The 72089-nt window shown below is 40.9% G+C and overlaps 1 long non-coding RNA gene across 1 annotated transcript; it reads left to right on the top strand.

Moving 5' to 3' along the window:
* The first annotated feature begins 18261 nt into the window (after positions 1 to 18261).
* On the top strand, positions 18262 to 41171 carry LOC103659602. The gene is made up of 5 exons (XR_567550.1): positions 18262 to 18358; positions 27281 to 27361; positions 28274 to 28340; positions 29464 to 29657; positions 40882 to 41171. It is a non-coding gene; the product is annotated as an uncharacterized LOC103659602 (long non-coding RNA).
* The last annotated feature ends 30918 nt before the right edge of the window (positions 41172 to 72089 follow it).

The following is a 72089-nucleotide window of genomic DNA, read 5'->3' as shown; positions in this document are numbered from 1 at the left end:
CAGTATTATTTTGTTGTTTGGTGTGCCGAAGTTGTAAATAGGAAAATGTGTAAGCTATTAAATCTAGCAGCAATAGGACTCTTAAGGCAAGGTTTATTATACCAGGGCCTGAAAAAGCTTTATTTTTTTTTATCTGTGGGTGTTAAATTTTCCAGTTTGCAACAGTATTTTAGCTCTAGAGCTATTTATCTGGTAGCATCTTGGAGAAAAAGGAAATGGACAGATGTCCATAAACAAAGGGCTCCACCTGGTGGTGAAGAGTAGGTATGACACGCAAAGGGAAACCGATGGAAGGGGCAGCATGCAGTGCCCGTGTGCTTCCTGTAATGAATATGTTTGAAGGGAAGAAAGACACAATTCCCCAAATTTGGATTTCGATGTTGATGTAGCTTCACAGATAACATCATTTGATTATTTCATTCAAATTCAGTCCTTCCAATACATTTACAAATTATTTTATCCCAAATGCATCCCAAAAGAACAGACATTAACATGTGACCCAGACAGATACTAAGCACAATAGAAGGCAAACTATCCGTATCATCTGATCATCTTACTTTTAAGTCGAATACCAACTAGTAGACCAATTTAAACAAAGAAAGCATTTGCTCTAACATACAGGCGTTCTGTGGGTGGCTTTGTGGCTCACCTAATTGGGAGGGACTGGAAAGGATGTGGTAGAGAATTCAATCAGTAAAGGGAAGAAATAATTTCAAACCCAGGATTAAGAAACAGAAAATTGCTCATTTTTCAATGGCTTTTGTGGCTGAAATGTTGCAGAATTTGAATCTACATATTGTGACTCTTCCACCTTTTCAAACTCTAAAATTAGACCAGAAATTACATATATCAAATGCTATGCAAAATGTAAAATAGGCATGACGTTTATGGCTCTCTACGTAAGGTGGAAATTAAATCTTCAGCCTCCAATAAAATTGTATTTCTGTAATAAAACTGCTGCACCTTGACTCCCGACTACATTGAATCCCAAATTAAACACCCCATTTACCATACTGTAACAAGCAAGAGGGTCTGCTACACTGAACAATATTACAGATGGAGAAAGGTATTATATTTTGCTTTACCATTTATGTAGAGTCCACCAAAACAGGCTCATTCCCTGTGCCTTCATTCTTAGAACATATTTTGATGAGGGAAAAATTTAAGGTTTGTCTTTCATTGGTACATTTCTATTTCTTCCTTAGTTATATAAATCTGCATAGGTGGCTGGGTCTAAAAAAGTCCATCAAGTAGGATATTTACTGCAAAATGTCCTACTGCATTTCTCAGATAACTCAGTCCTATAAGCAGAAACAGCTGGCGTGCTAAAGGCTAGGTACATTTCTTTATGCATTATAGGGAACGTAGCTGCTCTTCCCTCTAACGTACATGCGCGGTTCACCCTACAGCCACGGCCGCAGCACACACAGACTGCTACATAATGCATGAAGGTCTTAAACTTAGGATCTGTTCATACATGTTATGTATTTCTCTTACCCTGTGATGACTCGGAAGAATTACACGGGATGTTATTTTAAGCAGTCTAACATCGTAGGTTGAGATTTCCACCCCCACCCCCCCATCACGCGTTGGCCCAGCCAACAATGACTTCTGGCATTTGTGAAGGGGCTTATTAGAAATTAAAACCTACGGAGAGTGAAGCAGAGAGAACGATGAATACTAATGTTGCTTCATCTTACCAACTAAAGTGCAGGCGAGCAAGACAGGGAGCCAAGCCTGGGTCGGTGTGAGCCCCCTCCCCGCGGAGCCCCCCTCTGTTATTTTAAGCAGTCTAACATCTTGGGTTGAGATTTCCCCCCCCACCCCCCCATCACGCGTTGGCCCAGCCAACAATGACTTCTGGCATTTGTGAAGGGGCTTATTAGAAATTAAAACCTACGGAGAGTGAAGCAGAGAGAACGATGAATACTAATGTTGCTTCATCTTACCAACTAAAGTGCAGGCGAGCAAGACAGGGAGCCAAGCCTGGGTCGGTGTGAGCTTCCTCCCCGCGGAGCCCCCCTCTAGTGGCCGGAACGGGAACGATACAGCGAGATGAATGTTAATCGTGAAGGGACTTCTAATCAAGTTTAATGGTGTAGGACATAAGAAGTTGTGTTAGCAGTTTGAATCCTGCTAAAAATGCTAATTGTTATGTTTCCTGTGATAGGTGAGGGTAATACGAAAATGGCAGCGGCTTCCGTGTTTCAATTTGGAAATTGTTGCCTGTAATTTTGAGGCAAGTATAGAGCCCTGGGTTCGAATGACTTGCCGAGAGGCTAATTTCTTCAGAGACATCGGAGACTTGAGGCTTGATGTCTACTCAGTTCAAGGAAAGAGAATTCTCTGCAGGGAGAAATCTTAGTATCAGAAGCCATGGGGAGGCATTTTGGACCTGCAGACAACACGCGTTTACACAAAGGGTTGCGAGGTGATAACGTTGAGTACTGATCTTTGAAGCACTTTCTGTGTTTTATGCTTCCCTCTATGGTTCGTTGCCACCTTGGCCAACATGCAAAGGTAATTTCTTTTAAAGCAGATTCATAGAGTAAGAGCAGGTAGGAGTCCTCCAGGAGAACAGAGGGAATCCCCATGTTTGTCTTCCTCAACCTCAGTCTCTCTCATTGACTCATGGGTCATTATCTGTGCTCTTGTGTAAGGACATCCTACTGTACCCAGCTTCGATGCTCCCTCTCATTCTTATAAAGCTGGCATTTCGTGTACCCTTGTTGTCTGTCCTGCTCCCTCGCTATCTGACCTGGGGTTCTTGCAAGGCAGGTATGCACAGGAATTAGACAGTATTGGATGGCATATGAGCGATGTCTTCGGTGTGTATTTTTCCTCGACTTCAATTACCCTAGATTCTATGGCTCAAGCCTAAACTACTACAGTACCTTCATGATGTCACCTACCAATGAACTAGAAAAAATTTTGCTGCAGTGCGGGTTACCTGTTGAATATGGGTCTTGAAAAGTTTCCTTGTATCTTTGTAGTTTGCATATTTAGTCTAAGTTTAGAAAATATCTAAGTGATAAATACAAATGATCAAAAGATAATCCACCTTAATGGATATATGCCTATGTGAATAGAGACCATTGTAACTGTATTGTTCCAGACTCCCTATGTGGATTTGGTCATCATTTTTTTTTTTTTTAGTCTTCTTTAAAAAAAAAAAAAAGATTCAATGTAGAGGAGATAGAAATGATTCATTGGTGTTAACAAGAGATGTGAAATCAGTGAGCAACATTATTTTCCCATCAATAATGATAATTATACTAATTAGTCCAGGTGTCATACCTGTGCTAAAATCCTTATCCCTATTTTACAGATGAAACAACTGAGACACCAAAGGGTTAATTGCTTGCCCAAAGCCATGTAGCAGCTCTGTTAGTACCACAATTTTAATTTCCTACTCTTGCTTCTTTGGCAATGGAACAATTATGCCTCTCTTTAAAGAATGAAAATTTATTGTGTGTATCACAGAAGAGTAGAGCTGATGAACAATGGAACAAAGAGGTCACATATTATTTGTTTTAAAATTGCAGAATCTTTCTCATGTTGTAGAGTTTTTTACTATGTTTTCTAGGTTGGAGTTACTTGAAGGTCATAAAGCTACACATACACTTTTAGCAAAGTCAGTAGTCACCCACACACAGGAGAAGACGAGTTAGGTCAGACCCCCAACATATCCTTCATTTGAAGGTAGAGTAAATTCAGTGAGATACCAAATTTTCTTTTCCTTTTCTCTCCAAGAAGAATATGTTTTTTTCCCCTACCCAAATGTTTCAGTGAACATTGCAGCTGTGCAGCAAGAGGCATTTTTGCATGCATATATTTGGAGAACAATGTGGAGTATTTATCCCTTGGGATAAAAAAAAACCCCAGCAACAACAAACTTGAAAACAGATGGTTCTGATACAGTCTGATAAGAATGTAAACAGAAAAATATCTTTGTTGACTTATTTCTTAGTAATCAGTAATAATTAGGTATTGTCTAGAGATGAATTACAGTTTTGATTTTGCAAGCATGGACACGAACAGCTTCTGAAAAGTGAAACTAAATTTCTGACGTTGCTGAGGAATTAGTGACTCCTGCTAAAACTTCCTTATTAAAATTCTTCTTGATTGATTGAAACAAGTGGAAATTTTAGAGGATAATTTCTGTATTCTTCGCTGTTACTTTTGTTATCATTTGATTTAGAGATATTACACTTCTCTGGCCAGTCCATGAATGGGTTCACTTAAAAAATAACTTAAAATTTCTCTATAATTTAAAGAACTAAAACTCCCCTTCCTTTCTTCCTTCCTTTTTCCTCCCTCCCACTCTCTTTTCCTTCTTTTCTTTTTCTTTTTTGGTCTTATTATTTTAAATGAGGTTGAAATCTCCCTTTAGAGTCTGGATCGTGTTTCTATGAACTCATTATATTTTTTTGTTGAAGACTTTTTCTTGATGGTGATTTAGATGCAATAAACATTTAATAAATGCTTCCTATTTGTCCAGTTCTGTGATAGGCACTAGGGATACAAAGATGCATCTGACATGCTTTCTTCTGTTACACGACTCGCAGTTTAGCTGCAGAGGCAGGTACGTAAACAAACAACTCTCACTCAATCTGTTAAGAGCTGGGAAAAGTGGCATAGAGAGGAGTGGGGAGAAGGAAGGATTCCTTGGGAGGGCAAGGAGTTTTATAGAGGGGGTATTAGATCAGGTCTTAAATGTCACTTTATCACATCCTGCCTGCAGAGATCCATAGGCTGTGACATCCTGAATGCATAATGAGAAGTCAAATTGCTGACCTGTTCTTTGCATTAGGCAATTGTACACCATTAGTTGTTTGGACAACAGGTAGACAGGATCGTGGGATCCTGCCATGATCTGGAAGTTTTGAGAGCTTTTAAAATACAATACTTATAATAGAAAACTTTGGAAAGAATAATCTCTACTTTACTATGTAATTCAGCCATCTGAAAGTATTTGTTATTCAAGTGATACAGATAGTCTACGCAGCGTATCCCACAAACCCTTGGCATTTCTTTTTTTCAACAATATTCAACAAGTACTTAGTAAGCGTTTGTAGATGCTGTGTACTGTGCTAGGCACGTGGATTAAGAGAACAAATAATATGTGTAACCTCTCCTTGCGGAACATAAAATCTGATAGGGAAGGACAATATCGTACAGTTAACCACCCAAATTATTTATTAGTTAAAATGCAACAAGTGTTATTGTACATAATAAATGCTACCGTTTTGTCTACTCTGCTTCTATTCTTTCTTGTTCTGGTGACAGTAACTTGCTTTTATTTTTGAGACCCACCCTTCACCACTGCATGCGACCTTGATGCGACTGTCAGTCAGGGTGCCCTGCCCCTAGCTTGTGATCCAACGTAGGCCAATCAGGTGGTCTTTGCCAGGAACCGGTGGGCTCTCTCTACAGTTTCACGATCTAATCATCTTAGAAATTTGTGGTTGCTTTAACCCTAGCTTTCCTTTTCATTTTGACGGTTACACTATATTCTTTCAACAAATTCATTGTTAATCAGTTTTAACTGCTTGCAACGAGTTATGGTATTCATAAAACTGCCTAAAAAGCCAGGACTCGCATAAAAAGTAAACTTAGTTGTGGCATGATTTTGAGGGTTTGGTGGGGTTTAAGAGTAGAGACTCCATTTCATCCTGATGCTCAGAGCACTATATTCTGAACAGTATGAGTTTGGTGACCTAGGATTAATTTCCCTTTTCTTGCATCTGCAATAAATAATATTTATATAATAATAGTATCAGAAGTCATAATATTTATAAAACAGAATGTAAATATTACAAACTTTGGCAGTCTAAAAGCTGTACCCTAACAGATGTCCAGAGGTGGGGTGCCGTGTTAATTTCCTTCTCTTAGAGTACTAAGGTCAATAAATATTTTCTAAAGCTGCTAGATCCAGGAATGGAGATATAATTGTATCATTTAAAAGTATACTGCTACCCAACTGAAGAAGTAAAAAATGACGAATGAACCTAAAAGGGGGAGAAGATAGAGAAGGAAGGCATATAAACGAGTGAAATTTTTCATCTCTCATGTAGAGAAGTCAATAGCTACTGACTGCCTAAGGTTGAGAAATCAAAAAAGAGAGGTGTAGATATATTATTTATTTGGAGTGAAAGTGGAAACCTCTAGAAAAACTAACATCTAAATTTATTAACAGTGACTTTCTTTGGGAGGATAGTTGGTGGTAGGAGAAGGGGCGAGATAGGGAGTATAATTTGACATAAACTTGGCTGGAAAAGATCTGGTATTCCAGAAATACACGAGTCATTAACCTGGTGATGGCACTAAGAAAACAGTATTATCCTGGGCTGTGTGAAGACGAGTACCATTTGTCGCTAGGAAATAATCCTTGTGTAAATTCATTGTAGGTTGGGGTCTTATTTGAACATTACCCTTTGGGCCTGTAACTTAAAACAGATGTATGAAAATTACATAGACTTCATATATAGGAAGAGGAAAATGATGACAGGGCTTGGAGACTATGTACACGAGGGAAAGACGTAGGATATTTATCCTGGAGAAGAGAAGCCTGAAGGGAGACAGAATTAACCTCCAGGCAATGAGGTGGAACTTCAGAGAATGCCAACTGGCCTTCTCCACCTCACTGGACAGAGCAGAAGAAAGTGAGTTTCACTAAACAACACCAGGAGAGTCTGTTTTTAGACACAGGAAGACTTTATGATCTCTAAATATGACTGAACTGCTCAATGGCTATTCCAAGAACTTTTAGAGTGCTTTAGACACAAGATAGAACCATTCATGGAGCTTGTACCAGACTTCAGGTCCCTTTGAAGATGTAGCAAGTATATTTTATAGTCTGATGTCTGTGAATTTACATATGGAGAAAGGTTAAGTATAAAGTAGTCTAAATAGTCCTACCTTGGCTGTGATTCCCAGGTAATATCTCATTAAGAAAAAAAAATCAATATTCACAATTTTTTTCTCTGAAGTACTATGCTAACTACTGGTTCCTTTAAAATATATACGCACACTCATATATATTACTTTATATATCATGTTTTAAAAGAAATTCATATATTCTTAGGAGCAGTATTTCTCAAATTCATATTTTGCACTATTATTATTAAGATATTTATGGCTTATTTTCTCACAATGAAAGCCATACATTTTTAATGCTGAAAAACCTCAGAAACATTGAAATTGCAAAAAAATACTACCTTTTTTTTCCCCCATGAAAACGTGAGCAAGCAAACAAAAACCATAGACAAATCAGCCCAGCCCCCTCCCAGCTGCTGCCTCAGTGGCCCAGCAGGGCTTCTCTCTAGCTGGAATCTGCTCCCTGAGGCTCGTCCTCTTACAAAGGAGGTAGGAGCATGGTTAGCTGCCTCTTCCTCTGTCTTCCTCCCTACAAGTGGATCTCATTTCCCCATCCTCTGACACTTCTGTATTGAAACGATGAGCAGAAAGGCCGTAATGGAGTATTGATTTACCCAGCACCTAAATCAGGGCTACTCCCTTTTGAAAGCTGGCTGTATAGTCTGTGTCTAGATAGCTGTGGCCCTGGCAAGATGCTCAAATTAACGCCTGGGTGTTGGTTCAGGCGTATTTGTAGTTAACACTTGAACGGGATTCTTTGACTTTGGGTTTGAGAAGGAACTCTGTTTACCCGGAGCTCCTGCTGGCTTGAGATTTGGTGGAGGGGACAGGAAGCAGGGAATGAAGGGAATGGCTATTGGTTCTTTACCCAGTAGTGGCTGCCACAACAGGATTCTAGAGCTCAGTGAAGTTTGAAAATCTCTGACCATGCTGACAGTAGGTGACAGAGGCACGACCTTATTGGCCTGATCTCTCTAGTCATGCATACCCCTCGAGTTATGTATTTGTCTGGTCCCACATCAGTGCCATCCTCACCCCGCCCGTCTCTTGTCTCCAATCTTCTTGAACTCTTGAGTCAGATACCTTGGTTTCTATTGATTTCCTCTCGAAAAACGACACTCCTTTCTTTATAACCTCTCCTATCAATAACATGGCTACATGAAATATGCAGGAGCTGGGGTCCTCCTGTGTTCACTGCTGTTCCAACATGCTTACACCTTTAACCTTTTTCTGCCCTCTTAACTCGAGCTGGTTGCAAGGTTTGGACCTAACATCTGCCCTGGGCACACACATGGAGATCATGAGATGGCTTCCTAGCTCTGCATAATGAACTTAAAGAATTTCAGAGCTGGAAGGACATGTTTAGGGTGTTTAAAGCTTTTCATTTGAACATAAAAATCAAGAAGAATGGAGGTCTTGTCCAAGACCATACAGTTGCTTAGTGGCAGATCTAAAATCAGACCCAGGCTGCTTATTTCCTAGGACTCTGTGGCTTCCTCCGGAAAGCACTGTCAGAGAAGGCAACGACAGCTCTGTGTTCTCATCAGCCCTCCCTGTTCTGTCCTGTTCTGAAGTTGTCAGGGACAGCGGGCACCTTCTCTGCTGAGCCACTGGTCCTTAAAAGCTGACAGTTTAGTATTTAAGAAGAATCACTATTACTAGATATTGTCTGTAACTTAGCATGGTCATTTTCCTGAATAGATCATGGCATTATTATTTATATAATAAGTGGAGGTGGATATAAGAAGATCTATGCAGACAAAAGGTTACTTTTTAAAATGACACCAATTAATGCTTTCTCTTTCCCATTTTGGTCTGTAAACTTCTCCGAGAGCTAACGATTCCTGCCTTTTCAGTTGTCAGTCTTCTCATCTGTCAAATAAAGCAATATGAGATGGTCTCAAAATCTTTTCAGAAACCCCAAAATCTTGGATCTATGGATTTGGGTTTTCTGAAAAGTTAAGATTTGGGGACTTTACCTGAGCTTTGCCTACTTCATAATGAAGCCTTTCTAAAATGTATTGTCTCTCACCGGCTGTCATAAACAGTGGGACGCAGCACTTCGCATCTCCCGCGGCGAGCCACGGTCAGGTGAATGGGAATTGACTTATATATCAACACCTATATCCTCAGGGCCTAAAAAACCCTTCAGATGCTAGCATTTTGAGGTTTTTTTGGGTCAGAACTGATATAATTTCTGAAAAAAGCAGAAAAACAACAGGAGAGAATTAAGGAAGGCCCAACGGCCACTACTGGATGGAGAAATTGGCCACTGGCAGAAAGCCAAGTGCCTTTTTTTACACCAAAATGTCTTCATTATTTTTTTTCTCTTCCTGGAATCGATACTCAACTCCTGAACAACTTCCTCACAGGCTGGTCTTGATCTAACATTTACTGACTTAACTAAAGGAACGCGTAAGGCAATCAAGAGAGTTGGAAGTCACTTCCAGAGTTAAGAAGAGGCACCTAAAGTGAACAGATTGTTATCCAGTTATACTGTCACCCTGGATTTTTGACAACTTGGTTCATTCATGTAAAAGTATATACATGGTATAATGAGTAGGACTCTTACAGTTCACAAATATCCCCTTACATGAACAGTAAATTCTAATCTCTTCCGTTACAGAAGGGGGGTACTTGAACATCTTCCACCACAACTGATGTCATTTGCATGAGGAAATAACTTTAATGACTTTAATATGCCCTCTGTTTACCTGTGGGGGAGGGGGAAGAGGGGGACACTGAGGACCAGGACAGGGAAGATTACCCTCTCTCCGGTCATGTTGAAAAATCTTTCCATGACATAGCCAACCCACTTATTCTAGTTATTGTCACAACCGACATCAGCTCTAGTTACAGAAGCTTGAAAATATATACAAACATTCTTTACACTCAAGATTAGGTGGGTAACAAGAATGGATACACACACACACACACACACACACACACACACACACAGAGGTAAAAGTAGAAATGCAGATTTGAGAAGCCCAGAGAACTACTTATTTTATATAATAAACATGGTTGGGGAGGGTGGAGGAGCGGGAGCACACCTGGGAGAGTGGAGAAGTGTTTTGGAGGAGTTTTAGAGGGACAAGAGAGGCTTTGGGGAAACAATCATAGGTGGTGAGACCTGGAGGCAGTAAGCAGGAAGAGAGGTTGGAGGGCGTTGGTCGTGCATTCGTCCACCTACCACCTCTCTACTCTTCCCCACAAATAATGATCTACGCTATTTGGCTTTTCCTTGTTTGGGGAGTAAGAATTTAGAGACTCTCATTACGAGGAGGCTAACCTCGAGTCGAATGGTTTTTGTTTAGGCTGCAGATATTGTCATTAACAAGAACAGAAAGGCACCCACCAGACTTTTTTTTTCTTTTTTCTTTTTTTTAATTATGATACGTTAGTCACCATACAGTACATCCCCAGTTTTTGATGTCATGTTCCATGATTCATTGTTTGCGTATAACACCCAGTGCTCCATGCAATACGTGCCCTCCTTAATACCCATCACCCAGCTAGCCCTATCCCCTCCCCACCTGACTTCTGAAACCCAAGGTGAGCCCCAGCTGCTCACTCTGGCCCCATCCCCGCCTCACGGCAGGCATCCCGTGTGGTCTAGTTTCCTTAATAGCTGTAAAACCAGTAAAGTTGGTGAAGGCTCATTCCTAACCACCGCCCCCCCCCCCGCCCCAAGTCTATAAAGGAAAGCAGGAGCATTCTAGCTAGCTGTCTAATTTTACAGAACCATTTAACCTCTTCTGGGTCTTATGTTCTGTATCTGTAAAAGGAGCTTGGAATTTTGATGATTCCAAGCCACTGGGCATTAAGCTTCTGGACTGCTACAGCTGTAAGCACAAATGCCTTTATGGAACAGTAGTGGAGTCTGGGTTTGTCAGAATTGTTTGTGTAAGAAATTGATAGACAAGACAGCATCTGCTTCTCAACCCACAAAAGCTATTCTGACCTTTGTCCCTTCCAGGCACCTGACTAGTGGATCAGAGACCACGGGTGCCATCCTGGCTTTGCATTGGAATCAGTCCCATTCTGGGGCACGGTCCAGATTATGCCACGGAAATGGTCAGGAAGTAGGGCTGCACGTTTGCCAAAGGGAACCCAGAGCAGTTTTATGCTTCCCTCACCGGGGGAGGTGGAAAATTCCATTCCTGTGAGCAAGACCACACCACCGCTCAGGATGCGCGTTGTGTGTTAAATGTAAGATTTCCAGTTAACCCTCCTTGGTTTGAGTCAGGGTTCATCAAGGAGCCGCTCCTTAAGATTTGGCTGGCTGGCGGAATCTGCCTACAGGGAGAGAATAAGCTGGGGTATTTTGGTTCCTGTGACAGTTATAGCTCCTTGCAAATGTTTTTAAAAGAAGCGTATTCATGATATTCATGTGGAGAGGGAATTTAAAGGGACAGAACATACTAGAGAAACAGTGAAGGGCAGAGGAGGTGCAGGGAGCTGGGCCAAAAGAATGTCTTTCTGTGGCCCTTAGGAACATTTTGTGAAGTGAGGGAAACCCGTACGTCTGTATTGCTAGCTTGTCAATCCCCACTTGGTGCAAAGTGCAGACGTCGGTAGTGGGTCTGCTTTACAACGAAAGTGGAGTTTTGCAACCCATCTCTATTAAAGAATGTGAATTGTTTATTAAAAACTGATTTGCATTGCGAATAGCATTTATTACAAATAAATAAAGAGCATCGTGGTCACAAAATAAATGAGTAAAGATCAATTTAAAAATTGAACTAGCATGAAATTGCTGAAAAGATACGAGCATTACAAAATCTCTTCTTTGTGGAAATATCTCTGTATTTATAGATTGACATACTCCCATATACTTCTGGTTGGACCTACATTAATGCCGAAGAAACTTGAACATTTCAAAAACTGAACAGTTTTACAGAGACTTCTGTCAAGATATGAAGCATTACTAGTTAAAGGGGGATGTATACTTCTTACATGTCATTTAAAATGTATTACAACATCTATTAAATAAGTATCTAGATTAATAGCTGTCTCTCAAACTTCAGACTCAAAATCTTCAAGAAACATAAACACAAGTGCCTTTAATCAAAAAAGGGCTGCTTAGCAGTCTAAGAAGAATATAATTAAAGAAGCCCATTTTAGGCATCTATGCAATTATTTTAAGATATGTTTAGAATTTGCATTTAGTAGCAGGATTGGGTTATTAACCATACAACTTATCACCCTTAGTAATCATATTAACAGAAATAAAACGTCCAGAAACTTTAGGAAGTTGATTAGTAATCTACATTTCATACTAATTATGGGAGGCACATTATAGATTAATAAATACACAAGATAAAAATCCCAGGTTACTGAGTGCAAAAAAATAAACTTTCACATATTTTGACAAGCATTGCCTGGTCTGAACTATTCATAATATTTTAGAGTGCACTAGCACTTTTTGTGTAATATAAAAAGTAATAGAACGTTAGTAATATGAGGTCCCACTAGAGATATTTGCTATTAAATTGTTGCTGAGTGTGCTGAGGTTTGGGGTAGAATTATCGAGTTTGCAGATTAGCAAAGCAGGTTTTGGCAATGTTTTAAAATTGAGTCAGTGATGCTTTAAAACGGGGCATATTTTAAGGATTCACAATAAGAATTTAAAAATAGATGAAAAGATTGGTTTGTTATCCTCCAGCGGTGTATGTTAATTAGCGTTTTTATGTAAACTAATTTTATGGTTGTCTGCAGGTTTAAGCATATACAAGCCGGGGTGTGGGAGTGAGGCAAAGTTCACGAGAGACTAATTGAACGTGAGGTGTGACATTAATTTTAAATAAGCATTTTCCCATTTTACTCCTGCTTTCTTTTTATTTTCTAAAATCTTTCCCTTTTCAACGGTGGTCAGAGTGCAAACCCGGGATGGCCCAATTATGTGAAATTAGCCTTTTGTCCCTGTTTCTATTTCTAAAGTTGACATACTTTAAATTCCACCCCGAATGTTGCCAGTGGCAGTCCTCTTCTCTCCCGGGAACTGCAGTGTTTGGGGGCACACTGAAAGGAGGGAGACACCCCACTCATCTCTCTGCCACCTGCCAGGGGGACGCTTGTGTGTGTCCTTACCGAATTTCTTGGGGCCCAACATCACAACGCTGCCTGATGAGGGCAGAACTCTAAAATCTGCTCTTCTCACTGTCCACCAGTTTCCAGGCGAAAAGGTCGGCGGTACGGCAGGAGAGCAGTTCTGTATAGTGGCCAGATAATTGTTTTAGTTCTTTTTCATTGTGTGTGTGCGACCCCAAGATGACCAATGGGGAGGAGGTGGTTACTGGACATTCAAGAAAGAAATCTTAGTGGTTTGGCAGCAATAGTTCCCAGCAGTCATCTTCAAGTTATTTTTAAACAATTATTTAAATCAGAATTTGTTATTAAGTCACATGGAAGGTAGTTCACTTGTATGATACGATTAGTCAAAGGAATTTGTAACGAGCCATCCTGAAATATCTGTGCAAGAGCAGCAAGTCCTTTATAAATGCTACTGATTTTCTTGGTACGAATAATTATACCTATTAGAGGTGGAGTCTTTACGTACTTGGAACTGTAATTGTTGCTAATTCATTCTAATCTTAGAATTCTAAGGATCCTAAGAAGTTGTCTCATCTGGCTTTTTACCTCCAGAGAGTTAGCTAAAGCTCTGCCTGTCCTTGAAAAGAATTCTTTCTGCCCCAGACGCTGGCGTAGCTTTCCTTCCTTTGAATTCTGTGTAGCGCCGGAGCGGAGCACTCGGCCCTTCGCATGGGTTGTGCTGTATTGTAGCTGATGCGTGTGTCCTGTCCCCTACACCGGAATGTCCGACCCTTCCACGGCCAAGATTGGAGTTACGCTTTTGGGCCCACTTCCCCCAGACCCTGGGGCTGTGGTCTACCATACAAAGCGATCGTTATGCATCGAGGAGGCGGATGTAAATTTATCTCAAAAACCATGCTAGTCCTTAACAATCCTCTCTTGATATTTGGTCAACAACTTGAATCAGAAAATGTTAGAGATGCTGGAGACCTTGGAGATGTTCTAGTCTTATCTCTGTTTGATATAGAATGAAATTGAGTAAGGCCCCAAGAGGCAGAATCACTTGCCCAAGACACATGGCTAATAAATGGCAGAATTTGGACCAGAATTCCAATTTCACTCATTCGAGTCCAGAACTCTCTTTCTAGCATGCCATCTGATGTTAACATCAGCGTAGATACCCCTCCTCAGATGTGTTCACCTGACCGGATCCTTGTAAATGTCCGAGGCGCTGGTTCGGGGCCGTCCCCCCGTCTGTGCGTGGGCTGCTGGCAGCTCATGCCAGCACAGATGCGTGCTGGAACCAGTCAGCGGCTCTGGACTTTACTGCACAGTATCTGGGGAGTCTACATTCTCCTGAACCTCTGATTTTTTTCCCCTCTGAATCCATGTTTTTTAGGCTGCTTAGAGAAGGTCAAAGGGAAGGGTTTGGGAAATAAGACTTCCTCATTGACTACTGCCCCAATTGGGGAAGACCAGCTCAGTGAATCGTCCATCAGTATCCGCTGGCTCCGAAGGACCGTTGTAGGTATTCTCAGACCAGCCACTCAGCAAATCTGGAGCTTTCTGCTGTTACAGAATTTCTCTGCTCAAAGTTCTCACTGAGTTTGCCGCATAGCAATGTGCTCTGCTGGATTAGGAGTACACAGGTTCAAAGCCCAGTGTCATGGCTTGTCCAGCTCCGGTCTGGGGAAGCTGCCTCCGGGCCTGGCTGGTTCTCCTGACAGTTCCCTTCTTCAGTGAACAAGTACAAGGTAGGGTTTCCAGTTGTGACAGATGTTGGCTTGTTTCTAACTCTTGTTCAAATTCTTTTAAGGAAAAGCACCACCCATTCTCTCTGACCAACTTAAAAAGAGAGAGAGAGAGAGATGAAAAGATCTCAGCATGAAAAACAGCAAAAAGCAGATGACAGTCTAAGCTCTCGAACGCTCAGCTGGGGTGCCCAGAAGCAGCGTGATCTTTCTTTAATGATTGCAGAGCACCATGTGTGTGTGATCAGAGTAGACTGTGTGATCTTAAACAGCCCAGGTGTCACGTGGGGAAGCTTCTAGTTCTTGGCTAAATAGACTTTCTGGTTTGAAATTCGCATCCTATCCCGAAAAGCAGGACCGTGTATGGGGAGGTTGGCGGCAGCTTGGGCTGTCATTTGAGGCAAGCACTGCTCTTTGTCCCCTGACCCCAGTGCATTGGAAAGCTTTTTGGATTTGGGAACCAACTGATTCTGAATTCTCTCTAATCAAGGGGAATCCGAGGAAGCATTGAGTAGGAAAAACTTGGTTGAAAATGCAGCCCGTGTCAGCAAAGGAATGAATTCGAAACAGACTGGGAAAACGTCCCGTCCAGTCAGTAACACGCCAGAAAGTTGCAGACCCCAGAGCAGAGGATGGTCCGGGTGTCACCACACCTTTGTTGCAGGCAGTCATGAGAGGGATAGACGGCCACTGTGACTTGTGGCCCCAGGCTCTATTTACTTCTGTGAAAGCAGGCAGACAGGTGAAGTTCTGTGGTCCGTCGGTTACCCTACCTTGGCATTTCATGAACTAGCCAGGTTTCCAGAAATAATCTGGAGATTAATATTGAATTGCCAAATCCTCCCACCTGTAGACCAGTAAAGACGTGGAATCCACCCGGTCTCCTCCCATCCTCGTTTCATACAGAAAGGGGAATGTTAGTACGGCAGTAGACCACAATCTAAGAATGAAGTCCTGTCAACTGCAGAAATTCAATTTTAAGAAAGAGTCCCTACATTGTCTCTCTTTCAAAAGTTCTCATTTTGCTGTGGACCTCTGAAAATATCTGCACTGACCTGCCTTCGGGAAATCACTGCTGTACGCTGGGCAACACTATACAACAAATTCTTACTGCCTATGACCTTAGTATGGCTTTGTTCCGAGCTCAGACTAACTTTATACGTGCTTGATGTTCTTTAATATTCTGGTGGCGTGTTGATTAGTCCTGGCTGGAACCTTGCTCACTAGCTTTGGTGGAGGCTGCTGGTATTATCATAATCATTCATTCATAAATATATACAATTGCTCTAACTCAGTAATACTTGCCGAGATTCAGTTTCTGATTCAACACCCAATTCCGTATCACAAGAGTGGAGTCCTGGAATGCCCCACTGTTTCTAGAAGCTCCCACCTTCCATCCAGTGTACGAGGCCTGAGTTTCTAAAGGCCTACAGCTAGGCTGGCACACTGAGGTGTCACAAAAAAACTCTTTATAAGGAATTACTTTGGCGGTCGTTTGACGTTCTGTCACTAGCTAGAAGATTCTGAGAAAATCATTTAAACTCTGGATCTCAGTTTTCTAGCATGTAAAATGGAAATAATGCCACCAGCCACATTCTAGAAACTGTGAGTTACTGGATATTCTCAGAGCCTCAGTGTTCTTAATCTGAGTGAACGTGTGACTAAATAATTAAGATTTTTTTGGTTTTGTTTTGTTTTTCATTTCCAAATGTTGCTAGCATTTGCCAGTGGAATTCACCACACACCAACACTTACTGGAAGTCGAGGATGGGTCAGGCACTGTGCTGCGTCTCAAGACACAAGGAAAATACATTATTATTATTCATTAGATTGTGTTTAAAAGGTCATGCTTCCCTTATTTGTAGTTGGTTTGTTCATTCATTCATTCACTCATTTGTTTATTTAGCAAACATGGACACACCCAGGCTATGTGCTAGAGAGAGAAAATAAGATAAAGTTGCTAACCTCAAGAAGCTTGAAACTCCTTTTAAAGAGTTTGTCATTTAAAAAAAAGTGTATCCCCTTTTTTTGTGCCATAAGGCACAAAAGGCACATTTTATAAAACCCAAGCAGAAATTGCAAAATGAGTATTTGTCTGTAGGTCCTGAATATGGGCTTATTGGAGAATGATTCTCTCTCCACTCACCCTCTCTCTGCCTCTCTTTTTACCTCTACTATTCAGGGAAACCCTGTTTTTGCTAAAGTAAGGTTGAAGTTATTCAATTCAATAAAAGTGACAGTGAAATCCAAATAACAAAATCTAATGTGATTTCGGGGCATCAAAACCCAAACAACATTTAGAGTATGCCCAGCCCCTGGATCAATGCAGTTCACCGAAATGATTATTCAGTAACCCCCTCCTCTCAAAATACCTCATCCAGTAACAACAACAATAAATAAAAAGAAAAGGAGAAAAGAAGACAACTCCCCTTAAGGGTATAAGTTATTTTAATTTGCTTTCTGTAATGACAAAATTGAGTAAACACTTACCAAATAGCTATATTGTTTTGCACTGCATAGACCTAGCCTTTGTTTGCTAGGTAAAATTTCTTGCAGTGGATGAGGCTAAGAAGTTACTCTTGCTGTGAATAGAATGGTGTGTTTTCAAAGTCTTAGTCAAATTCAATTGTTTGCAATTTTAAAACTGAAAGGTTTTGTCTATGCTGTCTTTTTTATTCAGGAACAATTTCAAAGGCATATTACCCATGGGTAAGTTACTGTCCCCAAACCAAAATTATGGGGTCTTCAGGCAACTCTGACTTCATCAAACCCTTGGCATTGTACTGCTTCATGATGGACACTACATAAATATTTGTTTAATAAACAAATACATGAATTCAGTTAATGAATTAAATTAGCGATTCTATCATCTTGCACGTATATATTGCTTTACACTTTGTTAAGTGCATTCACATTTATTCTCATAATAATACTTCGAATAAAGAAGAAATTAATTCAGCATGTTGAATTCTACTTGAAAGGTTTGAGGTCCCCGAAGATGTCCTTGGCCTGAAGTGAAAACTATAGTAGAAATATGCTAGGAAGTGTGAATAATCAGATAAACGAAACAGAAATGATAAAATGTATACAAAACGCTTAATACACAACATAAAAATAAACTAGAAGGGAAAGGAATGGTTTAAAAGATTATGCTACCATTACTTTTATACGATCTGGGGCAGAGTCGATGCCTGAACCAGAATTCCGCCTGAGTAATGTTTATTTCATATGTGTGAGCACGTGTGTGCGCAGACGCACGCGCAGGTATGCACGCTGTAGGTTTTCTAGTCTCCCTAGAAACATAACCAGCAAAACAAGAGAACCTCACTGCAGGGAGCCAAGATGGCAGCCTTTCACGTAGCTGGACAGTAGAGTCTTTTATTTTTTCCCCCCATTGGCGCTATGGCCCTGACCCAGCCGAATGTTAGCTAAGTCGTCGTGGGCAGCGCTCCCAGATAATCTAAGGATCCCAACTGGCCCTTTCATGCAATTCTCCTGGGGGAGAGAAAGGCTTCCTTGAGGAATGAGAGGCAAAAAACACAGAGCAGCTCAAGTTCTCAGACACTTCAGCTCCCGTTTTGTCCCAAGAGCTCTGACAGCAGGCCCCACTGTAAGTTGCTGTGAGTCCTAAGACGTCTCCTGGAGAAGAGCTGAGAGATGTGACCTGAAGTACCCTGAGTGTTAAGTTAGTAGTAAGTAAATTACTGAATTCCTTTGGGGGGGTGGTTGTTGTTGTTGTTCTTAATTGATTTGTTTCCGTGGACCATTGTATTTGTTAAACATACTTACAGTAAAAGGGGGTTATAATGAATTCACAGGATGGTAAAATTTAAAAAGTGTGCAGATAAAGTGCATAAGTCCCTCAAAAGATGTGCTCCCAAAATGCATGTGGCTTTCAAGCCCTGCCTCACGTTCCCTGAGTGTGGGCTTTCTGGCTCCCAGTCCTCGAGTGTCTCCCGGCCACAGGTGGGCGACCCGGGACCTTATTCTCTCAAAATTAAATTCGAAAGAGAGTAAAAAGAGGATGTTAAAAAGAGAGCGAGAAGGCAGGCAGTAGTTGGAAAACACATCTGGGCTTCTCAGAGACCTGGGTTCATCATGATGTTCATGAAAACTTGTGAAGAAGCCATTTTAAAGTTCACATCAAGGGGGATTGTGATTTCGGATCAGAAGACTTGGGTTTCATGTTCCTGCTCTGCCTCCTAGTAGTGAAGTATCTTTAGGCAGATCTCTTAATCCCTCTGAGCCTCAGTTTCCTCATCTGGAAAATAGGGACACTAATACTACATCACAATATTGGTGAAGATATGATGAATAAGTACATGAAAGTCTTCATAAACTATAAAGGGATGTCAAACAGGTTATTACCAGTGGTGATATTTTAATAACATTCAGTATTTTTTATTAAACAATAATACATGTTTATGGTAGAAAACTTGACAATTATATAAATTGTAACGTACTGACAACTATAATGTACTGAAGGGTTCTGGGGTTATGTGTAGATTCTAATAAGTCTGAAGCATGTGCCTTATGTTATTGGTCTTTGCCTACCTACTTGTTCAGAAACTCTGCGTGGGAGCTCTGGATAACTGCAGACTGCCGTAATGCCCACATGCTTAGGGCCGCTTAAACAGTTTCCACCAAAGACTCTCTAGAAGTAACCAACCAGCAAAACCGTAGGTGCCTTTAGAAGTCATTGGGTGGCGCTATGTTCTGAAAAGAGACCCCTGGGATGGAGGGCAGGACAGGAGATTTGTCCCAATTCCCTGTTAACTCTACTTTCATTGGCCTCAGTTCTCATCTGCAAAAAGACCTATTTAAGGAAATAGTCTTTGAGGCAGATTCCAGGTATGGTTTTTATGACTCTGTGCTCACTCTCGTTCCCATGGGCTTTCTGAACAACGATAGGGACTAATCAGGAAGGTGAGACCTGCTTGCCCTCAGCTCCGGGCACTTCCCACAGTGTTTCTGGGGGCCCTCAGGAATCTTGGACACCACTGTCACTCCGTGTCACCCATAAGATTCTGGAAGGGGCCCAAGTCTTAAGATTATGAGGAATAAGTTGTTGCCCAGTTTTCAATGTCGCCATTTCCCTCTAGTTTTCTCTGGGTGGGTGGATAAAACCTCATATATGGCTAGAAAGCCAGAAATGTGAGTTGTTGTTGTTGTTGTTGTTTTCTGGGAGGATAAGAAGTAGCTAGATCAAATGGAAATGATGAGACTAAGTTAGAGGGGGAAAGACAGAGAAACAGCTGTTGAGAAAGACCAGAATTCCTTACGCCTCCAAAGGGAATAATAATATATTACAGGCCATTTAAATGTTTGCTCCAGACTGTGGATTTCAGCCTCGATGGAGCTCTCGGAGTGTTCTGGAATGAAAAGTTCTTCAATGGAGTGTTTAAATGCTAACATACAGATTTAATGTTGGGGTTCTTTGACCTGAAATCAGCACCAGCTTCTGCCCTGATGAAAGCAACTTTTCTAGGGGATTTGGACCTTGCCAACATTTGCCCATTCAAGGCAACTGACTGAAAATTTGGGTCAGATCTTGTAAGAACACAGTAAAGAATAGAGCCCTTTTTATTCTCTTAAAATTGTCATCAAGAATATCTGCTGTCAGAATGTTGTGTTCAATATTAAAATGTGGTCTCTTAATAAAATCACTTTGCTTTCACTTTACTGCGAGAACAGGAGATATTAAGCTCCGAAAGACCTGAGGGCCAAAAAAAAAAAAAAGCAATAATTAAAAATGAATTCTTAAAAGCATAAGAAATCTAAAAAGTAGGTTTCTCTAGAACATAATGCAATGTAAGTTGAAAAGGTAACTTGCCAAAGTGACATTGTTCTTGTAATATTACTGGAATAGTCTTCCAGACTGAATCAGTAATACAGTACTTAAAAAAAAAAATTCAGGGAGTCTGATGTACTGACATTAAATTCCACACAAATATTCTGGTTATTTAATAGTAATTTATTGTAGCTTTACTGGAAATTTTCTCCTCTTGGTTCTTAAAAGATTTTACAGCCTCAATTAGCACTTTTACTCCTAATAATCAATATTGATTTTACTGTATTCCTTTTAGATCTTAAAATTTTTACCTGGAATTCTAATCTTAACTGTTTTTAAAGTAACATATCTCATTTAAAAAAAAATCAGGATAGACGTGTGTTGCCATCTGGAAAATGATCAATTTCCGTTTGTTTGAGGTGGGTTCTTTATTCCGAAAAGAAAGGACAGTTCTGGGTAATATAGATTTGGCATTGTTAACAAAATGTTAAACAGGAATGTGTGTATTATTTCCCAATGTCTCTTCAAAATTAGGTAGCAGTTGTTGTTTTTAATCATATTGCAGATTCTGTTTTTAGCCTTGCTCTTTATCTCCATATTTCAATATGCCTGATATGTCTAGGGGCTGCTTCTCCTGCTCACGACTTACTCTAATTTTATGGGGCATGTTGCCTGACTGGAGTCCACATAGGTGGCCCCCAGTGTGCTAGGAGATGTCCTGAGGAGAACAACGGACAGTTAGGGATGATTCCTGTCCATTCTATGTGTTCTGACAGTGAACTGGAATTTCTCATTTTTTACATTAATAGCTTTCCCCGCTGCTTTCTCTGATAACATGTCACACATTACATCTGGAACACAAACGCTTTACCAAAACCCTTCAATTAAATCCTACAAATTGTTTTCTTTCAATGTTCCCTGGGATCTTGTACGTGGAGGTCAATTTTATCTTTTTTATCTTTTTTTTTTTTTTTTTTTTTTGAAATTTAAAACATCAGGTTTCGCGTGTGTTTCACATTTAGGGGCACATTTTTTTAGCAAAAAATAAAGAGTTTCTTAGGACTGCCTTTTCCAGTTACACATTTCACAAACATTTGAGCTACCTTGGGTTGGCCAGGAAATGTCTGCTGCCACATTAGTGATGTGATAATGGGCTTCACATATCACCTGGACATTAATAGAACGAAATCACTGCTTCTGAAAGCAGCTTTGTTCTCAGCTGGTGTCCTGAAGGCACTGTGTGAGCACAAGGGACTTTCTACCGTGGAGGTGAAAGTCAGAAATAAGCTAGTCATCTTTATTACTGGTGTGTATTTGCGTGCGTGTGCATGTGTGTGCGTGTGTGTGTGTGTGTGTGTGTGTGTTGTTCACCTCTATTTAACAGGTCCATTGATATTTGATGGAAATGACCAAAAATTCAGTGAGTTGCAGAAAGTATGTCTGGGTCTCCAATCTGCTCCACTCTGTGACATGCAAAACTTCTAATAACTGGGGACCTCTAACTCAGCTGCAATGGCCCATCAAAGGTGCAACTTTATTCTCTCATAACAGCCCTGTAATGTGATCAGCAGACATATCTGCAAACTTTTCCCTGAGCTGTGCAGATGTGGCCGTAAAAGAGGCACGTATGCCATTGTGTATTTCCTACTTTGCTCTGAAAATGAATTTGGTTTCTGATTATGGCAGTGTGGCTGCCTGCCGTATAAGATTTCCTACAGGTGCACACCCTCTTAAAGAAAAGCAGTCTATGAAAATCAGGAACTGAAATGGGACAATTCAGGGCTATTACTAATTTGATAAAGTGCCCTTTGCTTTGGGAAGGCATTTGCCGGAGAAGGCTATAATTAGAGTCTTCTCCAGTGCATTTTTGGTATTCTTCAGTTAATCAAAAGCAGATGCATAGGGATTGTTCAGATAGACACCTGTCATGGAAATTAAAATGTGGACATCATTAAATAATCATGTTGTGATTTTTTTTGTTGAGTTAAATTACAAACCGTGAATTCATTTCCTGTAGGATACATTTGTTTAAAAATTGGGCATATATGTATTCCCTGAAAAAAAATCAGGCTTTGAGTTATTGTTCCCCAAAATGAAATGTATGGTTTCTAAAACTTAATTTTGAATTTTTAACCTATTTCTCCTCTGAGGAATATGGGCTTGTGAATAGCGTACATTCTTCATATCACATTCAAAGTCTAATCTGGTTTTCTTAGCAATCACACGGATAGGTGTAAACAGATAAATAGTCACCATCCACTATTGACTGCCATGACTCATTTTTCATCTTTTGAAATAAAAGCCCAAGAGAATTTTTGTCAGGATAAATTGGAGATAAAAAAAAAAAAGTTCTCTTTTGAAGTGGATACTTTGAACATGGCAGATTTGTAGGGAATTTTCTTTTGCCTTTGACTCCTTTTAAGATCGAGACGGCTATATAAAATTAGAATTTTGGTTACTATAAACAGTGTTTATCTGACCCCGAATTAAAAAACCGCTTTTGAGCCAGCCCTGGAGTTGTTTGGGTTTTTGAAATTTCAGATCTATTATCAGGTTTAACACTAAATTTAAGCATTATGAATTAGTTGACTTTTGCCTTCATTAGCCACAGCTACATTCCTATATAAAAGCTAAAAATACGAATACTTACACTTCCCTCTGATGGAGTCTAATTACATTATTATCTCAAATAATACCTCCTTAATGATTCTTTGAACAATACCGCCTATGTTTTCTTCCTTCACGCAGACCTTTCATAAATAACACAGTCTGCATCAAGACAAACAGTACATTCAGCATGTTTTGCAAAATAGAAAAAGGCAAGCTGGAAAAGCAAATGACCCAAACTTCTATATTCCCAGCACGCTCCTAGATCGCTTTCATGTGGAACTCACAATGGGCACGTACATTGTTCGTTGGAGTATTTTAATATTTTTTTTCATACAATGCCATCTATCAAATATCCAAAGAAGGCAAATTACTCACAGGAAAGAATCCGGAAAAGCCCAGAAATACCAAGCTACCCACGGTGACATCATGAGAATAAAACCCTCAGTGAATAGTAACAATACTAACTACTAATCAAGGAAACACGGTGCCAAATTCGTGCTCACGTTAAAATGGACCTCCTTATTTATTTAGGTGGAAAAAAACCCCTATCAGTTCTACTCCATCTTCCTTATTTAAACCAACGTGAAACAACACTTGCCTAAAACAAATAAAACAACGCTTCCAGCAAATCCCTCAAGACGTTTTAAATCCTACGTAGGATACACGGGAATTAAGGAGCATTACGCGGACTTCTGAATGGCACAACTACAGAATTATTATCCATTGAGTTATAAGGAATGGCTTCCCCTCCGGGCCGGGTTTGTTTTTCTTTCCCAGCAGTCAACATCTCACCCATCTGAACAGTCTGGGAAAGCCAGGTGCTGAAGTTGCACTTTCCAAAGGAATCCTGTGCAGAGGATCGCACAGCAGCGTGGGCACAGGCGTTGCTCTTTCATACAAGTCTCTTTCTTTCCCCAAATCCAATTCCATGCTATACTTATTCGTTTCATAAAGGACGACCTGAGTTCACTAAAATAAATAAATAAATAAATAGAAACTCCTTATCCGTGCTACGTGCCATGGCCCATGGGCATAAATAACACAGCGTGAATTCAAGTACACATCCTTTTCCCAGTTGTTTCCATTCTCGGTGCCAACTTTGGCTCCATAAACAATGACCTTCAGCTGAGTATGAAGGAAGCATCCAGTACATAACGCACGGAGCAGTGCCCCTACAAAGAATGAAAGCCTTCAGAATGGCCAAGGGCGAGAATAAAACAGAGGCTCATGAGAGCACAATACCAAAGGAGCTAGTTTTAAATTCACCTGAGGGGGCGGCAGCCACTGCGTCTGAGTCAGAGAAGCGTTTTTTGAGCACGGTTTTACCGATCACTTTTAAAAACATGACCCAGGAAGAAGCCTAGAAGATATTCATGAAATGAGGACTCGAAATGGTCACAGAATTGAACGAGATTGGAGATCTCCTGATTCATTCCTTATCGCCACGTGCTCCTCAGCTTCTCCAGCAGGAAAATGGAGGCATCAATCCTTTCCGCATTTCTCAAAAACATGTTTCGAGGATGAAAGAATTCAAGGTGGCAAAGGATCAAGTTGCTATTTATCTAGGACTCTTTCTAACCGGTGGGGCACCGTGTGGTAACTGAAAGAGCTTATTTATTGAATCCCCAATTGAATTGGCCTTAGAGAGTTAATACAACATCCACGGTGACAAATTTACTCACTAGGAATAAATTGCATTAGTTCCATTATTTGTAAAGCACTTTCCCATCTGGGAAGAAAGTTACAGCATAAATCCCATTCTGTTCAGTAGCATGGCTGGAAGGTATCAACCTTTTATGAGCTAGGAAAGTCAGGTTTTTTCTTCTATTAATTTGCTAAGCATTCTCTGCCCCATGAGTTTTAACACATAGGAAGTACAGCAGCTGGCAGATGATGAGGACGAGAGGAAAGAGGGGGACCTTTGGCCCCTCCAGGCTGTGTCACCTTTTCGATTCTGTGGAGGCTTGTTTCACAGGATTTGGAGTTGACTTTGGCTCAGAACAGGGCCCTTGAGTTAACAACCAGGAGAGAATCACTTTAGTGGAGACTTACTTCCAGGTAAGTCTCAAAATTTGAGCATCTCAAAATTTGAGCACCTACGGCCTGGTCTCAGGAGTTCCAAAATCTTGAGGTTCCCTCTCCCTAAGCACTTCCACAGAGACAACATTATATAATGTCAGCCCAGTGATCTGAGTTCAAGTCCTAGTGCCACCATGGTTCACTGTTTGACTTTGGTCAAATTAATTTCACCTCTGTGAGCCTCTCTAAAATGAAAGTAAGAATCGTAGCAAGCTAGGGGGCCACGGTAAGATGAAATACGATAATGCATGCAAGGCTCCCGGCACAGCACTTGGTACACTGGAAACCATCACTAAATGCTTGCTCTTACTGTGATTATTGGATCGGACTCGTCGGATGTGTTACGCAAGTTTCTGTTTGGCTCAAGATGGCAACTTCAGTGGTTTGGACGGTCCAGTAGACACTGGCTCACCTATCTAGCATGGAACCAGTGAACCGAGACACTTTTCTGGCTCCTGTTGACACATCCTGTCCATTCATTTTGAAGCTCCGATTCCAGATACTGACCCTCATTCATTCGTCCATTTATTCAGAGGACATGGAGTTAGGACCTCTGTGGGCAGCTTGTACCAGTCCTTTCAAGAATAGCTCTTATTTTTTGGAAAGATGAAAATGCATACAATTACTTAAAAAGCAATATGAAGCCTATCTATACATACAGATGACTAGTTTTGAATTCTATACAGTTTGATTCTTTGATAATAGCTAACATTTACTGAAGGCTCACGGCAGGCCAAGGACTATGCTGACGACTCTATGTAAATATCCTCACAAGGATGCTGACGGCGGACACTATCAGCATTCTAAACTTTGAACCCAAGGATTCTAACTCCAGAGTCTGTGTCTTTAACCACTACCCTAAACTACCACCCACAGACACTACTGATTGCTAACTCATTTTTTAAAATTAGTAGATGCTCCTCTAATACAGTCCGTCCTCTTTGAAGACTGAGTCCTTACCCCTTGCCGCCGTGTTGTGTTGAATGAAGCAGAGTTCAGTTGCATTTACCAGCAGTCATAATCCCTTATACTCTTACTTGCAATTTTCAGTTCACAAAGGAGTGTTATATGCCTTGTTATTTAGACCGCCCCCTTTGTGATTTAGTTTTACCAAAATACTGCAGGCTTCTCATTGATGTCACCCTAGCCAGGAGGTGGCTATTATCCCCATTTTGCTGCCAAAGAAGCTGAACCTTGGATACAACCCATGACTAGGCTGTGGCCACTCCATTGATGAGCAGATCAAATAGAGTTTGAACCAGATCTTCTGATCCAAATAAACAATGAAACCATGGTTATCTTTTAAAATTAAAATAATGCATTTTATGTATCCAAAGGAAAAGCGACTTTAAAACTGGGTGGGTGAGGCATGACATCATTGCTTTCTAGCTCGCTCATTTCTAGCTCATTCAGTCAACATCATGTGTCTCCTCCCAAACGCTAGGCATAATCAGACACAGAGCCTGGCCACAAGGAACCTATTTGAAAGGGGAAATTAGGATCTTCAATCAGAGGTAAAATAATAATAATAGCCATAAAAGAGGGATTGGAGTCAGGGGACTGAGGTTTTGCAGCTGGGTTCGCAGCCCTGTTCAAGGAGAGGGCGGCTTTGGCCGGGGAGGGAGCTCCCGTCAAAGAACCATGAAACTGGTTTACTCCCTAAAGGGCTGGTTAGATAGCAAGGAGGCTAAAAAGCTCAATCTGGCACTAAAACGAAAAACGTTTTTTGTCTGTTTTTTCTACCCGTTGTTTTGTTCCCCCCAATACAGTATGAAACATTTTAGGAACTCAAACGAAAGGGTTCATACGCGAACTGAGAACGTTGAAGTTTCTCATTTTCAGTTATTTCATCCGGTGCATCTCGTTCCTTTTAATGTTATGCAATACTGTTCAACCACTGCATGGAAAAGCATCCCCAACACAGGCAGTTTCCCTTTAAGAAAAGATCCTGTCCCGCTTTTCAGATGGTCATTCAGTGATACAAACCTGGAGGACTGAGATAAATTGCTCCTGGAAACATTCTCCTCTTGGAAAATCACAGATGAGACTAAATGAGACATTTTATATATATAGTAGCAAACAGTCATAGGTACATTTCATTCTGAAGGTCCCATCTGTCTTGCAACCCAAACAGGTTTTGACACCGCAGAGTGATTGCCATGCTTGAGGACCTAGGAAGAGCCAGGGATGTACAGCAGGACCTGACGAACTCACGGTATTTTTACTGTTCGGGTGTTTTTAAAAAGCAAAAACTATCATCAGAACTCTAATTACGCCTCTCGACAGATGCGACCGTTGTATTTTGCAAAGTATAACTTGAATACTCTGGCCCAGCATTTAAATATAACTGTGGCTTTTATAACAAAAGAGAACCAGCAAAGCTTGGTTTTTGTTTTTTGTGGGGTTTTGGGTTTTTTTTTTTCTTTGCCAGGATTAGAGTTTTAATTGATATCATTATAGCTCAAAGTTTGAACATGATGGGAATAATGACTCTGGTGTTTTTCAGCACCTTATTATTCATTTTACATCTTTATGTCAGCTATGCGCTCAAGTCCACAGAGTCTGTAATATTTAAATTAATAATGTAAATTTAACTATTGCCATTAAAGCAAAGAGCTAATTAGGTCCCTGCTTGCTGACTGGCAGTATGATGCAATGAGTAAAATGGTTTGAGCTGATAGCTAACACTGCCAGGAAAATGTGAATTGAGTTCACTTGAGATTAAACAACCTCCAAGACTACAGAGGAGGGGAAAATTAAAAGTGTCTCATCTCATTTTTCTTAAAAAAAAAAAAAAATCCATGAAGAGACACAAACAGCTCATCAAGCCGCTCAGAGCAAGGCTTCTGCGATGTTATGCGGTTTCGTGCCTTCCTTCCATCCCACGGATTTCTCCCAGATTCCTGGTGGAGATGCAGTTTTTCTCAGGCTTCAGTGAGAGTGTTGGCCTTCTTCCATAGTTTTCACCTTCTACGCCAGAGAGGCCAACAAGCTGAACTTTACCTGTTTTATAAACACCTCTTTTAAGTAAGCCCTAGCATTTAAAAAAAAAAAAAAAAAGCTTGAATGATATTTCTCTCTCTCTCTCTCTCTCTCTTTTTTTTTTTTTCCATTATTCTCACTTCAGAAAAACAGCCCAGAACAAACAGCAGAAATGGAGTGGAGAGGCAAAATCATGCTTATTTCAAGTTCAGGTAAGGGAAGTCTGTCCTGGAACTTGTAGAAGTAGAAAAATGGGGCAAAAAGGCAGAAGCACGTATAGGTTTCGCAGCTGTCTGAAGGGAGAGCATTCCTATGAAATCTCGCATCAGCCAAAGCAATATAAATAAAGCAAAGAAGCAATTACCATTAATTAATATGGAAAAATTGTTGAGCGTTCCCAGCCCCCCAAAATAATCTCTCTTAGGCTTTTCTGGTACCTGAGGACACACCTTGCTAACGGATGCACAAGATAAATGGAGATAAAGCACAGATGCTCTCGCACACAGTTCAGAGCTCCCGGGGCTTGCTGCTGAGATGCCGAGTGTGGTCCGAGGAAGGAGCCTGGCGGGGCCACTCTTGCTGCCTCAGAGCCCGTGTTGCCGCTACAACAGCTCGCTGCAAAACGCTATTTTTGCTTTTGGCTTTTTTTCAAAAAAGTGCAAATCCTCTTTAGATTTCTTTCAGTTAGCGAAAGCAGGCACTAATTAGGTGTTTCATAAAAGCAAAGTGGCATAATGCGGACTTTTGAAAAAAGCGGGGAACACCTAGACTCCATTTAATAGAGTAAAGCCTTTACGATGGTCAGAAACAAAGCAAGAGCTTTCTCACCCTGGGTTTTCCTCTAGAAATGAGCCTGGGCTTGTTCCCCGCTGCAGACGGGTTCAGCGGGAGTGCTTCCAAAACCTTGCAAGGGCCTCGTCTGTACCCCCACTCTGGCTCTGACATAGCTGGTGGGCTATTTGCATGCCCGATGGGCAGCCGGGGTGATCTGCGAGCAGGAATGGGATGTGAGGTACAGGAAGAGGACTTGGCTCTGCATGCTTTTTAAAAATCAGTTCTGAATGTAACAAAAAGTGAACGTGTTCATTGAGGGATAGTTCATATGCTGTGTGAAAAGACTGTTTTTAAGAACGCTCTTCTCTAAGAAAATCAATCATTTAATTGGATTGCTGCAACCTAACACCATTAAATGTTTACCTCATTTAATTTTATCAAATGACAGTTCATACATCTGTGCTGACGAATTCATTCACTGCGAATCCTCTCTCACAGCACATTTACTTACGCTCTTCTATATTCTCCACCATCTCCCTCCCTTTCTCCCTGTTTCTGCAGTGTCTTAGCATGATTCCCCAAGAAGAAGTGGACCTGGTTGTCCATCACTGCAGAAGGCTCTCCCGTGACCAACAGTGAAGAACCCCGCTGACCAACAGCATTGCCTACCCTTACCTCCAGCTTGGCAGGGACCTGGCACTAAAGGGACAGACGGAATAGGAGTTTTAATTACTAAAAGGCTCTGCTTGCTAAAGGTACTGGCCAAATTATGCTTCTGGAACTTGTGCACATGGCATTCATGCTTTCTGTTTCAGACCGAAAGTTACTTTTTATTTTAAAAAACTGGATTATTTAACACTGCTAGAAGCAATGTTGCGCCGTGGTTTATAAAACCAACCGCTGCTATGTACTGAGAGGTTACTATGGCTTCATACACACAATGCCACCTAATTTGCAGGACAATTTCATGACTGGCTTTCAATTCAGACAGATGAGTTGCACTGCTTTGGAACTTAGTTTCTTTTTTTTTTTTAAGATTTTATTTATTTATTCATTCGACAGAGATAGAGACAGCCATCGAGAGAGGGAACACAAGCAGGGGGAGTGGGAGAGGAAGAAGCAGGCTCATAGCGGAGGAGCCTGATGTGGGGCTCGATCCCACAACGCCGGGATCACGCCCTGAGCCGAAGGCAAACGCTTAACCGCTGTGCCACCCAGGCGCCCCTGGAACTTAGTTTCTTTATCTGTAAAATGGGATAATAATACCTCATTGGATTTTCGTGAAGATAAGATGAAATCACGCATGTAAATGGACTAAGAGCAGAGCCTGTAGCCTCAGTAAACCGTGCTTACACGAATCATTTACCAGGAAGCGTGACGCTGTTGTTCCTGTGCTACTGGGGTTTGGTAGCTACGGTCAAAGTGCCATCCACCCATTATGCTCATGTTTGAAGAGCAAAATCGGCTGGCCATTTTGAAAATAACACCTTTTCTTCTTCTTTCTTTCTTTTTTTAAAGATTTATTTGTTTGTTTTAGAGAGATCGCCAGCACGCACAAGCGCGTGCGAGAATGGGGGGAGGGGTACTGGGAGAGGGACAGAATCACAGACTCCACACTGAGCACAGAGCCTGAGGCAGGGCTTGATCTCATGACCCTGAGATCATGATCTGAGCCCAAACCAAGAGTCAGATGCTTAACCCACTGAGCCACCTGGGCACCTGAAAATAACCCCCTTTCACGAGAGGCCTGTATTAGAAAGAGTCTCTTAAGTTTGTTCTTTCAAACTGAATACCATTGCAGAATCTTTCTGAAAATTCCCAGTGGGCCCTCAGAATTGAGCTGCTAATATACCCTTGATTCGATATGCCAATATGAATTAAACCACAACCGTATTGGTAGATATTTAGGTTGCTGTCGTTTTAAGATACTTAAAATCATACTGTGGTTAATATATTTATAATTGTATTTTTCTTACATTCTGGATGATTTCCTCAGAAAAGGTTCCCAGAAATAAAAGAGAGTGACTGGATTAAAAAATTGAGCATTTTTATGGATCTTGATATATATGTTTCCAAATTTCTTTCCAATTGAGGACACATTGTGGAAATAGAGTCTTACCAAACTCCAGAATAAGCTGGAGTTCTTCTCTCATACAGAAACTCTCCCACTCAAAACTATTTGCTAAAAGAGCACTATACTGAATGGTGTAAGTGCCTACTGGAGGATACAATAATGAAATACGTTACCCATACTCCCAAGAATCCTTGGAAGTTGGAAGACAAGGAAGAATTGCCACGTTGGACACAGGACCCGTAGGTTGTTATGAAGAACTATATGAAAACCAGGCTAACTCATAGGAACCACGAGAAGACAAGAAGAGCCAACATTGATTAAGGTCTTCTATAAGCCAGTCCATGCTTAGCTCTTTACATGGATTGTCTCATCAAATCCTCCCCAAGTCCCCATTTTACAGGTGAGAGAACATTACTAACATCTAAAAGCAAAATTTCCAAAGGGAAGGGACAGTCCATAATAATCAACTTAATTTTTTTAATCCAGACTAATAACCTATAACCACAGTATTTTCTCCAAGAGTCATGTGGGGCATTGGAAGTGGCGCAGCGGGGGGGGGGGGGGGGCACCTATGGGTTAAACAAAGAAGAAAAGGAGGAAGAAGAAAGGCAGTTGAACTGTTCCCTCTCCAGAAGCCTTTGGGGGTGCTTATGACACCATGATCTTGACCTTTTGGGTCAGCAAGTCCCCTTGAAGTTTTGCAGAATGGAAAGCCAGCCCTCTGCAAACATTGTCAGGCACCATGATAGGAGTAACAGTGCCGATGGGCTGGCCTTTCATGAAACATTCCTCCATCTGTGAACCACAAACACATATACATTCCTGTCCAGATCAGACTCCTGAGCTTTCTAGTTCACCTTTTCTTTCCTGAACAAGCATATTTATCATGGTCAACGTGAGAGAAATGCCCTTTTTCTGTGCAATTCTCTTTTGTCCCTCTCCCCATGCCCTAGTCCATCTAAAGAGCATAAGACTCGGTGACATTTTGTAGGATTTACCTCTGAGACTTGTGTCACAAAAGCAGCTGGGAGTATTGAACGTATCTGGGTATCAACCACTGTCTTGGGGGTCTTTCCATTGATTTTACTTCTGAGTTCACAGGAAGATCCAGTGTGCTAACTTTGACTCCACGCTGAGATGTAGGTATCATGGGACAGTCTGTATGGAGATAAGAAAAGAGAAATTAAGGGAGAAAAAGAGACTGCAGGCCAGCTTCAGAAGTACAAATATGAAGCAGACTGAGCTGAAATATCTTACCTGCTATATTTCAAAATGGAAACAGTCTTATCCCATTAAAATTCTACTTCGTGAATTCCCATTGCTCTCAGGATAAAGCCCAGGCTCCGTAGTGGGGCACGCACAGCCCGTCGGTATTCTCCTCCTCCCTCCAGTGGCCACTCTTTGCTCCTCATGAGCTGCACCCTGGTCTCACCCATTTTCAGGGCTAGGATTGCGTAGCTCCCTTTGCCTTGAGGACTCTGTACTTACTGATTCCTCGTCCTTTAGAGACTTTCTCTTCCTCCCTTCCTTCCTTGCTTGGCTACCTTAAATGCCATCTCTTCCAGGAAGCACTCCCTGACCACCCAAGATCTGGTCATGCTCCTCTCCTATGGGCTCCTAGAAATGCCTGTGTACTCTGTTCTTATCCAAGCGCTTTGCCACCAATTGAAATACCCTAGGGGCGCCTGGGTGGCTCAGTCAGTTGAGCGCTGGACTCTTGGTTTTGGCTCAGGTCATGATCTCTTGGGTCAGGGGATTGAGCCCTGCTTTGGGCTTCCCACTCAGCAGGGAGTCAGCTTGGAGATTCTCTCCCTCTGCCCTACCCCCACTCATGCTCTCTCTCTCAAGTAAATAAATAAATCTTAAAAAAGAAAAAGAAATTCCCTTTCACATATTGTTTCCCCACTGGACTTCAAGCTGCTGCAGGGTAGAGACTACGTCTTACTCAGTATTTTCGAGCCCATTCAGTGTTTGACTCAGATAAGGCGTTTCTCTGGCCGTTATTGCGGAAGTGTTGTCTTGACAGCTTCTTTAGATGACATGTGCTTTCAGTAAAATGCACTAACTGTATAGAGATTATTATCCCATTCCTGTTTGTCCCACTGAACTGCAGGCTCTGAATACCTATCGCCACCACACAGCTCTGTCTCTCTCTCTTAAACACACACACACACACACACACACACACACACACACACACACACACACATTAAGCTACACCGTTGAACTAGAATCTTGCCTGCAACACTATGCCATGCCCAAAAGGCATTCTTTACACATTCACGCAGCATTTACCCAGAAAACATGGCTACTTACTCTACGAACTATTCTAGGCAATTTGGTAAGGAATTGGTATAAGCTTAAAGGTAGATGATAATGTTCCATCTTCCTTCCATCCTAAATAGCTGGGTTCGCGTTCCCAAGCTGGAAATGGGAACCCAAAGAGAGGGCACTTCAGAAGCACCTGGCTGGTTGGGGCTAGCCGGGGAAGTGGTGTGTGCATTTCTGTTGCCCTTATTGTTTCCAAAATGCAGCGAAGACCTGAATAGATAGACACAAAATGTATGATAGAAGCAGCCTGTTATTCCTGAGGTTGCTGTGAATGTCCCCAGGGCCTTGCAAATCACCTACGTAAAACACAACATACTTTCAAAGAATTAAAATGGCTCAACTTCAAAGAGTGGCTTTGTTTAGGGCCACCTGGTGACATTTCTTCCGTCCTCCTGTCTGGATAGAGAGTGGGAGCCACTACTTACCACCCAGCTCCTGCTCTCTTAACCCATCGCTTGTTACATTAAGGTAGGAAAGTTTTATGTGTATAATTTGTGAAGTTCTCTTAAGCAGACAGTGCTATATAAATGTGAAAGGCTGTTATTAATAATAAAGGTTGGCTCACCTAAGAATACTGTAGAATTAAAGTAATGAGATTCTATTTTTAGGCAGACTTGCCAATAACATGCAAGTATGATAAGGCTGTGATTTAAAGCTCGCTTTAACCTTCCACCGCTCCAAAGAGTACATTTTCTGGGCTGACTGCACAGCAGCCCTCGCCCGGAGCTCTATTACCGCTAATGGTGGAGCCACACTTGAATCCCAGCATGTCCAGCTAAAAATAGGCTTTGGTCTTTGAGACATGGGAGCACATCTCACAGATAACTTGCTTTCACAAAATATAGACTGGCCTCTTCAGCCACCTCCCATGCCCCGATCACTGTCCTGGAAATGATCAAAAGGCTTCCCGAATGTGTTTTGAAATTTTCATATAATTATGTAAAGATATAGGATGACTATGGGAGGCTCAGTTATGTTTATTTTCAGATGTGAAAAGATACTTAACAAAGGCCTGGGTTCAAAGTGATTCACAACTAGAAAAGAAGTCTCACTCCTCAGGAAGAAAAAATAATTAGCTCTTCCTCCGCTAATGTTCAGGTCAATGCTTTGTCAATAACAGTAACTCTTCTTCACCAATTTAGTGCAGCCTATAAAGATCGTTATGACTCATAATTACAGATGCAGATTTATGTCAAAATGCATATATAAATCTCTGGTTCTGGCTATGGGTCACCTCTTATCAGAAAAAAGATTTGTGTAAGGAGACACTCTCCTTGATCCCTGTGGGCATTTTTCTTCTTTCGACTTGAGGGCAGAATTAGAAGAGTTTGCTACCAATGACACAAATATGACCCGAAGCACGTTACAGATTCACAGCTGGAGGGAGTGAGGAGCGCGCTGGCTGTGATGGCGGGTGACAGGGAGGGTAAAGTAGCTGTGGAGATCTACTTCCTGGGACTACTGCTCTCTGGCTCAATGAAGACCACCTTTTCAACACCTGCAGGTCAGCCACTATAAATCAGAGGAAAGCTGATTATCTGAACCGAGGAAGATGGGTTTTAAAGTGACTGAGACTTCCTGAGGCCGAAGTCTACTGCTTGGTTCAGGGACACAGGGAAGTCTCAGACGTAAGGGGTTATCAAATTCTGTGGAAGCCTGAGTGGTCAAATGAGATGTCAGATTGGCCTTGCACAGGATTCTCACATACTAGGGTTTGCTTTGTAACACATTTCCTCTTAGAAAATCTGAGGTTTGAAACATCACCTGGTCTCCAGAGAACAATCTCCCTGATGGTAGAGGGGCGGGATCTCCCCCGCATCCATGAAGGATGTAAGAGGAGCGTTCACTCTCCCTGTGTGAACAGGAAACTGCTGAAAAACTGCTGGATCGGCTACTTGGTAACTGTCCAAATGCTGGATCTGGGAGATTACTATGAGTGTGCCCAGAAATTCCCCTTTTTTCCTACCTACAGATCTCAGCTCTATATACCCACACAATAGATGTTTAATGTGGCAACTCTCCAATCGTGTTCACAAAATACAGAGCAAGTTAATCACGTGCCTACCCCATGGCAAATCAATTCCACTTCTGGGGCTACATGCAAAAGAAGCAAGTGCGTATGTCCACAAGAAGACTTGTACAAGGATATTCATCACAGCATTATTCACAATAGCCCTAGTGACTGTTACCCTGTAGCCCTGGTGACAGCCCAAACGCCCATCAACAGGTGAATGGATAAACAGACTGTCCTATATCCCTGCACTGAACAATAAAAAGAATGAACTACTGATACCCAGACACAGAAGAATCTAAAAAATATTACAGTAAGTGAAAGCAGTCAGACACAAAAGAGTCCGTAACCATGAATTTCAAGGACAGGTAAAAGTAGTCTATGGCAATGGAAATCCGAATGCTGGCTGCTTCAGTGGGATGAGGCTTATTGACTAGGAAGGTGCACAAGGGAACTCTCTGGGTGATGAAAATGTTTTATATCCTAATCTGGGCAGTGGTTAACTTGATACGTAATATGGAAAAAAAATCATTGGGCTGTATACTTAAGATTTGTGCGTTTTACTGTTTGTAAATTATAGCTTTATGCATAAAAAATTTAAAAAGCTATCCGAAAAAATACACAGTGCAAAAAGACACGTACTCACTTTGTAAGAACAGTCATGAACAAAGAGAAAATCATGACGATATTCTGAAGAGTAAATGAAAAAAGGATAAATGAAAACACATGAACCTTTCACCTCTTCTCACTTTTATCGCAGGACATGAAAACGCTGGGGCTGAGGAAACGAAAATCATTATATGATGTGCTTGGGAATTCACCGAGAGCTCTTCAAGGGCTTGTTTTCAGAATGTTCCTGTTGAATGAGGAAGTGCTTCATTTGCAAGTTTCACCTTAGGAAATGGTGGTGTTTAAACATAAATAGTCAGGAAATAGATATTTTAGGTTGATTCATCACTTGCCTGAGCAAGAGATCAATTAGTTAATGATACTGTTGGCCTCAAGCTTACTTGAGTAAAGCGTATTTCATTCTCTTGAATATTTAGATTAATTGAGGCATGAGGCTATGGTGTTTTTATGACCAAAAAAATTGATATTAAATCCCCATTTCCCATTTTTCATAAATACACCCCAGTTCTTTTGCATTTGTCTTTTTAGAAAGACTTTCAAGTTGTTAAAGGAAGTCTTTGGGGTACTTGCCTTCCTGTGTCACTAATGAAACAAAGAAGGCTTATTTTTCAAGAATGATCATGACAGAATTTCCACATGGCGTCTGCTCCTCATTATTCAGTTGACATTTCCATTTCTGGAATTCTAATGTTTGTCTGAAATTGTTAGTGACATTTATAAAATACTTGCAGGATTTCAAAACAGACCCTAGAGATCACCAAGTCCTTACCCCTCATTTAGGATGAGGAAACTGAGATCAAGAAAGGTTAAGTGACTGGCCCAGGGCTCGACTTCTTTGGCTGACTTCTTGCGTGGAATTTGGATGCCTTTCCTGAACTGCGTGATAACAGCAGATTCTCTGATCAAAGAGATACCGCCGCTGCATCGTTTGTGAGCGCGCGCACGTTTTGTAGAATGAGGAATCCATTTAAAGATGGTCCTCGGGACCTAGGGTATTACAGAGTCTGGGAAATTATGTTTCCAAGCTCTAGATAGTTTCCCTCCAGTGAAGCTTGTATCACTAACATTAGGCGAAGCCTAGCTTGCTTCCCGGTACTACCGCATGGAGAACTCCATGGATCAATGTCATGTATCAAATGCGGTTTGGGAGCTGCATTGCCTGGGTTCATTTCCGCTTGTGCTGCCTACAAGCTGTGTGGCAGTTACCTGCACTCCTAAATTCAGGTTCCTCATCTGGAAAATGGGGATAATAATAGTACCTTACCTCATTGTTTTAGGCTTAAATTAAATGATAAAGTCATGTCGGCCTGGCCCTTAATAAATATTCAATAAAGAATAGCTATTATATCATTTTGATTTTCCTAAAAAGAAAACTATACTCCATTTTATTTTGTCTGATTTTCCTACTGGCACATTTTTGCACCCGCAGCTCGATGCCCAGAATACCCCCCACCCCCGGTCTCCTCACTCAGCCTATTCTCAGCTCCACCTCCCTTACCAATATCTGCTTTGTCCTCCATACACCCTTCGTCTGCCCGATTTTCCGTGGCATGCACAGCTCAGTACGCATTTCAGCACTTGGCTCTCGGTTTTACAACTTCATCTGATGGAGGCTTTCAGAAGGCAAGGGCTATTGAATGCATTTCTTTCGCATCTCTAACAGGACCTGGCATAGTGTGAGGCATGAAGCAGGTGCTTGAAAATCATTGTATCAAAGAACTGAAACAGAGTAACTTCAAAATATTAAACGTTGATTCCAGTGATGGTTGGCAAACTATTTCAATGGAGACTTTCTATAAAATCATATTTTTAAAAATATTTTATATGGCAGAAGTACTATAGACCCAAACAAACAAAACCAAACAAAAATAAAACCCAAACCTTGCCTGGAACAAAATTATATTTCATTATAATCCAAATTCTGAAAATCTGGTGCTTTCATTTGGTTCTCTTACAGTGCCTGCAATCTAGTAATAAGACCGAACTCCCGTTTTTGATTATGTATCAAATAATGACCCAAAGCCAAAAAGAACATACGAAACCATATCTCCAACTCTTGTTCATAGTCATACTCTTTTTAAACACCAGGAAGTAACAGAGCCAGCAAGAATATACCAGAGCAATGATAAGATTTATGGGTTATGGCTAACATTTTACATATATATATATGTATATGTATATATATGTAAATAGAGATGGTCTTGTCAAATTTTTCAAGAAAGTGCCCCAAATGCTTGGGCTTTATGGTGATACAATACTGAATCCTTCCATTCCCTTTTGATGCTAAGATTCCCTAGTGTCTGTTTCACAAAAGATCTTGGGCAAGTACACTTAAGAATGTAGACTTATTTGGACGGTTCCCATTTACACTGAAACTTTAACCTTCTCAAGGCCTTGGTCCACTTTTGTGATTTATTTAAACAATAAATATTTATTCCTGTTTACATGCACTCGTTGCTAACTTAGGCATCAGGATTTTACTTTTTGTGTAATTCCTAGGGAGTGGCCAAGATGTCCTAAGTACCAGAAGAAACAAAGCCAGGCAATATGTGGTTCCTCCACTTTCTGTTGCTAAGCGATGCTGCTTGGCCCGAAGAATTGTTGGGATACTATGCTGCAAAGAGCTTTGCTTACCAAGTTTGCTTACTCAGGGCACCAGCGTTCACCAGAAATTGTTAGAATAATGCACATGCAAGCACACACTGTTGGTAACATACAGGGCATTTATGATATCATCTTCCATTTTTTCCTCATTCATCCATCTATTCAACAAGTATTGAATGCCTACAATGTACCATTGTGGGACACAGCACAAAAGAAAACAGAGACACCCCCTCCCCGTTGCTCTCGTGGAGCCTAATTTTAAGAACTTCTTTTTCTTTGAACCTCTCAGACCTCGATCCTTGGAGCAAAGGAGATCCTTCACCTCTGTTCCACGATTAGGATTTGACAACAGTAGCGGGTAACGCTCTGCATTCCTGTGGCCAGTGTTTTCGTTTTAGCATTACTTGTTTTATGCTATATTGACTAGACAGGTCTCCTTCTTAAATTATAGTCCAAACATATATTAATTGCTTTTTTAAAACTGGTACCATTTCTTCAGAGCCATTGCTGTGGAGGTGTTTTCTTAATAAAGTGTGTAATGGGAGCCTTTTTTCAATGAAGAAAATTGGAATTATTTCAATGCACCTTATGTGCCTAAGTGTCTGTGATACTTGGACAATTAGTAAATGGATTGATGGTCCCATTAATGTTTTGCAGAGGCTAGTGGTAAATTTGCAGAGGCGAGTGTTTGGGGTAAATTGTCTTTTACTTTCGATTTTTATTTTCTTAGAGAAGGAGAGAGCATTTGTGAGTCAGGGGGAGGCAGAAGAGAGGGAAAGAGAGAATCTTAAGCAGGTTCCGTGCCCAGCATGAGCCCAATGTGGGGCTCGATCTCATCACCCTGAGATTGTGACCTGAGCCAAAATCAAGAGTCAGACGCTCAACTGACTGAGCCACCCAGGTGCCCCGTCTTTTACTTTTTTTGTGTTCAAAAATACAACCCATTTATCGTGTTATCTGGCCCATTGATGATTCTCTTTGCTATTATATGTTCATGATAGTATTTGGAGTCTAATGGTCATGACATGGACTTCCATGTTTAAATATGAGTGGTGAGCGTAATGTAAAAGATCACTAGTTTTTGAGTCTCAGCAGGGATGGTTAACATTGGAGTGGTTTAGTCGGCACGCAAAAATTGGTAGCAACCTACACTGTGCTCAGTGGAGCAGAACGCTGGACATCGTAAGGTGTTAATCGTTCCTTTAGGTGATGGTGATTTGACGAAGTAATGGCAGAGGTGGGCATAGTGATTAAGATGAAGTAGGATTTCTCTGCAGCATAAAAGGTATTTTCAGAATAGTTAATGATATGTTCATCCCTGTGACCACAGTGAAATTAACAGGAAGTGGAGAAATCACGGCTAATTGTCAGTGTTCAAACACTAGGGGAACACACAGACCCTTTTTTGTTTTAAAGGGCCGTTTTTCTTAAGCACTACTCATGACTGCCCCACATTATCCCACTCTGAAGAGGCAGTCAGTTGTTTGTATCACACATATGCATTTCAGAATAGAGAGCTACGTAGGAATGTAACTTGAAGCAAAGAGCAGTTGGGAAACTATGAATTGCAATTACGAGTGGAAGCTATGGGTTGTAGCCAAAAATCGGTTGGGTCTAGATTTCCGAATCTGAAATAGATTTTGGAATATGCCTCTGTTTTCTCAACATTTCCAAAGAAGTTCTTTTCTTTCAAAGTCAGAAGAAGATGACTCCCTTTATTGTATATGGCACTGAACCAAATGAAAATAATAAAATAATTTAAAAATTAAAAAATAAAAGACTTAACATTTATAGATTATTTTCCATTTGTCACATATATGCAAAGTACAAACACTGTTCTATTTAACTTTTATTTTAACCCTTCAAGATTAGTGCATTTTATCATCCCTTTAACAGTTGAGGAAATCAAGGCAGGGAGAGGTTAAAACTCCCACAAGCTTACCAGCTAGTGGACGGAGGCTCCATTGCCTGCGCCTCTAACCATCTTTTTACAATGCCTGTCAGGTTTCGGCCAGACAAAATACAATCCTGTATTATTCTTTTTTATCTCATGGTGTTTATTCAAAGGTCAAATTCACATCTCTTCCGGATGGACAGTTGTGGTTCTACGTGGAGGATGGGTCGTGACTCTTTTCAAAGCCCTCTTTGACTGAAGGGGCTCACAACCAACTTCAAAAGTTGCCTCGTCTGAGTAGCTTAAAATTATCTGCCGCTTACTTGCAACCTTTTTAGTAAATACCCTCTGGCTTGGGGTGGCTTTGGTATTTCATATTTAGTAAAAGTGTCTGCTACCTGCCCTTAGAAAATCTCTTGGTTTTATGTCTCCCAGACTGCTTGTTGCTGAGGGCAAATTGTGGAGCGGAGACTGGTGGAATTTCACTGCGCTGCAGAAATTAGGAGCGACTACGACATTAAAAGCAACAGCAAGTACTATAAATCTGAACTTTGGGGAAAAAAAGAATAAAAGTAAAACATGGGAATGTATAGGCTGCTACACGTTGAAGACAGTTTTCCTAAAGAAACAATTAAGCCTTTCTACAAAGAAATCATTTTTTATTTTGGATTGCATTCAAAATGTGAAGGTACAATGCAGATTTCTCAACAATTAATCATTCGGTCAATTTCTACAAAGCCATTTCATCTCTTTGAGGGGGGGCACTTCTCTTTTTCCAATATTTTAAAAAATATTTTCTTGTTATCAAAGTAATTCATATTTGTTGTAGAACATCCAGAAATAGATGGATAACCCCAAATATCACAATACAGAGATACACACTGTTAACATTTTGGTATACAGCCTTCCAACCTTTATTTTATTTTATTTTTTTAAAGATTTTTTTAAATTTATTTATTCGACAGAGATAGAGACAGCCAGCGAGAGAGGGAACACAAGCAGGGGGAGTGGGAGAGGAAGAAGCAGGCTCCCAGCGGAGGAGCCTGATGCGGGGCTCGATCCCATAACGCCAGGATCACGCCCTGAGCCGAAGGCAGACGCTTAACCGCTGTGCCACCCAGGCGCCCCAGCCAACCTTTATTTTATACACACACACACAATTTTTAATGTTATCTGTTCTTGTCACTTATCAATATTCACAAAATCTTTTCATCTTATTAAATATTCTTTGATGGCATCATTTAATGATGATTATATTATTTCTTAACGAAACCATTATGCTGGAAATTGAAGTTGTTTCCAGTTTGGCACCACTGTAAATGACGCTGCGATGAACACATCTGTAGTTAACTCTGGGTATGCATTCATGATTGTTGTCCTTCGGAGAAATATCTAGAACCAGGCATGCCGACACCAAGTGTTTGCAAAATAAACTGTGCAATTACTCCTCCAGGAATGCACCAGTTTACATTCACACTGTATGGTATTTCTGATTTTTTAAAAATATTTTTGGTGAGCTCTTATTTTTATACCTGGAAAGCAGGGCCCCTCTTTATCTGTGTGTCCAGTGGACAGTGGATGAGCTAAGGAGCTTGGTCAGTCACCTTTCCATTCATTTCCATTTCTACCTCAGGCTTTCTGTTTTGCTCTGTTGCACTTTGGTGAGGTTGTCGTAAGGGAGAGAGAAACGGTAGGGGGGGCAGGGTGAGGAAGGAAGTAAACACACTATCCTCAACCTGATTCTTTAAGATATAGTGTTTTCCTTGTGACAGACTTATCATGGCAGGTGGGGAGGTGTGCTCTTTTTTTTTTTTTTTTATTCATTTTCTGTAGTAAGGGGCATTTGGAACACTACATTATAGATTATGGGAAAGGAACCTAACATAAAAAATCCTGTTGAGGTGTTTCCTAGAACTGCCCCTACTCACTGTGTCCTTTGCATGGTGGCCTGGGGCTCCCCTTTGACAAGAATCTGCTTCTCATCTGTGGTCAAGAATGGCTTATCCTCTTGAGCTAGAATGACTCTGTCCTTAAAACCACAGAGAAAATCCTTAGAAATTGGGCTGGACTCCTGGAAGAATGGTATCTGCCCTCAACTCTTAAGGGACTACTTCATCTTTAAGCAGAGATTTGAAAAATGAAATCCCAGCTTTTTATTTTTAGAAAGCACTTGGAATGATCAATCATTTTTCTTTCCCACATATATCACGTACGAATAAAAGAGGGAACATAAACTAATAGGGTTCTATCTCAAATATACTAAAACAAAGCAAAATCACTTCTTCAAATAAGATGTCTATTTTGGATAAGAACAGCGTTGTTTTCTGGCACCAGCCCTTCATTATCTAGTTACGTCCCTGCAGTAAACTACAGGGCAACGTGCTTTAATTCTACATCATTTCCTTGAGGAGACCCATCGAGCAGATGTGCTGTTTTCCTTTCTTTTCTTCTCGTGAGCAGGCACAAGAAATAATGTAGGGTGAACAATCCTGAGGATTAGATCAGTTGATGTGGTTCACTGGCCACAAAGAAGAAACTGGAGCTTTAATAATAATAATAATCTAGCAAACAGGGACAGTTGTAGCAAAACTATGTTTCATAACCCAAATAAAAAATTAATGTTGGCCAAATGCCTCCAGGGTAGTTGACAGAAATGGGCTTAGTCCAAGGCATGTGGAAACCAGAGTTGTCATGCGTTAATCCTGGAGACAACTGAAAGCCATTTGACTTATGGATTGCATGAAAATGTGCAAAAAAGTGGATTGGCTTGATAGACATTCCAAACTCAATTATTTTCAAAGGAAGGTTTTCTTCTATTACATCCATTCTTTATAAAAGAAACTGATGTCACTACATTTTACTGTGTCCTACATGTCATCCTTTGCCAAAACCCCTCAATTCAAAATAATCAATTTATTGCATGTCATCTACCAGAATCTTCTTAACCTAAACAAATACAGCTGTTTCAGATTCCATAAGAAGATTTATCAATACGTATTTTTTTGTATTTTGACTTGGTCACCATAATTAGCCCATGTATGTTCCTAATTCAGTAGTCTTCACTGAACAGTGAATTTCTAGTGATGAAGAACTTTATCAAAATATCAATCCCCCCACCCATGCTCCTGGGAGAAAAGAAGACTCTGGAGCTATAAAAATACACTGATGATGAGTTTGTTAATATCACTGGAAAATTATTACAGACAATAACCAGGCCGATGAACACCCTCACTCATTTGGAGTCAGAATAGTCCTAACAGGACTGTGTATTTCACAGAACGGTAGCCAGTCAGAGCCAAAGTAACATACCAATACCTAAAGGAAGCATTTTCCTAAACAAGGAAATATAAATTTCTTATTCCCTGTATCTCAAGGATGTACGTACAATGTTGGAAAGAAAGCAGTTTTAACTTTTTTTGGCTGATTTAAGCTTCTCTGATTCCTTGCGATAATAGTAAATTCTTGTGGATTCTATCTAGAGATGAAACCTCTAGGTCAAGCCCTTTCTTGGGAAAGAAAAGCCATGGTTCTCAGACTCTGGTACCACTGAAACTCTAGGAGTTTGGCTAAGGTGCCTCACAAGTTCTGGGGTAGGGGTACTCTTGCTTCACCCAGAACAGGCCTGCTTTTATCTGAGCTCTACCTTGGGCCTCTTTCTCAGCGCCCACTTAAAGGAAGGCTTCCTTAGCAATAATAACAGTGACAACAATAACAATCATAGAAAAGTACCAGTATCACTGTGATTTAAATTATGATTAAGTTACGACCAGAATCTTAACTCTGCCATAGACGCCAGCACTGAAAGATGGTCTAATACTTTCTAATACAGACTTCATTTTGAGAGAGAGATTAGAGTAGCCTTGTGCTTAGCCCATAACAGGTGCTCAGTAAATGTTTACAGAACGAATGAATCAGTGAATAAAAGAGAAGAGAATTACACCAGTGGTATGAAGACCTAAATTCAAATCATGATTCCTTGAGGGATTCTGGCTTCCTCTCTGAGCCTCTGTTTCTCAAACCGATCAGCTTTGAGACTAGTTTTGAGATCCCATCCAACTTTGCCTGGAATTGTGATCAGAAAAATGTGTGTTGTGTTGGAAAGGAAGTTGTAAAGGGAAAGAGNNGGTTTCGAATGCTAAAGGTCAGACAGGTCAATAAAGATCAAGCCACCAACAGCATTTACAATACCCAGCACAGCTGGCTTAGCAGGCTGAATATCACTTTGCTGATCACAAGCAATTGCACACATGTCCTAGGAATACCTTCAGCCCCATTTTAAAAATGGGAAAATGGAAGTTTGGAGAGGCGGGTGATTTTCTTTATGTCACCCAAGTGGCAGAGCTGACATGGGAAACTGAGTCTTTGGACTCCATCGCTCCACGGACTCAAATATGTAAAAGGCTTTTATAACCTATTCACCCACGTGGGAGGTCACCCATGTGGCAGAAGGATGCCATGGAATTGGGGTGGCCTAGCTCTCCTCTTCCACGAAGGAGGGCCATAACTTAAATCTCATAATTTCTTTCTTTTTTTTTTAAATCTCATAATTTCTGATCTAGAGTCTCATGCAAGAAACTTTATGGCCTCTTGAAAGGTGAATGAGTAGGTTTGATTCATTGGAAGTAAGAACAGCTTTTTTAAACATTTGAGAATCAAGATACATAGTTAGTCTGCCTTATAAAATTTTCTTATGGATGTCACCATCAGAAAAATTTATCTTAGTATACTGCAAAGCTTACTCAAATCCATCACATCTTCAGATCCAGCCATTGTTAGCATTAATCCCAGCTGCATCTTAATTGACGTGATCTTGGAAAGTAGTGATTTGTTTTGCTATCACCAAATTTCATCCATTTAAAATAGGTCACCAAGACGTTACATTTTTATGAGGCTATTTTTACCACCTCCCTCTTTTGGGACTGCAGTTTTGCAGGTTATTTTTCTTCTATGTATTAATAAGAGGAGTTCAGAGGGTTGAACTTTGTTTATTGAAGAAACTGACATTTTTGAATCCTGAGTAAATAAAAAATACAAAATGTGAAATAATAGAATACCTTGTCAGGAAAAGGTAAATTCTACTTTTATAATATTAATCAGGAAAATCTTCAAGGGAAAAAAGTTCTTCATTTCCTAGTTTGTTTGTAAATTGGTATGATCTACACAGGTAAGTTTTAAAAATCACCCAATTACACTTTAATAGTCCTTTTTACGTGAGTGTATCTGTGTGCATGTAAATATGCATACATATTCCACACTTATTCTAGCATAAAAATGAATCATTGATGGCTTTTTAAAGAAAGATCTTGTCCAATAACTACGGTGCCTAGATGCACAAACAAGATAATTTTCTGCAAATTAAATATAGTAAATGGGTGATTGGCATTAAGGAGGGCACCTGTTGTGATGAGCACTGGGTGTTGTATATAAGCGATGAATCACTAGTTCTACTCCTGAAATCAACATTACACTATATGTTAACAACTAGAATTTAAATAAAATTAAAATTGAAACAAAAAATAAAGAATACAGTAAACAAACAGCAACTATATACCCATTAACAAACTAATAATCGTAAGTTCTAACTTGTCCTAATTATTTCTAATAATCTCTGTAGAGACTAATATCTCAAAAAGTATGTATGTGTTGATGATAGAAAGCAGGTTGAAAGTACTGATTTATTACAACTCTTCATTAAGGTTAAAAGCATTCCAGTGAGATGAAGACATCTGCCTTGTATTTTCACATTGCAGAAGAAAAGTTAAGGACAGGAAGAACAAAAAAGAGAAAGAACAATGTGTCAAACTGAATTCAAGCCAGGTTTGAAGAAAACAATGCTATCTTCGTATCGGTAAAAGTTTTCAAGAAAGAAACTCCCCCATGCCCGTGACTATCATTTATTATTATGCTATCAAATATGTTTAATACTGTATATTAACAACAAAAATTATGTCCCTAAATTATTTTTTGAATTTTTATGGACAATTAATCAACACATATATCTTTCAATGCCTTGTCTTTCTTTAAAAAAAATTAGCAAAGAAAGCTACTACTAGAAAGAATCAAGGTAGGTTAACTATGCAATGTACTGAGAAAAGATTTTTTAAATGGACCATTTCTTTCCTCTTCTTTCAGAGGTGGGACCAGCTAAGGTTGGCAATTATAGGGTTTAGTGAATAGTCACTTGATATCTTGGAAATCAAAGGAAAGGGCCACTGGAGAGAGGCTGAACTTAGCTGTCACAGGATTTTTATCTCTCTGAATGAGTGCTACTGACAGGAACCATATGTGTTACATAACATAGCTGAGGAAGAGAACATGGGTGGCTTTCCAAGGAGCTGTGACCCGCCTGTGTATGCATGTCTATTTGTGAGCACATGTGCAAATCTGATGTATTTATGATATTTAATAAACACTTAGGGCCTCGTGTGATCTTGGGGACTATGTGTTTCTCTCATTTAAAAGATTATATGTGAATATTCAGACTGATTCTGCCTTAGAGTTAAAATCAATCTTTGCACTTTGTGGTGCTTGTCACTACACGAAAACATTTGTGAAAGTGTGAAGCTTCCTTTGAAATGGCAGAAGAAAGCTTAACTGGTTCTGAATTAAGCTTGTATTTAGTCTGCCTAAAAATTAAAAAAGCAGCTTAAGCAGAGCTGATCATCACTCAAAACAATCTCACTGAAGTAACTGAATGAGTTTACTTCCTATTGTTATGTCAGGGTTCTTGAATGGCAGATATTTTCCCAGGAACAGCAAACGGAAGTGATATTTTAATTCATGTTTTTGTGGCATATCCTTTTTCATTTATTATTTTACTTTTCTTATTTATTATTTATACTTGGCATATCTTTTTACTTTTAAGCTACCTATACAACCATATGTGAAGTGTGTTTCTTATAGAAAGCACCTAGTGGGAAGCATGAGTTTTTAATCCATTCTGGTAATCTCTATTTTTTGATTGATATATGTAGACCATTTACATTTAATGTAATTATTGATATGTTTAGATTTAGGTCTATCCTTTTTTTTTCTTTTGGATTACTTGAACTATTTTTGACTATTTCATCTTAATTTATTGTGTTTTTTATTATATCTTTTTGTATAAGTTTTTAGTGGATGCTCTAAGGATTATAATGTATACACCTAACTTTACATAATCTACTTAGACTCAATACTTTACCATTTCAAGTAGAATGTTTCAGGTAGAAACCTTACCACCATATTGGTCCTTTTATACCCCCCTCCCTGATGTTGTATTACATCTACCCACATTGAAAACCCTATCAGACAATGCTATAATTTTTCCTTTTCAACCATCAGTTTTTAAGAACTTGAGAGGAGAAAAACCCAGATATTTACCATTTCTATTGTATTTCTCTCCTTCCTTGATGTTCCAGGTTTCCTTCTAATATCATTTCCCTTCCTTCTGAAAAACTTCTTTAGCAATAAATTATCTTAGTTTTCCTTCATCTAAGAATGTTTATTTCACCTTAATTCCTACAGGATATTTTCTCTAGATATAGAATTCTGGGTTGATAATTCTCTCCTTTTAGTACTTGAAAACTATTTTGCCACCTCCCACTGGTGTCCATGGTTTCTGATGAGAAATCTGCAGTCATTAGAATCTTTATTCTCCTGTAGATAATATGCCATTTTTCTCTGGCTCCTTTCAAGATTTTTTCTTTGTTTTTAGTTTTTAACAGTTTGATTATGATGTGTCAAGGCATGGATTTCTTTGAGTTTGTCCCATTGGGGTTCACTGAGATTCTTGAATCTTTAGGTTAATGTATTACCAAATTTGGGAAATTTTCAGGCATTATCTCTTCAATTTTTTTAAAAAAATCACTCCCTTTCTCTTCTTCTGGGACTGAACTGACATGAATATTAGGCCTTTTATTATTTTCCCACTGATAACTGAGTATCTGTTAATTTTTTCAATCTTAGTTTCTCTGTGTTGTTTAATTTGCATAATTTCTACTGATAAGTCTTTACATCAGACTCTACCTTGTCATCTCCATTATGCTATTGAGCCCACCCAGTGAGTTTTTTATTTCAGTTGTTGTATTTTTAGTGCTAAAATTTCCATTAGGTCCTTCTTTATATTTTCTGTATTTCTGTTCAGACTTTCTTCTCTTTGCTTTAAAAGAGTTTGCCATTGCTTATTGAAGCATTTTTATAATAACTGCTTTAAATTTTATCAGATAATTTGAACTTACATGTCATCTTGGCATTGATGTTTATTAATTGCCCTTTTGCATATGAGTTGAATTAACCTGGTTCTTCATATGCCAAGTAATTTTGATTGGAGTCTGGAAATTGTGACTTACTAACTTATTTCATGAGACTCTGGATCTTATCTAAGACTTATGAAGAATATTGGGGCGCCTGGGTGGCTCAGTTGGTTGGGTGGCTGCCTTCGGCTCGGGTCATGATCCTGGAGTCCTGGGATCAAGGTCCACATCAGGTTCCCAGCTCTGTGGGGAGTCTGCTTCTCCCTCTGACCCTCTTCTCTCCCATGCTCTCTCTCGCTCTCTCTCTTGCTCTGTCTCTCTCTCTCTCTCAAATAAATAAATCTTAAAAAAAAAGACTTATGAAGAATATTGATATTTTTGTTTCAGTAGGCAATCAACCTGATTATTTTCAAGCTCTAAGTTCTTACTTGCTTTCTATGTAGTGTGGTCCCAATGTAAGTAAGCCCATTGCTATTCAGATCTGTGCCATGAGTGTACCATCCAGTGGCAAGTCTGAGACCTGGGTGAAAGCCTATTCATTTTTCAAAGTCTTATATACACTGACTAGGATGAGATTCATTCATGTGCAAATCTTGGAATCTCAGAGTTAGTAAATAACTTTGTGAGGTTGCTTTCATGAGCTCTTCTCTTTCCACAATCTCCCTAGTGCTTTCTGGTTTCCTGGGATTCCTCTTTTGAAGCTCTCAATCAGAAAGCTGGGATTGTGTCACGCATTTCTACAGCTGTGCCTGCCTCTGGGGCCATATGACAGGGAAAACACAATGGTAAACTCACACCAGTTCAATGGCACTTTGAATTTGGGTCCTCCTCCTCAATTTTCTATTTACTGTTTACTTTTCAGAGTCCTCAAATAACTGCTCCACACACTCCGTCCAGGTTTTACACCTGTATTCAGGTGGACAGCAGAGAAGAATGTGCTTTCTCCATTTTACCCAGAACCTAAATCTTGAGAGTGACACTTTAAAATGACACATTTTGTTACAATTGACAATAATTGTTACAATTGTTACAATTGACAATAAACTTGTCAATTAAAGTTTCAGGGACAGTGTCCTCAATAATTGAGGATGTTCAATTTAAAAAGAAGTTTTCAGATATTTAAGTCTTAAATCCCTTAATGTTATAAAGAAAGGCATGCTTAGGTAATGAACCAGGAAATAGCTGTGACAAAATCAATACAGTGTCATATAAAAAGAGGCGCGACAGTATAGATTTATTCGTATTCCTGCATAAGATACACATGCAGCCCTAAAATTTGCTCATTCTGTTCTTGTGGCTTGTCTACATGGTGGTTCCATAATGTATCATAAGAAGGTATGATGTGAGATATTTTTAGCTCACAAACAATCCTTTTGTTTGTGTGCATGTGTGTGCATATGCACATGTGCACGTGTGCGCGCACACACACACACACACACACACACACAGTTTTGTTCTCAAAAATAACTTGTTTGGAGCTAAATTTTTCCAAAACAGTGGTTCTCAAGCTTTTGCTATGCTCTATCTCCAGAGTTTTTGATTCAGTATTTCTGGAATGGGGGTCCAAGAATGCGCATTTCTAACAAGATGATGGCAGATCATGCCAGTGCTGCTGGTCTCAGGGCCACAGTTTGAGAACTGCTACCAGAACGAATGAACAGAGCACACCAGAATTCTGTGTGGCCCATCAAAAGGCATAAGTTGATGATTAAATGTAAATTTGTGACTTTCTATTAACTTTGTGAGATTTACCAAGAACAAATTCATTTTGTCCTTAAGTAAAATCACAATTACCTTAAATTGATGGAAACGTAAATATTTTCAGTCAGTTCAACTGCCATTATAAATATGTATCCACAAACAAATGCTTATGCAGTATACTCATAATACTAACGTTATTGATATAATAATGCTAACATTACGAGCTGAAATAAGAATAATTCATTCAGGGGCGCCTGGGTGGCACAGCGGTTGGGCGTCTGCCTTCGGCTCAGGGCGTGATCCCGGTGATCTGGGATCGAGCCCCACATCAGGCTCTTCTGCTATGAGCCTGCTTCTTCCTCTCCCACTCCCCCTGCTTGTGTTCCCTCTCTCGCTGGCTGTCTCTATCTCTGTCGAATAAATAAATAAAATCTTAAAAAAAAAAAAAGAATAATTCATTCAATCAAATCAATTATTTGGCTTCATTAATACTGAAAAAAATTTTAAATTAATTATCTTAATTTCTACTCACACAATTAGATTTTATTCACTTCTAATGTATAGCAGGGATTGGCTTATGGGCCAAATCTGCCCCATGGCCTGCTTTTGTATGACCAGTAAACTAAGAATGGTTTTTACATTTTTAAAATGTGGTTTAAAAAAAAAAGAGAGGAAGAAGAACATGCCACAGAAACTATATTTCGATCACAAATTCTAGAATATTTACTGTTTGGCCCTTAACAGAGAAGTTTACTGACTCTGATCAAGGGCATCATCTGGTTGGGTTGAGGTTGTGCCTCAAGAGATGACACAGTAGACTAATTAAAAACATAGTTTTGTTGTTGGATTGCCTTGTTCAAATATTGCTTCTACTAACCACTTTATGTAGCCTTGGAGAAATTAATGCAGTCTTTCTGTGCATCAGTATCCACACCTACAAAATGCAGATGATGAAAGTATTTGACTCATAGGGCTATTATTGATTTAATTAGTTAACATGAGCAAAGCCCGTAGAATAGCATCTGGCACATAGTCAGCGCAAGATAGATACTAGCGACTGTTATTCTACCTGGTAGAATGCCGTGGAAACATTACCGGCGGTGTTTACACTGAACATTTGTGAATGTATATAAGTGTTTTTATTTAATAGTAAGTGAAAAAAAAGTACAAAATGGCCTGCAACTATGTGTAGAATAAGCAAAACACAGAAACTATACAGTGGCAATAACACACACACACAGAGGAAGGAAGGAAGGAAGGAAGGAAGGAAGGAAGGAAGGAAGGAAGGAAGGAAGGATTGATTTCAATTTGTTCGCTGTGGTCCCACTTATTACCCCACTTATTAGCAACGGTAATAAAGGAAGGAAGGAAGGCAGGAAGGAAGGAAGGAAGGAAGGAAGGAAGGAAGGAAGGAAGGAAGGAAGGAAGGAAGGAAGGAAGGAAGGATTGATTTCAATTTGTTCGCTGTGGTCCCACTTATTACCCCACTTATTAGCAACGGTACTATGGATGATTTTCTCGCTTCTATAGTCTTTCACATTTCCCAAATTTTCTAAAATTTACTAGGAGTCTCAGCTTGATGGCTGCACCTCAGAAGTAGCATATGCCTCTGCCAAGATTCTTATCCCCAAGATAGGATAAAAAGATGAGCTAAGGCTGCACTGGTCACCATAATTCTGCCAGTATTTATTTTGGTCTCTGTAAGTCAGGCTGTTCACATTCTTTGTACATAGTTGTATTTAATTAGGACTTGGAGCTAGCCATAAAATGTGCATTAATTGTCTTTTACTTCATAAATGATGGCCAAAATAACAACCTTTGATAGGAACAGTTTGGGGGTAAGCACTATTTGGTCTGTTCATCTTCCAAGGCTCCCTGCCCCAAGCAAGAGATTTCTACTTGTTATCTCCTTCATCCTGGAGAATTACTAATCCTGTACTACCATATTAAGTACCAATTAAGCAGAGATTTGTCATTCCTGCTCGAGAACATTGAACTGGGCTGTGGCTGCATATTTCACAGACTTCTGACAGAAATTATTTTAATTAGACTGCTGCTAGCAGCATTTAAAATAGTCTGTATGGCCAGAGAGAGGAAGAATGGCTCCTCAGCCAGATAATTTACTTATTTTTCTTTTTCACTCACCATAAATCTTAGGATTGTGGTTATTAAGCCTTTGGAGGGGGAAGGGGATAGTCAGGGAAAGAAATCAGCTAAACTTTATCTTACTTTAAATACCAGAAAAGAAAAATCCCCCACATCTTTACTGAAAAACACACTTTTAAAAGAAAAATGTGTTCAAGCAAAAACTGACACCACTAAGATATTTTTACATTATGAATATCTAACATGTTTAAAAGGACTTTTATATATAATAACATGGTGGGGACCTTCCCTTTTCATCCTTACTATGCCCCCCCCAAATTGAAATTCTTATTTGGTAATTGTTAGGCTAATCTGACACTGAAAGGCAAACTAAATAACAACTAATCTGAACTCCACATTTAATAGATCTTGATTAACTAAACACAAGTTTTGTAATTGCAAAAGGATACATTTTATGAACCCCATTTGCCAAGATGAGAAGTTGCGTGAGTACAATTTTTTCTTCTTTTAAAATTTTTTAAATAAGTATTTCTCTTCCCCATTCCCCCCAATCCTGATCAATACCCAGTCTACTAGAATATTCATTGGAGTGTCTTATTCCAAACACTCTAATTTATTTAATCACACCAAATATATTTGAGTATGTATTCTAAAAATAGGCTATAATATTTAACCATCAAAATGCATATTTTTCCCTTGTGTTCTTCACTCACAATTACAGTTCAATCTTCCCTCTATGAAGCAGCCACAACCCCATCACTTTACCTTTATTTGAGTTTTAATGCTGTATGGTTCACTTGACAGTTTTCCCACATGAAAGCCAACAAACTTCCAAAATACAGGATGAATTCAAAGGCTGTAGGTACCACCAGCTCTTGAAGAACAAGTTAAAAGACCCTCTATATGCCCACCACTTACCATTAAAAATGAAAAACATAAGAATCACATGATCAGATTTTAATGGGAAGATTCAAAGAATAGAGAGAGCTGCTTGGATGTAACACTACCAGACTGCTGCCCATGGACACCCAACAAACCTTAGTAAATCATGAATTCACTTAGAGTCTCTCTTCAGCCTGGCTGGCTACTACACTCTTCATTAATCGTTAAAAAAATTCTTTTTAAAGAGAAGTAATGAAGATATGGCTGTATTTCTTAATGTAGAGCTTTAGAAATGGTAGCCTTTTGGGGCACCTGGATGGCTCAGTTGGTTGAACTCAGGTCCTGGGATCGAGCCCCACGTTGGGGGGGGAAGGGGGGAGGGGAAATCCCCACTCAGCAGGGAGTCGGCTTTTCCCTCTGCAGCTCCCCCTGCTTGCGCTCTCTCGTGTGCTCTATCTCTCTCAAATAAATAAATAAAAATTTTAAAAAACTTAAAAAAAAAGAAATGGTAGCCTTTGTAACTGTATTGGAAAATTTGTATTTTTAAAAGATTAGGTTAGGGGCGCCTGGGTGGCTCACTCAGTTATGTGTCTGACCCTGGTCTGATCTCAGGGTCGTGAGATTGAGCCCCCTGTCAGGCTCCGCACTGAGCGTGGAGCCTGCTTAAGATTCTCTTTCTCCTTCTCCTTCTGCCCCTCTGCCTTGATCTCTCTCTCTCTCTCTCAAAAAAAAAAAAGTTAGAACTGTTATGGAATTGTGGGAACCCAAAGATGACTAGAAGTGAATGGGAAGTGTTGGGGAAGAAGGGATGGTGGCCACATCCACTGAGAACCAGAGATGGTTACTCGTGCCACAGCTGTGTATGGTTCCACGAGCTACATCTGCGTCTGGAGGCAGCGAGAAGATGGGCATATGGCCAGGGAGACCTGGCTCTTCCTTGAAACAGTTATTGGCTAGGAATTAACATAACTGGTTTGGTAAGTAATTTACAGTCTTTCTCTGACTTTCAAACTCTTCAAAGTCAAATTGTTTAAGTCCAATTTTCTCCCATGTGAGTTTGAAAGGTTTTCATTTATAATTTTCTTGGTTTTCTGTTTATAGTGCTTATCACAATCTTAATATTACAAACAGAGCAAATAGGCATCGGCTAACATAGAAGTTCCAGATGAATGCTTACAAGTTCATTTGTTGGTAAAATCTGGTGGAGGAAGGGTATGAACTTGCAATTCAAAATGAATTTCTGAGATGCTCTTCACCCCACCATTCTCTTTTCCTTGCTGATATAGGTTTTGTCTGGTGTCTTGTAAGACAGACTAAGTCTGCCTACACTGAGACAGGCCACAGTCCTTGCTGACCTACCCAAGCACTGAGGAAACAACTCAGCAGCTGCATGTCTCACTCTGTTCTAGACTTACTTTCATCATGTGTAGATTCATATGGCCCTTGAAACTGAAGATCCAACCATATGTGGAAGACAAAAACATTTCCTTGGGTGCCTTATTACCATAAAGTCAGGAACAAAGCAGTAGGTTTCTCCGGAATGAATATCAGGTTAAGCAGCAGCAGCATTAACTAGAAACACGGTAGAAGGGAGCGCTTGGGCGGCCCAGTGGGTTAAGCATCTGCCTTGGCTCAAGCCCTGATCTCAGCGTCCTGGGATCGAGCCCCATGTCGGGCTCCCTGCTCAGTGGGGAGCCTGCAGCAACCCCTGCTTGTGCTCTCGTGCTCTCTCTCTCTGTCAAATAAACAAAATCTTAAAAAAAAAAAAAAAAGGTAGAAATACAAATTCCTAGCTTTTTTGCCCCAAACCTGGTGAACAAGAAACTGAGGATTGGGCCCAGAAAACTGTATTTCATAAGCCCTCGAGGTGATTCTGATGCTGGAACCTGAGCACCACTGCCGTGGCCCACTTTGATTACACAAGTGGAATCCCATGGGGAGCTTTAAAAAGTCAGGATGCCTGGGCTCACCACCAGCGGTGCTGATTCCTTTGGTCTATGTCGTGGCCCCAGAACGCATTTTCTAGAAGCTCGCTGGATGATTCAAATGTGCAGCGAGGGCTGAAAACCACTGTAATCGCCCAGACAAGAATGTTTCCTATTTCATCAATCTCTTGGCAACAACTGTCAGTCGCCTAGGCACATACCTTTCCACGAGCTGGAAACTACTCTTTGTCCTTCTGCATTATCCTTAACTCAAAATTCCATTCCATATCTATGAGCAAAGTTTGGTTTTCCTTAGCACTTTTACTTTTTTAGCCCTTTTGCTTTTATAAAAAAGTTTATTGTTTCCATCATAATCATACACTTAGCATCTTTAGGATTCTCAGTGCTTTTGTAGTTATCAATGGTGGTGGGATTGGTAATATTTATCAAATGCCTCAAAATGAAAGTACAGACATACCAGACAGAACTCTTCCCACCATCTGTTGGTGGCATGTAACTTAACTGGCTTCTGCTTTGGAGGACAATTTTGTTCTCATCTCTAATTTCTTTTTCCCATTGGATAAGCTACTTTACATGACTTATTTCTGTGTTTCCATGGGGAATTAAATTTAGGCAGGACTATCCTGCATTTAGGCACAACTACGCACCGTACACCAGTTCTCACCACAAGGCCCCCGACACAAACTCCTTTGTACTTACACAAATGCCACACTCACCGATTGGTCTATCTACCAAACACTCTTTAAGAAGATACGCACATTGAATGAAACATTTAAATGACAGTTCTGTCTTACCCACACCATGGACTGTAGTTTAACAAATCTTAGGTAACAACTATCCATTAGAAGACAATCTGGTAGACATGTCATCAAGGAAAAGTTGCCCATAGAGCCGCATTCTAGAACTCTTACTCTTTAGCTATGGTGGTAGGTGGTGATCCCCAAGAGAGTGGCAATATATGCGGGTGCTACAGGGAAGTACCCACTTTCCATTGCCACAAAACTGGGTGGTGGCTTAGCATTCCACCGTCTGACACACAGTCCCAATTCAACTCATCAGATATTTATTGAACATCTACCAAATATTCATTACACATCTTCTAATGTAGAAGGCCAGGTACCATGTCCAAGTAGCCAAACTGTACAACAGAGAAAAAGCTGTTAATGATGCTTTGCTACGGGCAGGCGTTGCTGGCCCCGCTGAGGTCTGGCCTACAGCTTTCCAATTTCCTGGGTAGCCATACCTGCTTGACCATGCCTGGATTATTTGGTGGTAGGGGGTTGCTGAGTACCATGTGAATAAATGCATTGTCTATTATATCCAGGTTTCGCTCTGTGTGGAATAAAGAAATGGAGACATTTTTTATGAAAGGAGTTATTCACTTGCTAATGGTCCAATGAGATTTGGGGAATGTCTGCTCTCTGACTCTCCTTTCTTGGTGAAAAGTCAAGAAAATGCACGTGGGAAGATTACAGTCTGAATTAATATTGTGACTCATTTCGGCGCCCTGCCCCCAAACCCACTGCTTTTTCAGCGAAGTGGCGCTCCTTGCTCATCTCTGGAGGTTACGATCCACTCGGTGGTGGTTCTTGACCCATTTCTCAGCTTTCGGAAGATCCAGGCTGAGTGCGCTGGGTGCCCAGAGTTTCCAGATGTCCCCCACTCCCCACCCCCAAACGCTGCGTTTTGAAGGTAACACCACTGAACCTAGGGCAGGCTGCCAGTGCTGAGCTGGGGAGGCAGGGGTGGAGGTGGAGAATTGTGGCCAGGAGGAAATAAGAGCAAATTCCTCCGAAACGATCTGACAGGAAATGACAGAGCAGTGGCCTCATACCGCCCCACTCGGCCTCGGCTCGGAGAGGGAGCGAGCGGCCAGAGGGAGAAGTCCTCCCATCGCAGAGCCATGCCAGAGCGCAGTAGGTGAGGATGATGAAATAATAAAGCATTTCCCGTGTGTGTTTTTCATTAGGCCTGTTTTGTTTTTCTTCCAAGTGCTGGGGAAACAGAACAGAAGCCCCGCTTCAGGCAGCACCGCAGCGGGCCGCCTCCCCTGGGAGCCCCAGCTGCGCAAATAGGAGGGAGCCCTCTGTGGAATTGGCTCCAACACCTTCCTGGTGGAAATAATGATTTGTAAAGCCCTCTTTATACCCTTCACTACATCATTAGTAGCCCAAAGAGCAAAAGATTAAAAACGCTGTTCCTACTCCCAGCGTTTTTGAAAATTTGGCAAAACATTAAATGTTTTGTTCCAAGAGCCAAACAGGTAGAGGTCTTTGTACAGACCCAGCCTTGGCGGGTGGGGCCGCTCCTTGAATCACTCAACACTTATTACGTAAAAATTAACTGGCTTGATGTCAATTAGTGAGAATTTGTTAGCAGACATACCCAAAGGGACCTACCCCTCACCCAATTTGGTAGTTTTTGTGGAAAATATCTAAATACCCGTCATCCAAGCTAACTTACATAGTGTTAAGTGCCACAAGTGTGTCAGCCTCCTTTATGGGGTGTGTGTGTGTGTGTGTGTGTGTGTGCTCACATGTGCGTGTCTGGGGCCAGGGCTAAACATCAATTTTTACCCTTCTCCAGAGAAGATAATTAAGAGGAAGCTCAAAAGGAGGCTGGCTGGAACATTCTCTCCAGCCCGAAGAAATAACCAATCCAAAATGCCTGTTGTTAAATGGGTCATAAAAGCGCTGGGAAATCAATATTTGACTTTCTGTTTCGGGAATGGTGGCTGCGACACGCAGTTTTAGATCAATCTGCGATCGTCACTGAGCCCTGAGACCCAAATAATTCCTGTGTTAACTCTGGACACTTGGAACCTGGAAATCTCCCTTGTTTATCTTTTTATAGGTAGTTGCCCTCTTCACTCCCATCCCAGTCCCGAGTACCCCATGGAAAATAAACTGTGTGATAAATAAAATAAGGACTCATTTTATTAAACAGCTAGGAGAAGCGCTCAGGTGACCTGAGAATGTAATTAAACCTCTAAATAAGCAGATTACTGGCTGAAAAGCGAGATTGATAGATGAATCCCTTCAGCTAAAAGGGACTGCTTAATGGACTGAGCAACAATCTTGGACTCTTTCCACCTTGGAATCACGGGTCCAGAGTCAGGCAGGCTCCACTCCACCATTTCCCTTCTAAGACAAATGAAGCTCCGCCAGGCCTCTGTGAGCAGAGCCCAGAGGAGAGACCCCAGGCTACGTGTAGACACACAGATGTGCGACACTCCTTGTAAAATAGCCAAAGACGCCCAGAACAGTGCTTCTAAGGGCTCCTCCTGACTTACTGTTTAAAACGCTGGAAGAACTTACTAGTCTCAAAAGGTTATATTTATTTGTGGCTTTTTAAAAGAAGATGTTAATTGCAAAATGAAGAGCTGAAAGTGAACTTAAAGCCTAGTAGGACAAAAGCAGCGAAAATAATGAAAATTACACCTGCTGTAATTGTTGTCACACCATCCCTCCTGAAGTAGAGGCCGGATTCTAGCTTCCTCACTGGCAAGTACGACAAACTTTCTGCCTCTGAGCATCTTAACCTTTTTTTTTTTTTTTTCCAAAGGCGGTCTTGGTGAAGTTTTGGTAGTTTAAATTTTGGCCCCAGGTCTATGAAGTTGATATATTCCAAGTTTAAATATTTGGAACATCTCAGATTTATCATCTTGGTTTTCTGCTTTGTTTAATTTATAAAGCGAAATTAAATGAGCCATTCCCCATAGTGCTGTGTGACACTTCCAGAAATTGACAATGTCAAAACATAATGTCTTTTCTTTGATACTGATAGGGGTTCTGTAACCTACGTGATCAATGCAATTTATCACAAGATAGAAGCAGCAGCTCTGACTCCGGAGAAGATTGACCATTTGTAGCTATTTTAGTTTGTTGCTGTTGGACATGCAGGCCTCTGCTGTCATGACTAAAGATCAGTCCTTAAGCCAGCATCTCACTGGCACATTTACTCCCAGTATGAGTGGGTCCACAACATTTCCTGTCAACCCAGAAAAGATAACCTAATGGATACCCCTTGATGGAACCTAATTTTCCAATTTATTTTTGCAGAACATGGCATCACTGTCTCTCAAACTACAAAAGGTAAATTTTGTCCTCTTCTTACTTTAAGAAGAGAGCAAGGGTGGAGTCCGTATCCTCATCTAAATCCATAAAAGACCTATGCTGGAGGTCATGACCACTCTAGCTAGTGAATAAACCGTCGTTTACTTCTCGGTGATGATACAGGATGTGAAAAAATAGATCTAAGACATACAGGCCATTGAGTCATGTACTCAACCTGGAATAGAGCAAAGGGTTACTTTGATTCTAAAGTCACTTTGTCCTCCCAGACTTCATCATCAGTTAGGGGAGCATACTGAGCACCTCAATCTTTTTTGAGTGGAGTAATTCAGGCTTCATTTAGCTCCCCACATACCCATCTTATTCATCTTGGTTCTATGTTCTTTATCTTATTCCATTACGAGCTATGGGGGAGCGCCCTAGGTCTAGAATCAACTTAAGAATGATCAATTTCCAGAGCAGGTACAAGAGTCTGTGGTCCTAACTTCAGTAAGTATTCCAGAACATCTATGGAATGTACTGATGTCCCTGATATCTGTCCTGATGTAGACCCAACGGCTGGTGGTGAAGTTACCCTTAAAAATAAGTGACCTGAAGAGACCAAGAACTGGACAAATAAGAGTCTCTGGTTTCCTATGAGTTAGTTGCAATGCCACTCGAGACAGAGCCTTCAAACTGAAGAGTCTCTGCAAGCTGCACAGATCTTTTACAATATTATTCCGTTACAACCAAATTCATAGAAGCCTAGTACATAGGCCGGAGACAAATGAAATTTGGAGAAAGAGTAATCCCTTTGTTTTCTCAGTCTTATTTCCCAAAGCTTAGTAAATAATCAACTTTAAATACTGTGAGCACATGAACACCTTGGCATTTGGGCACTTACAATGACATGCTGTTCTCTTGAAGGGTGTTCACCTGAGAGTCCCGTAAGTGAAAGTGTGCACCACTGCCTTGGAGTTCAGTCCAGATTTCTATTGTTCTCCTGACATAAGGCTTATGTATTGACTACAATGATTTTTCAACAGCCTGAGATGAGTATCGTCGTCTAGCCCTTAGGCTCAGGAACCAGCCTGTCTGGGCCTGAATCCCAGCTCTACTACTTGTTAGCTGGTGTATCCTTGGAGAGTTACATAGCCTCAGTTTCCTAAAAGAAGACTGGGAAGAGTGTTACCTCATAATGTAACCTCATAAAGTTGTAAGGATTAAAATATTAATGTAGATAAACTTAGCTTGCTGCTGGGCACATAGGAAGTGTGCTTCTGTAAGCATCAGCGATTACCATTACTATCTCAATACGTCAGACTCCGTTCTCTGCCTCACAGGCCAGGGGGGGAGGAGTTCAGAAGAGGCCTTCTCCAGCAGCAGGAGCTGGGGGAGCTACTGTGGGTAGCATGAGTTGAGACTTCTGAAGGCTCCTCTTGACCTGAACTCTCTCGCCACAGTCCCTTCCTCATGGTAACTGCCCAGCTCAGCTTCCAAAAAGTTCTCAGTTCTTCCCTCTCTGGCCCAGATCCATTCACCTTCTTTCCACTTTCAGCTATTTTGGTTTTCTCTGGACATCCTCGTGTTCACACATATGTAGAGCCAGTAAGCCTCTCTGCTTCTCCAAGTCTGCGCTTCTCCCCTTTACCCTGCCCTACCCATTACTCCTGCTACAAAAGGATCCTCCTGGGGAGGCTGGAGGGGAAGAAAGACTGTGAATAATTATACTCTTAATATTTTTACCTCTGTCAGAATAAATAACTTTCTAAAATACGTGAAAATGATCCTATGAATCTTTCTAATCTGAAGACAATGCCTAGGGTCTGCTCATTGGCATATATTGCACTGGCAAATTTATTTTTGTAAATATACTATTTGCTGTCAAGCACACTGGCAGCATGATAGAATTATTACTTTATTATTATTTGTTGTTTTTAAATTACTATAGCAATCTACATTAAGAAACCTACCAAAGCCTGTATTTCTCTTTTTACTGAGCCATCAGAATGGATTGAAATTAATTTCAAATCACTTCTTAAAAAGAACACTCAGTGTTTCCTTATTGTTCACTATTTGGCTGACAAAGACAAATTCTATTCTGAAATATTATGTGACATTACCTGATACTGTTTTCCTATAAATAAAAAAAATTACACCTATTTTTCTGTTTAATGAACTAAGATAACTGAAGGCTATGGCACTCGATACATCTTGTGGTTTTTATGCTATTGCCCAATTTTGCATGATTTATAATTTACAACCCAAATGGAGAAGGCAGGCGTGGGCATGAATGGAAATTGTGAACCTCTTGGGTAGTACTTTTGAGTATAGAGGCTTGATAATAATTAAGATGAGGGGTCCCAAGTTCTTCTCCATGTGTGCCTCAAACTAACAGCAAGGGCAGGTTTGCTCCACCTCCATCACTCCTAAAGAGGAAAAGTCTACAAAGTCGTCTAAGGCTGGCAGAGTTGGCATTTGCTGCCCTGTCCCCACTGCTTCCTTTCCGTGTCCGTCCTTCTCTAAACAGCAGCCCAGATTCCTATCTCCTGCGTCTTCCCTCCCCCCCTTTTCTCAGAACGGTTGTGATGGCCAGCTGCCCACCAAAACTTTGTGCCCCTCTTTCCACAGTGCCCGGGAAATGGCTGCCCGAAGTCTGCAATTTCTTGCCCCACATGCGTCTGGGAAGAGCCGTGGTCTGGTTCTTATCAATGGTCTGGGAGCACTGAGGGGGTGTCCATTCTTAGCCAAAGTGTTCAAGAAGCCTTCTTCATGTTCTCTCTTCCCTCTTATGCCACTGAAAGCAGAGGGCTGGAGCTCTTAGGATTCTAGAGTCAAAATGTGGAAGGAGCGTGCATTTCTGACGTTCCGTATGGAGCAAAGCTGTCCATTCACCAAGATGCCTATCTGGTATGTTACATGATTAAGAAATAAGCAGCTATTGTGTTAAACCACTGAAATGTTACGGTTCGTCTCGGCAGCAAGCATTACCCTAATCTAAATAATAAACTTTAGTCCCTGCTTCATTCTCAGTTGGCTAACACTAATGCCCAGGGGTAAGTTAGGGGATTATAATTTATCTTCCTCCCACCAGAAGGATTTGTATTTGACTTGGGTGGAAGCGCCCAACCCTCTCCCCCACAGAAGACACTATGTGCATGGCTGTACTCTCGGAGGACATGGGTTTGACTCTGCCACCTGTCAGCATGACGACAAGCAGAAAATAGTGTAAGTCAGAGTCAGAGTTCCTTGGTCTGAGTTCTAGTACCTTAATGCTTAGCTGGTCCTGAGCAGGTCACTTTCTGAACCAGAATTTTCTCATCAGAAAAATGAGAGGGGAGGGTATATTGTTATCTTTAAGACCTTGGAAACACAGCCCCTGCTATCTACAAGATCTTGGCAAATTCCTTATCCTTTTTAAGCCGTGGTTTTCTCATCTGCAAAATGTGGGTAAGAACACCTTTCTCATAGGCTTGTTGACTCACTTTTTCTCATTCATTCATTCATTCATTCGCTCATTCATTCATTCAAAAAGTATTTACTGAAACCCTAGTCTGTGCCAAGCAAAATTCTCAGTGTGTTTACAGGGGATACAGCTGTGAACAAGACAAGGTCCTGCCCTTACAAAGCTTGTAATTGAGTATGGCGGGTAATAAATAATTAATAGACCTGGATTCAGCTAGTGCGGTGAGGCTGAAACAAGCTAATATCTATAAATTGCTTATGCAGTGGCTAAGAACTGGAAGCTATTACTAATGCCAACTACAAATAAGAAAACGGACAGTAATTACAATCGGATCCAATAGGGGCCCTGTGAGGATTCGATGAAGCACGTGTCTGCGAGTTACTTATGGTTATCTACGCACTCGACGATCAGGAAGCAAATATAAAGAAGAATATGTTGAGGCCCCCTTCACCACTGCAGTGAGGCTGGGCTATTTTCTGTTGGCAGCAGATGTCTGCATCTGGAGAGCAGGAAAACCACAGTTCTGGTCTGCCCCTGACCCTCCCGTGCGACTCTGAGTAATTTTGCTGGAGAGCCTTGGAGGGGATAGATCTGCCCTTGGGCAGAAATCATTTAGCTGTGGCTGAAATTGAATGAGAGAAACCAGGGACCCTCAAATGGCCTCCATGTTCTGTCACTGGCAGAAGACAAGATGCTGGGACTAGAAGAGCAGATCCACCTGCCTTGTCCGGTGCCCACCTGCTGAAGAGCATCCCTTAAAAGCCTGGTGTGGAATAACTTTGTGTATTGGCCTTGAGTAAAAAAGATGTATATAGGAAGGAGAGTGTGCAAGAGCGCCCAGGTAAAAATATGTGCATTTCTTCCCATGTGATTTTCCTACAAACAGGTAAGCAGAGCATATTGTTAGCTAACGGTTTGAGTTGCATAAGTAGGATGACCATAAAATTTATCATCCAATCTGGGACACTTTTGAAAGTGAAAGGGGACAGTATTAATAATTATATCAAGACAGCAGGAATAANTCGGGACTGTCCTGGGGGCAAAACAGGACATGTGTTCACACTGGGCACAGATCCTTAGGAATATAGTTTTTATTGATTTTTAATACTCATGTTTCTTTTGGAGAAGGACAGGACTGGGTTTATAAAAATGTCTCAGGAGTAACGATATGCTAGTATTTCTTTGTAACAGTAACAGCAATGTGCTCAATATTTTGAATCCTCTCTGCATTATGTGAAAGCACTTGTACTGGGTCTTATGGGGGCTACAAAGTTGTCCAAGGCACAACCCCAGCCCTCAAGGAATTTGTAATTTAGCAGAAGAGAGAAGCCATGTACAGTCAACCTCAAGGCAGAGTATGATGATACTGCGAGACAAGTGCAGGGGACTGTGGGGCTCAGAGCTGGTATATGTTACTTCTACATGGGAATCCAAGAAGGCCGCATGGAGGAAATAGCGCTTGAGTTGGCCTTTGGGTTTAGGTGAGATGAAGCTGATGCTGAACAGGGAGACGTGGTAGGAGCGATGGTCAAAGGCCCATAGAACAAAAACCCTGGTTGAGATTGGGGAACAATGAGCAGTTGAGTTAGATAAAGGTGTTTGAGGACAAGAAAGAACATGAGATGTGAGTCTGGGCCAGATGGTGTAGAGTCAAGAATGTGGCATCTTTGCTTGTAAAGGGTTCGGACTGCTTCTCATCCCTGCATTTCAGAGGAGAGGTGAGGAGAGCTCTACTACACAGCCTACAGCAAGTCTTATCCCCAAGCAGACTATGTGGCCAGGTTTTTAAGACAGTACCATCTAAGTAGGACTAAGGACTAATTTTTAAATGCCCCATATGACATTAAAAGCAGATCCATTTTGCTCTAACTGAATTGGCCTTTACATAGGGATGCAAACCTGGTGAGTGGGGAAGATACAAGAAAGCCTTTTGATCCTTTGGGTCCTGCGAAGACCTAGTGAGGAGGAAGGGCAAGTTCCAATCTAAGAAAGGAGTTAATGGTCATGGTTTACAGTTTCTCACCACATGCAGAGATTAGCGTACTATGTTGCCAGAGAACGGGTATGGACAGAATATTCTCAATAAGGTCCTTTGGAAAGTGGGTTGGAAGACGTATAGAACTTTCATCCATGGGCCTCAAAGAGAGGAACCAAAACAGCAGGGAAGTGGTAGTGTCCTGTTGCCCCGGGCATTTGCAGAGTGGAGGTTCTGGTGCCCTCTCTCTTATGGGACTGGGCGTGCATCGTCCTAACTCTTATCAGGAGGCACCAGGTAGCTAAGATGGTTTGTCCTGGCAACAGACTCAGAGATGGTGATTTGCACGCAGGAAGTTTACTGGAGCATGTCCTTAGACCCAGCGCAGGTGAAGGGACAAGCACAGCAGGATTAGGTAGAGGGAGGAGCTGAACAGCGATGTAGTCACAACAAGGGTCTCTATGGATCCCTTGAGGAGCTCTGGACTGGGATGGCCCTTCACAGTCGTCCCACATTGAGGGAAGGGGGGTCGAGGCTTCGGATCCCCTCTCCTCACCTCCATAGATCAATCATACATGCAGGGACCCCAGAGAGGAAGTGTGACCTTGGATGAGAGAACTTTCTTTAGTGGACAGCAATGCCAAGAGAGGGACTTAGCTGAGAGCTGGAAACTGCCAAATCCCCAAGGTCCTGGGGAGTGAGCACTGTGGTTCTGAAGGGGGAATCTGGGCCAGCTACCATGGCATACACTACACCAGGGTTCTCAAGCTTTAGAGCACCTCAGCATCATCTGGAGGACTCATTAAAATGCAGACTCTGGGATCCCTAGAGTTTCTGATCCATTAAATCTGGTGTAGGGTGCAAGAATTTGTATTTCTAGCTAGTTCCCAGGCAATGCTGGCCTGGAACACCACTTTGAGAACCACTGCACCACATCAGGCATTCAGAGCCTCCTGCTCAGGCACAGAGAGCTCATCTTTGCTTTTAAAACACGCAGCTAACAGGCAACTCCAACGTGCACGTTTCAAAGCTGGATCAAGCAGCTTTTATTGTCCATAAGATCTTGGTTTTCTACTTCTTTACTGATGGTTTGGTGACCAAAAAAAAGAGAGTCCTATTGCAATAAGCCATTTCTTTAGAGGGCTCTAGGTCTCAGGGCCATAAATTATCTCCATTCTCCACAGGCCAGCAGCTGCTATTTGAAATTGTCATTAGCAATTAGTTCTTCTACCTTAAGCATAGTCACCTAGAAAAGAGAGAGACTTGGCTACTTAGTTTATGGTAATTCCTCCCACAGCTGTGTCTGTGCTACCCCCACCCATTCTTCTGGGAACTACTTTTGCCCCTGCTTTCCCAGGTAGTCCAGTTCAGAGGGATCCAGCCCTCACGAAGCTCTGGCCACCACAACTGGCTGATGGGAGGACATGGGACCCAAACGAATCCATTTGAGTCCTTCCCCAGGACTTCTTTTTGGAGTTAGAGATAAGAGCACTTTCCTCTCTGGGAATGAGGAAATTAGCCTGGAGCTGCCAGTGGCATGGCTTTGGGGCAGTGAAGAAGCCTATAGGCAGTGGCGAAAACGAGACCCCTCCAGTTGCTGAGGAGGAGAGAAATGGAGGTGAGAGGCAGTCATCCCTAGCTTACGTGCCTGCCCTTTTTGGTTATGGGAGCCAATAAATCCCTCATTTCTTTAGCTAGCTCAAGTTAGGTTGTCCCCACTTACAATCAGATGAATCCTATCTAATACTCCCTATAACTGTTTACCATGGGAACCAAGAGTCCATGGACCCACTCTAACAACTTAACTTCCAAGAAAAGAATAGATATAGGAACCCTATGAGAAGACTCTGGTCAGGTCTGGGTAGCACAGTGCAGCAGGAATCCTTTGGAACTTAAGTTTGTTCAGAAAGCACTGGAGACTGGGATGGGAGTTAGGATGGGAGACAAATACAGACACAAGTGAATACTTACTATATACCAAGTGTTCTGCTACACATATAACCTGCTTCATTTCATTCCAGTCTGACATGGTGGGTGACACAGAGAAGAAAAACGAGGTACAGAGAGGTTAAGTGTATTTCCTAAGGTCACGAAACTAGTAAGTGGCAAACCCATGATTCAAACGAAACCTCTTTCTGATTGCAAGTCACACATACTTAACCACTACCCTCCATATGACCTATCCCCAAAGCAGAGGCCGCCACAGAGGAAGGTACAGGTAATGGTATAGGTGCAAGGAGGCAAAACTTGCCCATTTCACAGCTTTGGCAAGGATTATCCCACAGAGTGAGATCAGGGACCCTTCCAGTGATCCAGGAGCAATTTTGAGGGGTTGGGTAGTCTTCTAAGTGTCATAAAATCCAAGAATTCAAGTACAGCAATCAAGAATATTAGAATAAAGCATACTGTATTGAGGTCATAATTACATTGAAATTTACAGTTATATTCTTCTGAGCAGTCCACCCAGAGATGAAATCATGGATTTCATCATTTTTGTTGTTGATGTTACCAAGATGCCCCACATGTCCATGGCCAAGATACCCTGCAGAACTCTTTCAATCAAACATCATTAATTCATGCCCCCTTAATCTGGGCTCTTCTTATAACGCATACAATGTCTATGCAATACTCATTTAGCAAAAAGTTTGAAGTGTGTTATTTTATCAATTCCCAGATGTTCCTCTCAAGTAAATAGAACGCAGTCTTAAAAATTAAAGCTTTTTCAACCAAGGACTTAGAAATTATGAATTTCCTCATGAGACTTCCGCTACTGTGTCCAGTAACCAAGTCTTGAATATTATAAAAGTCTTATGTTTAGGAGGCATTAATATGTAGGACAGGCCTGTTGTGAATAATAACTCTTTCATGAGTGCTCCTTGTTAAATTTATTAGTACTCATTTATGTCTTCATTTATAATATATGCAATATTTAAAAATATTAAAACCCAATTTCTTTGAAAAGCATTTTGTATTTGAGGCTTTTTTTCCCCCAAGTCACGAAAGCCTTTCGAGCATCAGTGAATTTGTGAGGCTTCACTCGATGTTACTATACCGATGTCCTGAAATCAGCTGGGTGGTTTATAAATTAGCCGGACAAGTGTTTCCCTAACTTGCCTCATTATAAGATTTGCCTCTGAGATTCTGATTCAACAGGTCTTGGTTAGAAGCTGCGAAGCTGTGTTTTCAACAAGTATCCCAGGGGATTCTAATATAGGTTGTCCATGGGCCATAGTTTGAGGGACACAAAATTAGATGATGCCAAAGTTCTGTATTTCCCTTTGCCATGAATCTGAAGGAGGCCCAGAGAATACAGCGCTGATAAAAACGTATATTTGCATCAACCCATATGCGAACGTAAGTGTAGCTGACATGTATCATATACTCTGATTAGCGGCTTGGAGAAAAATTCCTTTATAAAAAGGTACAATTCCTTCATACAGAGAGAATTTGTGGTGATTTTTCTCATTGTTACTCATTTCTTTCAAGGTGAGATTTAATTTTCCATGACAATCATTTCATCAAGTGACACACACAAACACATAATTTTCCTTTGAAAAATTCAATATACTGTCACCTCCAGGGCCTTTTCTTTGCAGTGGAATGATTTGTATAATTTCACACTCTAGCGGCATTCTTTGAATTCTTATTGATAATTGTGCATGATTTGTTATGAAGACAAACACACATCAATAGAAGCACTGAGTGCTACAAATTAGAAACATAAACAAAACAAAACAATTGTCTATCTCTGCTGGTTGTCTGACAAACACATTTTATATACTACTTCTTTGACCTTGAAAATGAAACAAGATTTTAATCAATTATTCAATCATTTTGAGACAGATTTGAAGATGGCCTTTGTTCAATTTCTTAGTTTTGAAATTATAATATTCTAATTAAATAAAAACATTTTAAAAGACCACTGCCCCTTGTGCTCTACTTTTCAAAGTATACAATTGCTACAGTAATAGGTTATTAATTCCTTTTTGCTAATTCACCAACTCTCTCATTCTTTCTTGACAGCCAATAACCTCTTGGTTTGTAGCAAAGGTTTAATGAACAAATCTGGGAGTACTGTGGTGTTCTAAGATGAAAGGTTTACAAAATACACCACAAGACATTTACTAGTAGGCAATATATATTATCATTAGTAATTAAAACTACATTACCCTTGTCAGAGTGAATGAAAAAGTGAGTCTTACGGTGTGGTACTCTCGTATTTTATCATGTTTGTTTCTCATCTGCCTATCGAGGTGCTTCGTGAGGTCTCCCTTTGCAGTTTCTGCATGGTCTCATAGCAATATTACAGAACAATGTGAAAGAGTATGATAAATTCATCCCTTGTCTATGCACAAGGGATCCACTCTGCAAAATCTTGTAATCTGGAGTGGGTCTCCCCATTGTCATTAGTGAATAAGCAAAGTTCTGCTTTCCTTATCACTTTAGAAAAATGTTCTAATGTCTACTCTTTGCTTTCTCTTTCAATTCCTGATACACACATACCTTCATGGCTCATGAATTTTTTTTTTCCTGAAATAGATGCTGAAGAAATGGAGGCAAAGAGTATGGTAACCAGTCTTTCCTTTTTTATAATCATGCTGCCTTTTTATTCAACCAATACTTATTCCGTACCTACATGTGCCAAATGCTGGGCAGGCAATAGGGAGAAAAGAGTAAAATCAATGACAGGTCCTGCCCTCTAAGAATTCACTTTCTATTTGGAGAGACCAATGCATAAACTAATGAATTAGAATGTGGCAACTGCAATGATATATACACGTGGTCCACACACAGGACCTACACGTAACACACGTGCATATGGCCGTGCTGCAAGAGCTTGTGGAGAGCATCTTACTCAGAGGATGTCCATCCATAAGTTTTCATGGCGCAACAACACTGAGTTGGGACTTGAAGCCACAAGCAGACAACAAAGAGGAGAGTATACTGCAAGAGGAGGGGATCGAAAAGGACAAGGCTTGTGGGATTGGGGTGCAGTAGGTCCAGTGGCTGAATGTGAAGAGAGAGATTGTGTTGAAGAATGGGACAAGCTCCATGTTGTGGACTGAAGTGTGTTCCCCCAAAATTCGTATGTTGAAGCCCCAATCCCCAAAGTGACTATATTTGGAGAGATAGGGCTTTTGTATAGTAATTAAGGTTAAAGGAGATCATAAAGATGGGGCCCTGACACAATAGGGTTTCTGTCTTTACAAAAAGAAAGACAGACACCAGAGTACTCTCTCTCCTTGAGCATTCGAAGAGGTCATGTAAACACACAGTGAGACTCCTGCCACCTACTAGCCAAGGGACGAGACTTCGGAATAAGGCCTACCCTGCCGTCACCTTGAGCTTGAACTTCCAACCACCAGCACTGTGAGGAAAGTTCTGTTGCTTAAGCCGCTATGATATTTTGTAATGGCAGCCCAAGCAGATGACTACCCTCCAGAAGCAGGATTCAAAGGGCTTTGCATGCAGTGCTAAGGAGTTTGGACTAGAAATGATAGATGACTACTTATCAGAGCAGTGTCACGATCCGATTTGGGCTTTTGGAAGACTTCTGTGTCAGACTTCTGTGGGAAGGGTGAGTCGAAGGAAAGATAAATTGAAGCCCTGAAATATGCAAAGGACAAAAGCAGAAGGACAGCTCAAAGCGCACTGTCCCAGGAGTTAAAAGAGCCCGTATTTTAGTTCAGCTCTTCCACTACCAGGGACTTGGCCTTGGGGCAGTCACTCCAGCTTTCCGGACCCCTGCTTCCACTCTTGTGAAATGAGAAGAGTTGACTCAAGGGTGGTCACTCCCGCCTCCCAGTAGAAATTTTTCTTTGTAAACCCTTCCCCTGCCCACGTTATATATGGACCTCATGACCCTACAGATTAGAGCTGATTAGCTCAAAGTGATCACCTGACTCAGACTGACTCAGTCTGACTCCTTCTTTCAAAACTCTGGGCTGAGAGTTAGTCTGGTTATTGGGAACCAAATTACATTAATAGCAAGATAAAGTTTTGGAACTCCTACTCCTGCATCCCACAAACAGCCCCTGATCTCCCTTGTTCTGAGACCTGATTGTTCAACCTTTGCTTGCTTCTCCTCAAGTTCTCCCATCTGTATACTTAGAGTAAATTTTTTCCCTTTAGGCTAGCTTAAGTTTGTTTCTGTTATTTATAACCAAAACTGTATCATCCAACCTACTCTTGGATCTAACACTTGATAAGTTGGAGACAAGGGCATGGCAGACACGTGTAGGGAGTCTAAGACCAGCCACGTCCACTCCAGGAGCGGTAGTGGGGTACTATATGATTGTGAATCCTCCTCTAAGATTTCTCACTCATTTGCTGACACGTCTGAAATTTCCACTGTAGCAGTCATGCCTATGAATAGGAATGTTCCACAGGGTCACTGTCAAAAACAGTCTTAGATTATCAGATTCACTAGTTATTCATCTGTTGGTATAGATATTTTTCAAGTGGGAAGATTTTGAGGATGGAGAGAGTTAGAAAATATCTGGTTCAAAAAAGCCAACAGGCCAGAAATGAGATTCTGGGGCTGCTGGTGATCGTCATGGACTCCGAATGACCCTGGAGGAGGGGAAGCCTGCACCTTTAGCCAAACCACCCAATGCACACTTCACCATTTTATTGGAGGTCGACCTTGGGCCTGTAAGAAATTCTGTAAATCTAGCTTGGGTTTTCTTCATTCGTGTTCTACCATGTCCTTTCCCAGTCACATGAGTGGGGGACCCCTCAGAGAGCCTACCTGAGCGGGTTCTGGGCAGAGTCTTGGGAAGAGCATGTGCCTTAGCCGAGACTTGAGTCCCGGTGCTGGCACTTTCCCTTACTGACCCTGGGGCTTGAGCCAAGTCCCTGAACCCCCTGAACTTCAGTTCCACTTCTCACAGTGTGGCTGTGAGCAGAACGTAAGTCAGGTGCCATATAGAAAGATGTTTAGTAAATGCTCCCGTTGAAAGAAAAGAAAACTATCGATAGCTACCAGATCAAAATATTCTTTGCAGGCAAAAGCGTTCATCAAGATGCTATCAAATGAATGCAAAAGAAGATTTGTTAGATTTTATGTTTGTTACAAACTGTAATTTCAAGAATTCCTCTGGGAAGAGGCATGATTTCTCAGACAACCTTTTGTACTGCCACACTATCATTTGCGCCTACTGACATTTTATTGGTTATTTAAGTAAGTAAGTGGACTCTGGCTGGAGACCCAGAGCATGTGTAGGACTCATCGCCTGCTGTGTACGCTCAACAGACGTTCCGCCTCTCTGTGCTGTAGCT

Source organism: Ursus maritimus, unplaced genomic scaffold (assembly GCF_017311325.1).
Source record: "Ursus maritimus isolate PB19 unplaced genomic scaffold, ASM1731132v1 scaffold_1, whole genome shotgun sequence".
NCBI lineage: Eukaryota > Metazoa > Chordata > Mammalia > Carnivora > Ursidae > Ursus > Ursus maritimus.
Note: the sequence above shows the minus strand (reverse complement) of the source record. Positions and strands in the feature narration are given on the sequence as shown.